Source organism: Macrotis lagotis, chromosome 7, assembly GCF_037893015.1.
Source record: "Macrotis lagotis isolate mMagLag1 chromosome 7, bilby.v1.9.chrom.fasta, whole genome shotgun sequence".
In the NCBI taxonomy this organism is placed as follows: Eukaryota; Metazoa; Chordata; class Mammalia; order Peramelemorphia; family Peramelidae; genus Macrotis; species Macrotis lagotis.
The window spans coordinates 148,116,613-148,188,701 of record NC_133664.1 but is presented as its reverse complement, the minus strand read 5'-3'; the positions used below and the strand labels follow the sequence as shown (position 1 = coordinate 148,188,701).

Sequence of the window (72,089 nt, the reverse complement as noted above, 5' to 3'; positions counted from 1 at the left end):
TGATTGGGGATCTGGGGAAACAACATTGGAGCTCTCCCAGCCTGCTTGTTGTGCAGCTGATCCATTGCATCTGATTTGCAAGAGCCTCCATTAGAGACTTCTCCCACAACTAAGGACTCCAAGTTAGTCCCCATCTCACCTGGTGAGACTTTGCTGGAAGATGTTCCATTCTGTTCTTTTGTCAATTCAGCAACTCCAAAATTACTTTATAGGCTTGATTAATGTTATTTCTGAGGAAAATCCAGGAGAGCTTAAGAAAACTCCTTGCTTCTTTCTTCCATCTTGAGTGGAAGATCTATCTAATATTTCTTGTTAGCACTTTGTGAATGAGCTACCTTCTTTTCTGATAATTCATTTTTATGAGAAAAGAAAAATGGTATTCCATTGCAAATAAGTTACATCCTTTGTCTGCTAATATCATTGAAATTATTATATTTGATTATTAATATCACAGTAGAATATTAGTGTCCTTTTCAAAATTGGACCACATTTCCTTTGTTCATTTCATTTTGATTGAGTAGCTTAATCCATATCTTGACCTAAATACAAAATCTATTTAAGATGTTTTAAAGTTTAAGGTTATATTCAGTGGAGTAGAGAGAGGAAATGATTTTTGTAGGAGGTAGCACTTCAGCCAAATTTTGAATAATGTTAACCATTTCAAGATGAGGCAAAAAAGAGTACTTAAGTCAAGAGGGAAAGCCTATGCAAAGCCACAGAGGTAAGATTTAAAGCAGTTTATGCAGAGAATAGCAAGTAATCCACTAGGTATGGAAGGTAGAATTCAGATAATACATAAGGTATAATTATTAATCTGAAAAGAAAGACTAGAATCATATTGTGAGATTTTTTTAATATCAGAAATTTTGTTTCTGTATATATGTGTATATGTTTGCTTTCTTTTATTTGTTTTGTTGTTTTTTTTTTAATCCAAGAAGCAAAAGGGAGTCTCTAAAACCTCTTGAGCATTTGTGAGAGGAATGGTCAGATCTATGTTTTCAGAATGTTAATTTGGCAGGTCTGTGATACAGTGGAGAGATTGGAGGTAGTAAGATTCAATTTGAAGACACTTGTCTCTTTCCATTAGTAACCCATCCATTTAGTGAGGTCTATGGATTTATGATCTTTAAAGATTAAAACAATCCTGAAACTCATACATCCTCATTGACTCTTTTCACTAAAACCCCTCCTTCTTTCTTTTTTATAATGGAAAAGACAGTTTGATCATTGAAGAGGTCCATTTTAGCCGGGAGTCATCACTACTTCTCTCTCCTTTCATCAACTTTTGATGTGTTGTCCTCTCACATTATATCGTGAATGGATTTTGCCCCTGTGCCTAAGTACCTATACATGGTGGATGCTACATAAATGTCTATAAATCAACTAACCAATTTTAACAAGTTTCTGAATCAAGAGGATCTGCCCAAGCATTATGTCTATGTGATTAAAGACAGGGGAATAGTTTAGATAATAGAAAGATGGAATATTTAAACTCAATAATACTTTGCAAATTATTGACTTACACAATCTATTGTAAAGAAAGTGGGTAAGCAAGAAATGAGACTAAAACAACAGCTAGTTACCTCAATGACTAGAGAACTGAACCTGGAATCAAAAAACATAATTTCAAACCTAACTTGTTTTTTGTTTTAATTTTTGCAGGGCAATAGAGTTGTGATTGAGCAAGGTCACATAGATAGGTAATTATTATTATGTGTCTGAGACTGGATTGAACTCAGGTCCTCCTGCCTCCAGGGCCTGTGTTCTATTCACTGTTCCACCTAAAAGCCCCCAAACCCAGATTTTGATAGTATTTATAGTACACTTAGCAAGTCACTCAAAATCAATTTCTGATATTTTTTCTTTTTTTTAAAATAAATTCATTTATCTAATTGATTTCTTTTTTTTGTTTGTTTTTCCTTTTGCCTCAAAAATTTTAATTTATTCAAAGTCAAAAAAAAGGAAAAAAAATGACAAAGGTGTCCATCCCTTATTCCCCCCTCCCATTCAATGCCCCCTCTCCCCATCCCAGAGTGCAGGACCCTGGGTGAAATCAGGTGGGGAAGCCCCTCAGATGAGGTCAGCCACATTGAGAGGCATATCCTCAATGGAGGTGTTATAGAAGGTCTCGATGTCTCAAAGAATCCTCTTGTCTTCCTCTGTCACCATGTTGATGGCTATGCCTTTATGACCAAAGCGTCCACCACGGCCAATTCTGTGAATATAATTCTCCCAGTTGGTGGGAAGTTCATAATTAATAACCAAAGATACTGGCTGAACATCAATACCTCTGGCCAATAGGTCAGTGGTAATAAGCACCCGACAGGAACCTGAGTGAACTCCCTCATGATTACATCACATTCTTTTTGGTCCATGTCTCCATGCATTGCAGAGACAGTAAAGTCACAGGCATGCATTTTCTCAGTGAGCCAATCCACCTTTCGTCGGGTATTGATGAAGATAATAGTAAGCGTTTCATACAGATCACACAAGTTATCTAGCTTCCACCCCTCTCTTTCCACATTTATGTAAAACTAATGAATGCCTTCCAATGTCAACTCCTCCTTCTTGACTAGAATCCTGATAGGATCCCTCATAAACTTCCTGGTCACTTCCAGGACATCTGAGGGCATGGAGGCTGACAGGAGTACCACCTGAGTATTGCCACTGAGTTTCTGGAATATATCAGAGATCTCGTCCTTAAACCCATGACTTAATGTTTCATCTTCTTCATCCAGAACAAACATCTTGATGTATTTAGGAGTTAAATATCACCGGTTAAGTATGTTAAAGACACGGCCTGGGGTGCCCACAATGATGTGGGGAACTTCATCTGCAATTTCTGACCCTCAGCTCTAACGTTAGGTCCTCTAATGCAGGCATGGCACGAGGCCCCCATATAGTCTCCAAGTGCCTTCACTACCTTTTGGATCTTTTGAGCTAGTTCTCTAGTGAGTGCCAAAACCAAGGCCTGTGTGGCCTTTAAGTCCAGTTCAATCTGTTGCAAAATGGAAATGGCAAAGGTAGCAGTCTTCCTGGTCCCAGACTGGGCTTGAGCAATCACATCATAAACCTTGATACAAGGAAGAATTGCACGTTACTGAATAGCAGATGTCTTCTCAAAACCATAGGCATATATTCCAGGAAGAAGTGATTTTGAGAGGTTCATATCATCAAAACTATCCACAATCTCATTCCAGTTACTCTCGATGACACCATCAGGGTCCATTCCATCAGGGCCACTGTCTCTGGATCGGGAATCCTGACTCGCAGACATGATCCTGGGAACTAGGTCTAATTAATTTCAAAGGTTGTTTTCAACAAACATTTCTGTAAGGTTTTGAGTTTCACATTTTTCTCCTTCTCATTGACAGAAAGCAATCTAATAAAGATTATGCATGTATAAGTATGTTAAGCATATATCAATATTAATCATGTTGTGAAAAAAAGAATTAGAAGGAAAAGGAGGAAAAAACATGAAAGGTGAAAAAGGCATATAAGACTAATTTTAAAAATCGAGAGTAGAAAGTTTAGTTCTTCATTAAGACTCCATAGTTCTTTCTCTGTATGTGGATGTTATTTTCCATGACAAGTCCGTTAGAATTGTCTTTGATTAATGTACTGCTGAGAGTAGGAAGTACATAATATTTGGTTATCACACAATGTTGCTATTAATATGTTCTGATTATTCTGCATCTTCTAATTTCATTGAACACCAATTTATGCAAGTCATTCGAGGATTTGTGAAGTCCAATCACTCATGATTTCTTACAGAATAATAATACTCCAATACATGCATATACCGCAATTTGTTCAGTCCATCCCCAAGTGTTAGGTATCCCCTCAATTTGTAATTATCACTATAAAAAGAGTTGCTATTAATATTTTTTGATATACAGATTTTTTTATCCTTTCTTATGATTTCTTTGGGATACAGAGTTAGAGGAAAGGGTCTGCAGTTTTACTGCATTTTGGAAATACTTCCAAAGTATTCTCCAGAAAGACTGAATCAATTTACAACTCCAACAAGATTGCACTCTGGTTCTAGTTTTCCCACATTCACAGCAACATTGATCATTTTCCTTTTTTCTCATATTAGGTAATCTGATAGGAAGGAAGGGACTTTTCAGAATTATTTTCATTGCCATTTCTTTTTTTTAATTAAAGATATTATTTGAGTTTTACAATTTTCCCTCAATCTTGCTTCCCTCCCCCCACCCCACCCCACAGATAGCACTCCCTCAGTCTTTACTTTGTTTCCATGTTGTACCTTGACCCAAATTGGGTGTAATGAGAGAGAAATATCCTTAAAGAAAATAGAATTCTCAGAGGAAATAAGATCAGACAATAAGATAGCTGTTTTTTTCCAAATTAAAGGGAATAGTCCTTGTACTTTGTTCAAACTCCACAGCTCCTTATCTACATACCAATGGTACTCTCCTTTGCAGACAGCCCTAAATTGTTCCCAATTGTAGCACTGATGGAATGAGCAAGTCCTTCAAGGTTGAACATCACACCTATGTTGCTGTTAGGGTGTACAGTTTTTTCTGGTTCTGCTCATCTCACTCAGCATCAGTTCATGCAAATCCCTCCAGGTTTCCCTGAAATCCTGTCCCTCCTTGTTTCTAATAGAACAATAATGTTCCAAGACATACATATACCACAGTTTGCTAAGCCATTCCCCAACTGACAGACATTTAGTGGATTTGCAATTCTATGGCACCAAAAACAAGGGTGCTATAAATATTTTTGAACAAGTAATGTTTTTAACCTTTTTCTTCATCTCTTCAGGGTATAGACCCATTAATGGTATTGCTGGGGCAAAGGGTATGCACATTTTTGTTGCCCTTTGGGCATCGTTCCAAATAACTATCCAGAAGGGTTGGATGAGTTCACAGCTCCACCAACAGTGTAATATTGTCCCAGATTTTCCACATGCTTTCTGACAACGATCATTATCCTTCCTGGTCATACTGGTCAATCTGAGAGGTGTGAGGTGGTACCTCAGAGAAGCTTTAATTTGCATTTCTTTAATAATTAATGATTTAGAGCATTTTTTCATATGGCTATGGATAGCTTTGATCTCCTCATCTGTAAATTGCCTTTGCATATCCTTTGCCCATTTGTCAATTGGGGAATGGCTTTTTTTTGTTTGAAAGATATGACTCAGTTCTCTGTATATTTTAGAAATGAGTCCTTTGTCAGAATCATTAGCTGTAAAGATTCTTCCCCAATTTACTACTTTTCTTTTGATTTCGATTACATTGGTTTTATCTGTGCAAAAGCATTTTAATTTAATGTAATCAAAATCATCTAATTGGTTTTTGGTGATGTTCTCCAACTCTTCCTTAGTCATAAACTGGTCCCCTTTCCATAGATCTGACAGGTAGACTAGTCCTTTATCTTCTAATTTGCTTATAGTATATTTTTATGTCTATGTCCTGTAACCATTTAGATCTTATCTTGGTAAAGGGTGTGAGGTGTTGGTCTAATCTAAGTTTCTTCCATACTGACTTGCAATTATTACAGCAAATTGTATCAAAGAGGGAGTTTTTATCCCAATGGCCGGACTCTTTGGGTTTATCAACCAGCAGAGTACTATAGTCCTTTAGTGCTTTTACACCTAGTCTATTCAACTGGTCCACCACTCTATTTCTTAACCAATACCAAACAGTTTTGATGACTGATGCTTTATAATATAATTTTAGATCGGGTAGTGCTAAGCCACCTTCATTTGAATTTTTTTTCATTAAGCTCCTGGCAATTCTTGACTTTTTATTTCTCCATATGAATTTACTTAAAATTTTTTCTAAGTCATTAAAGTAATTTTTTGGAATTTTGATTGGTAGGGAAGTAAACAGATAGTTTAGTTTTGGTAGAATTGTCATTTTTATTATATTAGCTCTCCCTATCCATGAGCAGTAGATATTTGCCCAGTTATTTAAATCTGATTTAATTTGTGTGAGAAGTATTTTATAATTGTTTTCAAAAAGATTCTGAGTCTGTCTTGGCAAATAGACTCACAAATCTTTTACACTGTCTGAGGTTACTTTGAATGGGATTTCTCTTTCTAGCTCTTCCTGCTGTTTCTTGCAAGACATATATAGAAAAATTGAGGATTTATGAGGGTTTATTTTATAACCTGTAGCTTTGCTAAAATTGCTAATTGTTTTCAGTAGGTTTTAGATGATTTCTTGGGATTCTCTAGGTAGACCATCATGTCATCTGCAAAGAGTGAGAGTTTTGTCTCTTCCTTCCCAATTCTAATTCCTTCAATTTCTTTTTCTTCTCTAATTGCTGATGCTAACATTACTAATACAATATTGAATAGTAGTGGTGATAATGGGCACCCTTGTTTGACCACTGATCTTATTGGGAATTCTTCTGTCCTCTCTCCATTTAATATAATGCTTGATGATGGTTTCAGATAGATCCTGCTAATTATTTTAAGGAACAGTCTGTTTATTCCAACACTCTCTAGTGTTTTTAATAGGAATGGGTGCTGTATGTTGTCAAAAGCTTTTTCAGCATCTATTGATATGATCATATGATTTCTGATAGGTTTGTTGTTGATATAATTGAGTATACTAACAGTTTACCTAATATTGAACCAACCCTGCATTCCTGGAATAAATCCTACTTGATCATAATGTATTATCCTAGTGATGACTTGTAGTCGTTTTGCTAAGATTTTATTTAGGATTTTTACATCTATATTCATCAGGTAAATAGTTCTATACTTTTCTTTCTCTTTTTTAACTCTTCCTGGTTTAGGTTAACAGTACCATATTGGTTTCATAGAAAGACTTAGGCAGAGTTCCATCTTTCCCTATTTTTCCAAAAACTTTATATAGGATTGGAACCAATTCTTCCTTAAATGTTAGGTTAAATTCAGTTGCGAATCCATCAAGCAATGGAGATTTTTTTTTAGGGAGTTCAATAATGTCTTGTTGAATTTCTTTTTCTGAGATAGGGTTGTTTAGGTATTTAATCTCTTCTTCATTTGACCTGGGCAACTTATATTTTTGTGAATATTCATCTATTTCACTTAGATTATCAGATTTATTGGCAAAGAGTTGGGCAAAATAATTTTGAATTATGACTTTAATTTCCTCCTCATTGGTGGTGAGTTCACCTTTTTCATTTATAATACTAGCAATTTGATTTTCTTCTTTCTTTTTTCAATCAAATTGACCAGAGATTTATCAATTTTATTAGTTTTTTTTTCATAATACCAACTTTGGGTTTTATTTCTTAATTCAATAGTTTTTCTGCTTTCTATTTTATTAATTTCTCCTTTAATTTTTAGAATTTCTAATTTGGTATTTGGGGATTTTTGATTTGTTCTTTCTCTAATCTTTTAGTTGCATGTTTAGTTCATGGATTTCCTCTGTCTCCAATTTATTCATATAAGCATTTAGAGCTATAATATATCCCCTGAGAGTTGCTTTGATTGAATCCAATAGGTTTTGGTATGTTGATTCATTATTATCATTATGTAGGATAAAATAGTTAATTTTTTCTATAATTTGTTTTTTGGTCCACTCATTTTTTTTAAAACGAGGTTATTCAGTTTCCAATTTGCTCTGTGTCTATATCTCATTGGCCCAGTATTGCATATGACTTTTATTGCATTGTGATCTGAGAAAGATGTATTGACTATTTCTGCCTTTCTGCAGTTGGTCACTAGGTTTTTATGACCTAGTACATGGTCAATTTTGGTATAAGTTCCATGTAGTACAGAGAAAAAAGTATATTCCTTTCTATCCCCATTCAGTTTCCTCCATAAGTCTACCATATCTAATTTTTCTAACAATCTATTTACCTCCCTACTTTCTTTCTTGTTTGTTTAATGATTTGATTTATCTAGATCTGATAGTGGGAGGTTGAGGTCTCCTACTAGTAAAATTTTGCTGTCTATGTCTTCCTGAAATTCTTTCAGCTTCTCCTCTAAGAATTTGGGTGCTGTCCCACTAGGTGCATATATGTATTCAATATTGAAATGACTTTATTGTCTATGGTATCTTTTAGGAGGAATAAGTTTCCTTCCTTATCTCTTTTAATGCTATCTATTTTTGCTGCTGCTTTGTCTGAGATAAGGATTGCTACCCCTGCTTTTTTTACTTCAGCTGAAGCAAAATATATTTTGCTCCAATCTTTTACCTTTACTCTATATGTATCTCTCTGCTTCAAATGAGTTTCTTGTAAGCAGCATATTATAGGATTCTGTTTTTTAATCCACTCTGCTATTTGTTTACATTTTATGGGAGAGTTCATCCCATTCACATCCAAGATTATGATTAATAATTCTTTATTGCCCTCTGTGCTATCTTCCCTCTCTTTGTATTTTCCCCCTTTCCCCCCCTTTTCCCATATTCCCCGGTATTTTCTTTTATAAATATGACCCCCTTCAGCGTGTTTGCCCTCCTATATCACACCCTCCCCTTTCATTACCCTTTCCCTTTTTCCCTTTACCCTTCTCTTCCTTTTGTTATTTCCCCTTATTTCCTCCACTCCCCTTCCCATTCTCCATCCCCCCTCCCCTTTTCCGGTTTTAATACTAGAAAGGTTAGATGTTTTATAAGTTAACTGAGTACATGTAGGTTGACTTTAAGCCAAGTCTGATGAGAAGATTCAGATGTTTCTCCTCTGCTCCCTTCTTCCCCTCTATTACCATAAGTTTTTTGTACCTCTTAGTATAATGAGATTTTTCCCCATTCAATCCCCCCCCTCCTACCGTCTCTTTCCTGTCCCACTTTTTAGGGAGGTAGTGTATTTTTTTAGGTCATTCTATCTAGGTCATAGAAAATTCTGAGTGTCTGTCCCTTCTAGTTCAGTATATTCTATTGAATAGAGTCAAAATTCATGAGAGTTATTAGAGTCTTTCTCCCAAGTAGGGTTAAAGCCAGTTACAACCCATTAGATAGCAGTCTCATGGATAGGTCATGGATGTCCATCATTTCTGGCTAAGTGTATTCTCTCTGTTAGAGTTACATTTCTCCGGATTTATGAGAGTCTCTCCCCCCCCCCCCCCCCCATGCTGGGATATAGCCAGTTTCAACTTACTGGATTGCATTTTTTCCTTTTACAGCTCCTTTTTTTTTTTTTTTTTACCTTTTCATGTTTCTCTTGAACCTCCAGTTTGAAGTCCAAATTTTCTGTTTAGCTCTGGTCTTTTCATCAGAAATTTTTGGAATCCTTCCATTTCGTTAAATGTCCATCTTTTTCCCTGGAAGCGAAGGCTCAGCTTTGCAGGAAAGTATATTCTTGGCTGCATTCCAAGCTCCCGTGCTCTTCGAAATATGTCATTCCAGGCCCTTCGATACCTTAAAGTTGATGCAGACAGGTCCTGCGTGATCCTTACTGTGGCTCATTGATATTTAAATTATTTCTTTCTGGCTGCTTGCAGGATTTTCTCTTTTATCTGATAGTTCTGGAGTTTGGCCACAACATTCCTTGGTGTTTTCATTTTAGGGTCTTTTTCTGGTGGGGATCGATGTACTCTTTCAATAACTACTTTGCCCTCTGATTCCATGATATCAGGGCAGTTTTCCATCACTAGATCCTGTAATATTAAGTCCAGGCTTTTTTTCTCTTCAATGTTTTCAGGAAGTCCTCTAATTTTAAGGTTGTCCCTCCTTGATCTGTTCTGGAAGTCAGTGGTTTTGTTGATGAGGTATTTTACTTTTGCTTCTATTTTTTTTCTATTTTTTTTATTTTGTTCACTGACTCTTGCTGTCTCATGGAGTCATTAGTTTCTGTAGACTTTGTTCTTTTTTGGGGGGGAGAAGTTTTCTTCATTAACCTTTTGCAACTCCTTTTCCAATTGGTCAATTCTACTTTTGAAAGAGCTTTCCATTTGACCAATTGAGGTTTTGAGAGAATTAATTTCTTTTTTGCATTTGCTCATTTTAGGATCTGAGAGATTTATTATCCTTTTGTGTTTGTCCAATTGTACTTTCTAAGGTTTTGTTTACTTGTTGCAAGGTATTGTCTCTCCCAAATTTTTAAGATCCTTCCTTATTTCTTCAAGGAAGTCTTTCTGTGCTGGAGACCAGATTGTATTCTCCTCAGAGGTTCCAGGTTTCTCTGAGTTGGGGTCTTTCCCTACCAGAAATTTTTCTATGGATCCACCTTTGCACTGACCCTTCTTCATTAGGCTAAGACCTTGAGTTGGGGGGGGGGGGGCTGGTTCACCTGGGTTTGGGATCGTCAAAGGCTTTACTGAGTGCAGTTTCTCTGGCTGGCCAGTAGGAAGTGCTGGTTGCTTTCTCTACAGTGTCTGTGACCTTGGTTGAGAGGCCTTCTCCCTTTGCTTGAGGGAAGGAATTGGAGCTATTGAATTATTTTGCCTTCAAGAAATGGTGGGCTTTACTGTGGCCTGAGGTCATTCCTCAGCTGGGCTGGTTCTTTTGCTCACACACCTGGGCCTGAGGCAGAATAGTTTTCTATTGTTTGTTTTGGAGGAGGGGTCTGTGCAATGGAGGTGTGGATTCAGAGTTTCTCAGACCTAAGGAGCCCAGGGATGGTGTCCGCAGCTCTCCTGTACCAGACCTCTCCGCGCAGCCCCTTCCCCAATCTCCAGGGCGACAGCACCAACACCAGCTCCTCTGCCTCCCCGCAGACCCAAGCCCCTTTCGTCCAGCCCCACCACTGATACAGCAGGTCCGGCTCGCAGGCCCTCAGACTCCCGGTTCCGATTCATCTGTTAACCTGGTTGATCCCAGGCTGATCCTCCCTCGGATCCCAGACTCACCCACAGGTACTCAGCCAAGGCTTCTGCAGGAGACAAATCCTGAGGTAGATGTTCCTCTCCTGGCTTTTCTTTCTGGGTTTCCTGGTTCAGATTTCTTTTAAGAGGTTTGTTTCATGTGATAGTTGGGGAAGAGTTTAGGAGATTTTAGAACTGTGCCTGTCTTCTCTTCGCCATCTTGGCCGGAAGTCCTCCATTTCTTTAATCAGTAAAGATTTAGGATATTTTTTTTCATATGTATAAAAGAAAGCTTTAATTTCTTAATCTGAGAATTTATTTTTCATATTTTTGGCCATTTATCTATTGGGGAATGATTTATATTCTTACAAATTTGATTCAGTTCTCCATATTTTAGAAATTAATTTTTTATTAGCAGCATTAGCTATGAAAATTGGTTCCCAGTTTCTTGTGTTTCTTCTAATCTTCATTGCAATGATTTTGTTTGTGCAGTGTTTTTAATTTAATGTAGTTTAAATTTTCTTGTTGTGTCAATATTTTTAATAAATGCAAACTATCTATTTGCATTTTATAATGGTCTCTAATTCTATATCTCACAGTTAAACTAGTCCCTATTCTCCTAATTGACTTATAGTTTAGCACTTTCATCAAAATTCTGTGTCCATTTCGAAATTATCTTACAATAGTGTTGAAATTTCTCTTAAAGTTACTACTTTCAAATATAAAATGAGGACAATACTGTCATCTATCTTAAAGGGTTTCTGTGAGAAACAAATCATATATTTGTTAATTTCTTTGAAAACCCTAGACCAGCTAGGTGACACAGTGTATGGGTCTGAAGTCAAGAAAGACTCATCTTACTGAGTTAAAATCTGACATTATATACATATATATATATATATGTATATATATATATATATATATATATACATATATATATATATATATATATATATTATCTAAGTGACTCTGGATAAGTCATTTAACCCTGTTTTCCTCAATTTCTTTGACTGTTAAATGAGTAAGTGAAGGAAATATCAAATTACTCCAGTATCTTTGCCATGAAAACTCCAAAGGGAGTAAGAGTCAGACTGAAGACTGAAAAACAACAATGATCCTAAACATTAAAGCATAAAATAAATGCTGGTATGTATGGTGTTGGTTGTGGTGTTGATGTAGTGCTGAAAAAAATGTACTTCAGAGAAAATCAAGTCTATTCTCTTAATTTTGCAGATGAGGAAACTAAGACTGATGTAGGATATGATTTGTCCAAGGTCACATAGCTAATAAATGCACAAAATGAATTTGCATCCAGGTCTACCTTTTATTAAGTGTAAGACTCCAGTTGTCCCTCTTTTTACTGTTTCAAAATTATTCATAACTGTACTGTGCATCACCATCATATTACCAATGCACATACCTATAAAATGAAAAATGAGACCAGAATATGGATACTGACTTCAAAATTACTATTGTTTGAGACTGACCTCTTCAATTTCTTTATATCTGAAAAACTGTATGTAACATTTGATCTGAAACAAGATATTTAATCTTAACTTTTTTCTTTGAATAATAAATTTTAGACTTCATATCCCTTGCATCCTATTTTTAAAAAAAAATGTACTTTACCCAAATTATTTGAATAATCATCCTTCTTCTTCTATCATCTCTATAATCCTACATATTTTTAGATGTATATTTCCAATAGTTTACCTCTTCAAGCTGAAAACAAATATCCAGGGACTTACAGGACAGAGCCCAGATGGCAGCATGAAGCTAACATGCTCCCTGAGCATTTCCCTACCAAAGAATAATTAAGTCTCTACTCTGAATTTACACTACAGATCCCACCAAGGAAAAGAGAAAGTTCAAAGAAATTTTCAACTATAGAAATCATGGAGGATCTTCAGTGAAGTTCTTTCTCCTTGGGGGAAAAGCAGAAGTAAAGTCCAGAAGGAAGGAGAGCAGGAAAGTCAGCAGGAGGCTCTTAGCCACAGTGCAATCCAGGTCCTAACAGTTTAACAACAGCTGAGGTCCCAGCCACTAGATAGCAAGACAGCAGGGAGGATCCCAACTCTAAAGTCTGAACCCAGAAAACAGTGGGTAAAAAGCAGGATTTGGTCACAAACTACTGTTAAGTCAAAACCTGGACATAAAAGAGGCAAAAAAAATACCTCAGCAAAGGCAAGGCCTGGACTGAATAAGCAACAACTTGGCCAATAATAAGCCAGGGATCAGAGCCCTGCCCAAGAAAAAAAAGTTGTGTTCTATATTCCTTATACCCCAGGGGTAGAACTAAAACAACAAATATGAATAAAAGAGTTAAAAGAGCACTCACTATGGAAAAAAATGTTTATAGACAAAGATAACAGCAATACCATATCTGAAGAAGAAAGCAGTAAATGATCACTCACAGAAATATCAAGAAAGTTTAAGAATTAGTTTCAAATACAAAAGCTTATTGAATGGTTAAAAAAGATTTTAAAAAGCAAAGAAGAGGTGAAGTGGAAAAATGGAAAAAAACTAAAGAACGTCATGCAGGAAAGTTATGAAAAATTGACCAAAGAAATCAACTCAATTAAAAGTAAACATAGTCAACTGGAAAAGGAAACACAGAAGCTAATTGAAGAAAATAAAATCCTAAAAATTAGAATTGAGAAAAATTAAACCATTGAATCTATAAGATTACAAGATTCCATCAAACAATATAAAAAATCTGAAAAAATTGAAGAAAATATAAAGTACATTTTAGGAAAAAATGAATGACCTGGAAAATAGATCCAGGAGTGACAATCTAATCTTTCTCAGCTACCAGAAAGCCTGGATCAAGAAAAGAAAGTGGAAAACATCATGGAAGAAATTATAAGGTAAGGCCATCCAAATTTAGAAGAATAAGATATCAATATAACCATTGAGAGAATCCAAAGAACCCAATCAGAAAGAGACCCCAGGATAAAAACTTCAAGGACTGTAGTAGTCAAATTGCCAAACTCTCAAATAAAGGAGCGAATATTGCAAGCAGCAGAAAGAAAACAATTTAAACAAAAGGAAATGCAATCAGACTCATATAGCACATATCAGCCTGAATATCAGAGGATCAGAAGACCTGGAATGGCATATTTTTTGGAGAGCAACAGACCTGGGATTACAATCCAGAATGCACTACCCTGAAAAATTTAGCATATACTGTTAGAGAAAATGTTTGATGTTCAATGAAATAGGGGAGTTCCAGAATTTCTTGACACAAAGACTAGAGCTAAAAAGAGAATTCAATCACCAAATACACAATTCAAGAGTTTCATTTAAAAAAAAGGAAATGCAAAGGGGAAGGGGAAAAAATAAAACAAAATAAATATTGGTTAAGACTATCAAATTTTGGGAGCCAAGATGGTGACAAGAAGGGTTAGAGTCTTAGGAGCTCTCTGATAAAATTCATCAGCTAAATACTCTAACTAAACTTTCGAGAGACAGAATCCACAAATGGACCCAGTGAGGCAGTTCTCCTACTCAAGGTTACCTGGAAAAGAGCAGAAAGACTCTGCTCCCGGGTTGGAGGGGTGGCCTGCCAGAAGGGTGGCTCGCCAAAGTGAAAGAACTTCAGCCTCCCAGATGCAGCCCCAGGGTGCTGGGAGTCTCAGCTCACAGCAGAGGGGGAGTCTCCTGAGCTGCACCCTGGGGAGCAACGGGCACAAAGTGGGGGAACAGCGGGGGACCTCTTCTAGAGCGAGCATGTGGAACCCAGCCCTCAAAGCACACAGCCAACAGGATGGTCTTTCTCCAGCCCTGATCCAGGAAACAGAAGCAAGCAGAGCCTGTAAGCAGGAACCCCCAGGGCATGAGCCCATTGAGCAGAGGGAGGGAAGTAAAGAGAGACTACAGAGCTCTGTCCTCTGCCCCTGGAACAGGACTCTGGGGCTCTGACCACATTCAGATCCTGATCCCAGTCTAGGCCCCCCCATAGAACAGCAGGGCCCCCCCACCTCAGCCCCATGGCAGAAGGGGGACGCTTACAGTCATTCACAGACCAGGAGGGAGGACACAGCCTCACACACTGAGACCCTTGCGGGAGTGTCCCAAAAGCTCAGGAAGCACCCCCAAACCAGGCCCAGGCTGGGAAAATGAGCAAGCAAAGAAACAAAAAGAAGACTATTCGGAAATATTTTACAAATGAGACCAAGAAGGATCAAAATACTCAGTCTGAAGATGAGGAAGCACAAGCTCCTGCATCTAAAGACTCCAAGAAAGCCAGAAATTGGGCTCAGGCTATGACAGAGCTCAAAAAAGACTTTGAAAATCAAATGAGGGAGTTGGAAGAAAAACTGGGAAAAGAAAGGAGAGAGATGCAGGAAAAACATGAAAATGAAGTCAGCAGCTCAGTCAAGGAAATCCAAAAAAAAAATGCTGAAGAAAATAGCATGCTAAAAACCAGCTTAGGTCAAATGGACAAAATAGTTCAAAAAGTTATTGAGGAGAAGAATGCTTTAAAAAGCAAAATTGGCCAGATGCAAAAAGAGATAAGAAAACTCTCTGAGGAAAACAAATCCTTCAGAGAAAGAATAGAACTCAGGGAGATTGATGAATTCACCAGAAATCAGGAATCAATACTTCAAAACCAAAAAATGAAAAATTAGAAGAAAATGTGAAATATCTCATTGAAAAAAAAAACTGATATGGAAAAAAGACTTAGGATTTATAAATTATTGGAATACCTGAAAGGCATGATCAGGAAAAAAAGACTTGACAACATTTTCAAAGAATTACTACAGGAAAATTTCCCTGATATTCTAGAAGCAGAGGGCAAAATAGTAATGGAGAGAATCCACCTATCCCCCCGAGAAAGAGATCCGAAAAAACCAACCCCTAAGAATATCATAGCCAAGTTCTAGAACTCCCAAGTCAAAGAGAAAATATTACAAGCAGCCAGAAGGACACAGTTCAAATATCGTGGAGCTGCAGTCAGGATCACACAGGACTTAGCAGCAACTACATTGGAAGCTCGCAGGACTTGAAATATAATATACTGGAAGGCAAAAGAGCTTAGAATGCAGCCAAGAATGTACTACCCAGCAAGGCTGAATGCCCTCTTCCAGGGAAAATGATGGATTTTCAATGAACCAGGGGGATTTCAAATGTTCCTTTTGGAATGGCCAGAGCTCAATAGAAGGTTTGATCTTCAGATACAGGACTCAGGTGAAGCATGGAGATTGGAGGAGAGGAGGAAAATATGACATAGAAAATATGACATAGAAAATGACACTGATAATACTCATATGAACATTCTCAGTTAACAGAGCAGGTAGAGAGAGCTTTTATAGTTGAAGCACAGGAGAAAGCTGAATTCGAAGATAAAATATGGTGTAAAAATGGAGTCAATAGAAAAAAAGGGAAATGGAGTGGGAGAAAGAAAAAGGAGAGGGGGAATAGCCCAAGATATTTAACGTAAGATTTTTTTTTATTACAATGAGCTATTGCAATGATATGGAGTGGGGGGAGACAGGAGGAAATGAGGGAACCTTTGCTCTCATCAGAGATGGCTAAGAGAGGAAACATCATATATACTCAATTGGGTATAGATATCTGGAGTAAGAAGGAGGGGGGAGCTGGGGGAAGGGGTGTGGATGTGAATAAAGGAGGAGAGGATGGATCATGGGGGGAGACTAGTCAGATATAACACATTTTCTTTCTTACTTATTTCAAGGGGATGGCATTGGAAGGCCTGCCGAGGACAACAGGGCCAGGTGGATTCTGGGCCTAAGGGGTGGTATGGGGGCTCAGGGCCTCTTGGCCCCAGGACCAGCGACCTGTCTGCTGTGCTACTCAGCGACCCTACAGCAGAGTCAGAGTGAAAGGAGAGAGAAAATAGAGTACATGGTAGTGGAGAAATAAGAAAGGATGGAGTTGTGATCAGCAATGGCAATAGTGGAAAGATATGGAAATAACTTTTGTGATGGACTTATCATAAAGAATGAGATCCACCTATGACAGAGTTATTGGTGTTGGAATAAAGACTCAAGCACATTGTTTGTTATTATTATTATTTGGGGGAGGGTGCAGGGCAAGTGGGGCTGGATGGCCTGCCTGGGGCCACATAACGGGGGTGATCTTTTGGTGTCTGGGGCTGGATTTGGACCCAGGGCTTCCTGGCTCAAGGGCCAATGCTCTGCCACCCACCCAGCCACCCCTACTATTATTACTATTTTATTTTATTTTGGGTCTTTTTTCTTTCTTTCTTTCTTTCTTTTTTTTGTTTTTTGCAGGGCAGTGGAGATCGGGTGGCTTGCATGTCACACGGCTGGGAGATTGTTGGGTTTAGGAGGCTGGATATGGACTCAGGTGCTCGTGGCTCCAGGGCTGGTGCTTCGTCCATTGTGCCACCTGGCCATACCTACAATTATTACTATTATTTTTTTTATTTTTATTTTTTTCTCTCCCCTTTACTTTTTTCACCCAAGCAAGTCTATCTATATTCTTGGGTGAGAAGGTGTATTTTTTTTACTTGTAACCAAGAATATTTTATTAATGTAAAAAAATCATTTGTACAAAATGAGAATAAAAAATAAATTAAAAATAAATAAAAAAATAAAACAATACTATCACATTTTATACAATCCTTAAAGAGATGATATAACATTTCCAATTTTTTAGAACTTTATTTTTCTTAGGATAATTAAAGAGTAAAATCTAATTGAGGAGAATGAACCCAAATGATATGGGTATATTTGTGTCCTGTGTCACAATTGAAGAGGTACAAGGTGACGTCACTATATTTGAGACTAAAAAGTTCTGAATAAGGCAGGGAGGTTCACTTTAAAGCTAAATTTTTCCTTATTCCTTGACTCATTTTAATCCTACTGTGTTTAGCACCTAATATAATAAGGGTATCATAACCTGGGAGCTCCTGAGTCAGTGCCTATGTAACTTGCAATCTTTGGAAACTTCTTTGGTGAGACCTTCAGAGACTCTCAGAGATCTTTAAGATTCTTACAGTTAATTAGATGAGGGTCTGATGTAACTTGTGCTTCACTTAAAGGGTCAAATACCCTGGGTGCAGAAGAGGGAGGTAAAGTGTGAAAGAAAATAGGAACCTGTTTCAATTAAGAAGGAGGTTAAATACCCTGACCTTGGGTCAGAGGGAGAGTAAAATGTGAGGAAAAATGGACCTGCAGGGAGGGACTCAAATAGTTCAAGAATTGATATGGCTTTAGAAGATACTTTGGCTTGTGATGAGAATTATGTGTACTTGAAAGATACTTGAAAATGCAGTAAGGTAAAAATGATTATAATTATAATTTATTAAAATTTGAGTCAATGATACTTTTCAACTAAGCAATCTGTGATATCTTAATGATATGAGCTTAATAAGCAATCAAATTAGCAAACTGTGAGTGGTGATTCCTGATTAATATTGTTACAGTGATCAATAACATCAAGGAAAGAGGTACAAATATTTATAATTTTAGAGGGAAAGAAGGGCTAATTTGAATGCTGAGTAAATTCTACTCAATAGATTTAGCCCAGAGAGGGAATAAGATACATACTCACTTGGATTTGAAAATCTAATATAAACTATGGGAAAGTGGGGGATAGGGAAAGGGAAATATAAGGGAAGAAGGAATTAATAAAAGCAAAGGGAATGTATAAGTGAAAAAAATTTTAAGTTACATTTTTAAAATAATAGTTAAAGGGCAAAGGTATCAAAATTCTGTGGAGGAGTAATAAGAGAAAATGAAAGAGAAAAATATAAATGGAGAAAAATAGCATGGAAGGCAATACAGAATTAGTAATCTTTACTGTAAATGTGAAAGGGATGAACAGTTCCATAAAATGGAAGCAGAGATCAGAATAGATTAAAAACCAGAGTCTTACTATATATTGTATAGTAGAAGCCCATTTGAAGCAGAGTGATGCACACAGGGTAAAGGTTAAAGGTTGGAGCAAAATATATCAAATCTCAACTAAAGTAAAAGTATCTGGGGTAGTAATTCTTATGTCAAATTAAGTAAAAGCAAAAATAAATCTCTAAAGGATGAGGAAGGAAACTGCATCTTCTTAAAAGGCACCACTGGCAATGAAGCTAAATCATTACTAAACATGTATGCACCTAGTGGCAAAGCATTCAGATTCTGAGAGAAAAAGCTGAGAGATGTACAAGGAGACATATACAGCAAAATATTAATAATGGGAGACCTCAATCTTCCTCTCTCAGAACTAGATAAATCTAATGATAAAATAAACAAGAATGAAGTTAAGAAGTTGGATGAAATCTTAGAAAATTTACATATGATAGACTTCTGGAGAAAACTTAATGGGGACAGAAAATAATATACCTTTATCTCAGCAGTCCATGGCTCTTATAGCAAAACTGACCATGTATGAGGGCATAAAAACTTTATCATTAAATGCAGAAAGGCAGAAATCAGTAATCCACACTTTTTGGACAGTGATGCAATAAAAATTACATGCCTGAAAGGATCAGCGAAAGATAAAGCAAGAACTAACTCTAAATTCAATTGCTTTATCTTAAATAATGGGTGCAAAAAAAAAGCAAATAATAGAAATAATCATTAAGTTTATCAAAGAAAATGATTATAACAAAACATCAAAGCAAAATATATGGGATGAAGCCAACGTAATTTTTTTAAAGTTTTTATTTTGAAAGGCAATGGGATTAATGGCTTGCCCAAGGCCAGACAAATAGGTAATTATTAAATGTCTGAGGTCAGTTTTGAACACAGGCCCTCCTCACTCCAGGGCCAGTGTCAAGGCAGTTTTGAGGATAAACTTTATATCTCTAAATGCCTATATGAATGAAAAAGAGACAGAGAAGATCAAGGAATTGTGTATGTAACTAAAACAGGTAGAAAAAAGATTAAATTAAACATCACCAATTAAATACCAAATTAGAAATTCTGAAAATCGAGGGAGAGATTAAAAAACTGAAAGCAAGAAAAACATTGATCTCATAAATAAAACTGAGTTGATTTTATGAAAAAAAGCTAATAAAATAGACAATTCTTAGATTAATCTCATTCAAAAAAAGAAAGGTGATAACAAAATTATCAGTATCAAAAATGAAAAGGGTGAACTACACCCCAAAGCAGCAGGGTACTGGTTAAGAAATAGAGTATTGGATCACTGGATTAGAATAGATTCAATAGAAACTGATGTAAATGATTACAGCTATCTACTACTTCACAAACCCAAAGACATCAGCTTCTGGGGTACAAACTCACTCTGACAAAAATTGTTTGGAAAACTGGACAATAGTATGGCAAAAACTAGGCATAGATCCACATCTCAAACCCTATCCCAAAATAAGGTCTAAATGAATACAATATTTAGACAAAAAGAGCCAAACAATAGGTAAATTAATAGATTAAAAATACTTATCGATCTGATCTATGGAAAGGGCATACATTTATGACCAAACAGGAATTATAAACTGTAAAATGAATAATTTGACTATATTAAATTATTTTTTTTGCACTAACACAATCAATGCTGCCAAAATTCGAAGCAAAGCGGAAACCTGGGAAATAATCTTCACAGTTTGGAATTCTGATAAAGGTCTCATTTCTAAAATATATAGAGAATTGCTTTAAATTTATAACATCACAAGTCATTCCCCAATTGACAATTGGTCAAAGGATATGAACAGATAGTTTTCTGATGAGAAAATTAAACATATATATATATACCAAACTATTGCTGATTAGAGAAATGCAAATTAAAACAACAATGAAGTATCATCCCACAGGTATCTGATTGGCCAAGATGATAAAAGGGTAAAATGATCAGTGTTGGAGAGGTTCTGGTAGGATTGGGATATTGATGAATTGTTAATAGAACTGTGAATGGATCCAATCCTTTTGGAGAGCAATATGGGATTCTGTCCAAAGAGCAATAAAACTGTTCATACCCTTTGACCCAGCAATTCCAATTCTAGGTCTATATCCATAAAAAATTGTAAAAAAATGGGGAAAGTCCTATATGTTCCAAAATATTCATAGTCACTCTTTTTGTAGTGGCAAAAGCATTGGAAATTGAGGGAATGCCCATCAATTGGAAAATGGCTAAACAAATTATAGTACATGAATACTATGGAATACTATTGTTCTATAGAAACTCTAGAGAAGCATGGAATGACTTAAGGGATCTGCTGCTGAGTGAAGGAAGATCAATATACACATCAGCAACATTATGAGATGAACAACCTTGATGAAAGCAACTCCTCGCTGCTGTTCAGAGAACTGGGACAACTGTATTGGATTCCCTATGGACTATATAATCTCCATTGAGATGAAGAAAAACAAAACATACATAAATTTTTAAAAAAGCAACCATTCCATATCTGTTGAATACTTTATAAAAATTATCTCTTATGTATTTCTTTCCCTAAATCCTAATTAGTCATCATGAAAACTACCAATTTGTAAACATGTTCAGCAAAATATGCATGTAACATGCTAACCTAACCTGTCCCTGCTGAGGGAAGAGGTGAGGGAAGGGAGAGTAGAAGAAAAAATTTTAACCGTCAAATATGTATGTAAATCAGTGAAAGATAAACCAAGAACTAAAATAATAAATTATTTAAAAATAGAAAACAAATAACCAAATCCTCTATGGGAGAAAAATTTCCTTTCAGTTTTTCAAACATTTTATTTATTTAATAGTTTTTTTAGTTTTTTTCCAAGGCAAATGGGGTTAAGTGGCTTGCCCAAGGCCACACAGCTATGTAATTATGAAGTGTTTGACGCTGGATTTGAACCCACGTACTCCTGACTCAAAGGATGGTGCTTTATCCACTAAGCCACCTAGCCGCTCCCTTTCAAACATTTTAAAATTGTGTTCTCTAAGTTGTAGGTATTTCAGAATCATTAAATTAATTCATTTCCTTGTTTAAAATCCAATATAAACCATTTAAACATGATAACTTCTTCAAATCACTGTCTAGAGTTACTTCAGGCTCAACCCTTAGAGCTAGACTTAATCTTTTTTTCTTAGACCAAAATAACTTACAAAACATGAGATGTTCCTTCCCTTTTTTGTTCTTAAATATACACTTTAGGGATATTCTTTCTTGGTTACATGATATTGTCTCTAGGTTGAAAACTTTGTACATCAAGTACCAATTTTCTAATTTTCACCTTATCTTAATATTTGAGTCAATTATTTGAGATCTTAGGACTTCATTTTTTTCATATGTAAATCTGGCACAAACCAGAAAAGTGCTATACTATGCAATAAAAGTTTAATAATGTATAATTTCATTTCCTTGTGGATACCTCTCCAACAAACATGGCAACACATCTCTGATTTATTTGGAAGAGGCAGTTAAAGTTCTTTAAGAATGAAATATGTAAATATAACATCTTTTTAAAGTTTTTAAAGATGTCAAAGGGAATTTACTTAGCACTTACTTTATGCTAGACATGTTTCTGTTAATGCTCAAATAAACTCAAATATTCATTAAATCTGTTTTATTGAAATATGGAGAATATATTGGTTTATTGAGATTTTTAAAACCACTAGACTGAAGAGAGAGAAAAGGGAGTTTAGAGGCCAGCCAGTCAAATGTCTCATTTTACAATTGAAGAACAAAGATCTTCCCCACTCTACCAAAGTTGCAAATAGTAGAGTAAGGACTTTAATAGGGTCCCTAGGACTCACATAATCTTTCTTTTTGTTATTTTTTAAAAAAATTTTCATCTGTTTGAATGTGAATCTTTCAAGTTAATAATTTTCCTGTAGTCTTCCTGCCTCTGTAGGAAAAATTCAGTTTAGCATGTTGCATACATATTTACAGATTAGAAATTTTTGCCTTGAGGAATTAAGATTAAGGGAAATAGATACATAAGAGATAATTTTTTATAAAGTGTTCATCAGATTCTGGAGGCAGGTGTTTTTTTTTTTTTTTTTCTGCGTGTTTTATTTTGTTTTTTCTTCCTCTGGCTGGAGATAATGTAGAACATTACCAGTCTAATACAGTTGTCCTAGCTCTCTGGACGGTTGAGAGGAGTTGCTTCCATCAAGTTTGTTCATCTCATAATCTTTTTGATGTGTGTATTGTTCTCTTTGCTCTACTCCCTTCATTCAGCATCAGATCCCTTATGTCATTTCATGCTTCTCTAGAGTCTAGTCATTTATGATTTCTTATAGAACAAAAATATGTCATAATATTCATGTACTATAACTTGTTTAGCCATTCCCCAATTGATAGGAATCCCCTCAATTTCCAATTCTTTACTGCTACGAAAGGAGCTGCTATGAATATTTTGGAACATATAGGGCTTTTTCCATATTTTAAAATTTCTTCTGGATATAGTCCTAGAATTGCAATTGTTGAGTCAAGGGGTGTGAACAATTTTATTGTTCTTTGGACATAGTTCCTTATTACTCTCCAGAAATGTTGGATCCATTCACAACTCCACCAGTAATGCATCACTGTCCCAATCCTCCCACATTCTCTCCAACATTGATCATTTTCCATTTTTCTCATCTCGGCTAATCAAATAGGTGTGAGCTGATATCTCACTGTTGCTTTAATTTGCATTTCTCTAATCAATAGTGATTTGGAGCACTTTTCCATATGATTATATATAACTTTAGTGTCTTCATTTGAAAATTGTCTTTTCATTTCATTTGACTATTTCTTAATTGATGAATGACTTGTGACCTTATAAATTTGATGCAATTTTCCATATATTTTACAAATGAGACCTTTATCAGAATGCTTGATTGTGAAAATCATTTTCCATCTTTCTGCTTTTCTTCCAATGTTGGCAGCATTTATTTTATTAGTGCAAAAACTTTTTTACCTTAATATAGTCAAAATCATTAATTTTGCAGTTTATAATGTGTTCTAATTCTTGTTTGGTCATAAATTTATCCTTTTTCCGTATGTCAGATAGATTTTCCATAGGTCAGAGCAGTTTTTGGTCTATTAATTTATCTATGGTTTCAATCTTTATTCCTAAGTCCTGTACTCATTTTGACCATATTTTGCTATAGTGTGAGAGATGTGGATCTATGCCTAGCTTTTCCCATTGGATTTGTCAAATAGTTTGCTGTAGTCATTTACTGCAGTTTCTTTTGATCCTGTCTTAATCCACTGATCCATTACTCTATTTGTTAACCAGTACCAGCAGTTTTCATGACTGTTGCTTTATAATATAGTTTGAGATCTGGTAGAGTGCTAGGCCACTTTGCTTTACATTTTGTCATTAATTCCCATTGCTATTTTCCCATACTCTTTTCATTGCATGGTTTTCTATAGAGGTGAAGTGGATGTTGTAAATTTCACAAAGTTTTTGGAAATATCTTAATGTACAATATTTCATATAGAATACTTTATATCTTTCTATGAAATCCCCAATAAGCATATTGACATAATTATTGACCTAACTCAGCAAATTATAGGAAATAGATTATCCTCAGTCAAAGAAGAACCAAATACATGCCCCATTAAGTAGTCTAAAAATTACATTGCATACAACAATTGTATGAGGTAAAAAGCTGCATCCTACTTGATTATTAGTAATCTAAACATTTTCTTTTTTTATACTTCCACCTTTATATTTTAATTTTTTACTCTCATTTTGTACAATTTTTACATTAATAAAATATTCCTATTTAAGAGTAAATGAAATACTCCCTCCCCCATGACTATAGACTTGCTTGAATGATAAAGTAAAGGGGAGAGAAAAAAATAAAATGAAAACAATAGTAATAATTGTAGGTATGGCCAGGTGGCACAATGGACGAAGCACCAGCCCTGGAGCCATGAGGACCTGAGCCCACATCCATCCCTGTAGACCCAACAATCACCAAGTGGTGTGAAATTCAAGCCACCTGATCCCCACTGTCCTGCAAAAACCAAAAAGAAGAAGAAAAAAAGACCCAAAATAAAATAAAATAGTAGTAATAGTAGGGGTGACTGGGTGGCAGACAGAGCATTGGCCCTTGAGCCAGGAGCACCTGGGTCCAAATCTGGCCTCAGACACCCAAAGATCTCCTGGCTATGTGGCCCCAGGCAGACCACCCAGCCCCATTTGCCCTGCACCCTCCCCCAAATAATAATAATAATAATAATAAAATGTGCTTCAGTCTTTGTTCCATTCTTTATGGGAAGTCCATCGGAAAAGTTACTTCCATATTTTTCCAACATTGCCATTGCTGATCGCAATTCCCTCCTTTCTTATTTCTCCACTACCATGTACTATATTTTCTCTCTCCTTTCACTCTGACTCTGCTGTAGGGTATCTGAATGGCGCAGCAGACAGATCCCTGGTCCTGGGGCCAAGAGGCCCTGAGCCCCCATACCACCCCTTAGGCCCAGAATCCACCTGGCCCTATGGTCCTGGACAGGCCTTCCAATACCAGCCCCTTGCAAGAAGTGAAAAAGAAAATGTGTTATATCTGACCACTCTCCCCCAATGGTCCATCTTCTCCTCCTTTATACACATCCCCACCCCTTCCCTCTGCTCCCCCCTTCTTCTTACTCCAGATGTCTATACCCCATTGAGTATTTATGCTGTTTCCTCTCAAATCCAACTCTGAAGAGAGCAAAGGTTCCCTCATTCTCCCTTTCCTCTCCCCTTCCATATCATTGCAATAGATCATTGTAATAAAGAAAAATCTTATTATATGAAATATCTTGGCCTATTCCCCCTCTCTTTTTTCTTTCTCCCATTACATTTCCCTTTTTTCTATTGACCCTATTTTTACATCATATTTTCTTTGAATTCAGTTTTCTCCTTGTGCTTCAAGTATAAAAGCTCCCTCTACTGGCTCTATTAACTGAGAAGGTTCATATGAGTATTATCAGTGTCATTTTGCTATGCAGGAATACCTATAGTTCATCATCATTAAGTCCCTCATATTTTCCCTTCTCTCCTCCAATCTCCATGCTTCATCTGAGTCCTGTATCTGAAGATCAAACCTTTTGTTCAGCTCTGGCTATTCCAAAAGGAACATTTTCCCCTGGTTCATTGCAAGTCCATCTTTTTCCCTGGAAAAGGACATGCAGTCTGGCTGGGTAGTTCATTCTTGACTGCATTCTAAGCTCTTTTGACTTCCGGTATATTATATTTCAAGCCCTGCAAGTTTCCAATGTAGTTGCTGCTAAGTCCTGTGTGATCCCGACTGCAGGTCCACAATATTTGAACTGTTTCCTTCTGGCTGCTTGTAATATTTTCTCTTTGACTTGGGAGTTCTGGAACTTGGCTATGATGTTCCTAGGGGTCTTTTTTTGGGGGGGGGGATCTCTTTCTCATGGGGATTGGTGGATTCCTCTCCATTTCTATTTTGCCTTCTGTTTCTAGAATATCAGGGCAATTTTCCTGTAGTAATTCTTTGAAAATGATGTCAAGGCTCTTTTCCTGATCATGACTTTCAGGTATTCCAATAATTTTTAAATTATCTTTCCTAAAGTCTGTTTTCCATATCAGTTCTTTTTTCAATGAGATATTTCACATTTTCTTCTAATTTTTCATTTTTTGCTTTTGAAGTATTGATTCCTGATTTCTGGTGAATTCATCAATCTCCCTGAATTCTATTCTTTGTCTGAAGGATTTATTCTCCTCAGAGAGTTTTCTGATCTCTTTTTGCATCTGGCCAATTTTGCTTTTTAAAGCATTCTTCTCCTCAATAACTTTTTGAACTGTTTTATACATTTGGCCTAAGCTGGTTTTTAGCATGTTATTTTCTTCAGTGTTTTTTGTTTTTTTTTTTTGGATTTCCTTGACTAAGCTGCTGACTTCATTTTCATGTTTTTCCTGCATCTCTCTCCTTTCTTTTCCCAGTTTTTCTTCCAACTCCCTCATTTGATTTTCAAAGTCTTTTTTGAGGTCTGTCATAGCCTGAGCCCAATTTCTGGTTTTCTTGGAGTCTTTAGATGCAGGAGCTTGTGTTTCCTCATCTTCAGACTAAGTATATTGATTCTTCTTGGGATCGTAGATAATGTATTTCTCAATGGTGTTCCTCTTGTTACTCTGCTTGCTCATTTTCCCAACCTGAGCCTGTTTTGGGTTTGCTTCCTGATCTTTTGGGACACTCCCACAAGGGTCTCATTGTGTGAGGCTCTGTCCTCCCTCCTGGTCTGTGAATGACCACATGTGCCCGCCTCTGCTGCAGGGGGGTCTCTGTCTTGTCTCCCCTCCTTCAGCTCAATGGGCTCATGCCCTGGAGGCTCCTGCTTACAGGCTCCACCTGCTTCTGTTTCCGGATCTGGGCTGCCGAAAGACCAGCAGCTGGCTTTGTGCCCTGAGGGTTAGGCACCACATGCTTGCTCTGGCAGAGGTCTCCCACTGATCCTCCACTTTGTGCCCCGTGCTCCCCTGGGTGCAGCTCAGGAGACTCCCCCACTGCTGGGACCTGTCACTCCCAGCTCCCTGGGGTTGCGTCCAGGAGGCTGAAGTTCTTTTGCTCTGGTGGGCCACCCATCTCGTGGGCTGCCCCTCTGACCCCATGGAGCAGAAAATTTCTGCTCTTTTCCAGGTTACCTTGAGTAGGAGAACTGCCTCTCTGTGTCCCTTTGTGGGTTCTGTCTCTCAAAAGTTTAGTTAGAGTCCTTAATTTCTACATTTTATCAGAAAGCGCCTAAGACTCAATCCTTTCTTGTTGCCATCTTGGCTCCACCCCCGTAACCATTTTTCTTAATGTATAAAGTATATTAGAATAGATGATATGTGATAGTTTTTAAAACTCTAATTTCCAAATCAATTTATCTTTTGTTTTTCTTTCCTCTAGGTCTTCAATTCTTTTCTTCCATCCAATATCACATTTCACAATAAGGGAAAAATACATAGAAACCCTCAAAAATAATTTGGAAAAATATACAGTCATGCAAATGGAATGTCCACTCCCCTTCAGTTCTTCAAAATGTGTTTTTTTAATTAGGTCTGTAGTCTTATTGGCAAAGATCTTTAAGAATTTGGCGTGATTCTTGTCCAAAGCTTTTGTTAATTTTCCTTAGGGAATCATCCAATATGAAATGAGAACTGCTAGGATTCATTTTAGTGAATTTTTGTAATGCTCAATAAAGTCAACACAAGAAGAATTTAATTAATGTGTCAGGAATTGACCTGAATGTTGAAAAGTAATATAAATTAAAAAGAAATTCATATCCTGCTTTCAAGGAGCTTGAAGTCTAATGAAGAAAAATAATATATAAAAGAAGCTAAAAAGCCATCAGAGGAAGAAGAGGGAGTTGGGGCAGGGAAGGGAGGGGTAAGAGTGGAGAAGGAAGTCAACATCAGAAGAGGAATTGAGAAGGGAACCCAATTGACCTGAAGTGATTGCTTTAAAAAGGAATTCTGAGATTGAAATGACCAATTAATCGAAGTTACATCAGAGTAGTAGAATATTTTAGCATGAGAAAACTGCAAAGATTGTTGTAATATGAAAGGAAAATTTCTAGAGTCTTGTTAAAGTTGATTAAGTGGCTTCACTTTATGACTAATCTGGCTCCTTTATAGCAATTGTTATTCATTTGAAATTATGTCATTCTAAAATATGACATATTCATTACCTAGAGAACATTGGGAAGGATGCTGATCAGGGAGTTCCAGATGAATTAAAACAATAAAAATCTTTGTAATGAATGTATAGAATTTTGAACAATTAGGGAATCACCTGAATACATATTCATAGAAAGTGAGGTTATTTCAACTTCAGTCCTTTTGATTTAGAGCAATTTTTCATATGACTATGGATCATGTTGATTTCCTCATATGCCTTTGTATATCCTTTAAACAGTCGACTGGAGAATGACTTGTTTTTTTGAAAATTTGATTCAATTCTCTGTAAATTTTAGAAATTAGTCCTTTATTTGCATGAACTAATGCTGAGCTGGACTCTTTGGGTTTATCAAATAGCAAATTTCTATAATCATTTCCTGCTATTGCACCTAATATATTCCCCTGATGTAACATTCCATTTCTTAGCCAGTACCAGACAGTTCTGATGACTGATGTTTTATAATATAATTCCAAAATATACTTTTGTAATATAAGTTTACTATAATATAATTTAGTAAGGCTAAGACACCTTCTTTTGCACTTTTTTCTTTGAATGCCTGGAAATTCTTGACATATTTATCTCAATATGAATTTAATTATAATTTTTTCTAACTCATTAAAATACTTCTTTGGCATTTTGATTGGTAGAGCACTAAATATGTAGTTTAGTTTTGGTAGAATTGTCATTTTTATTGTATTATCTCTACCTATTCATGAACAGTTGATGTTTGCCCACTTATTAAAATCTGATTTTTACTTGTGTGAGAAGAGTTTTATGATTGTTTTCAAAAAGTTTTTGAGTCTGACTTTGCAGGTAGTCTCCCAGGTATTTTTCTATTGTTGGAGGTTACTTTGAATAAAATTTTTCTTTCTAGTTCTTTCTGCTGTATATCTTGCCAGGCATACCTAGAAATGTTGAGGATTAATGAGGGTTTATTTTTTATCCAGTGGTGTTGCTAAAGTTGCTAATTATTTAGTCCTGTTTTTAGATGATTTTTTGGGATTCTCTAGGTATACCATCATGTCATCTACAGAGAGTGAGAGTTTTGTCTCTTCATTCCCAATTCTAATTTCTTCAATTTATTTTTCTCCTCTTATTGGTGAAGTTAACATTTCTTTTTCTTTTGCATTGAATTTTGTTAGAAAGATTTAATTTCTTTTGAGTTTTACAATTTTCCCCTCATTCTTGTTTCCCTCCCCCCACCCTCCACAGAAGGCATTCTGTTAGTCTTTATACTGTTTTAATTTTATACACTGATTTCAGTTGAATGTGATGACAGAGAAATCACATCCTTAAGGAAGGGAAATAACATATAAGAGATGGCAAAATTACATAATAAGATAATTTTTTTTTCTAAATTGAAGTAATAGTCTATGGTCTTGGCACAAAGCCCACAATTCTTTCTCTCAATACAGACACTATTTTCCATGGTAGATAGCCCAAAATTGTCCCTGGTTGTTGTACTCCTGGAATGAGCAAGTCCATCAAGGTTCATCGTCACCCCCATGTTGTTGTTAGGATGTACAGTGTTCTTCTGGTTCTGCTCATCTTGCTCAGCATCAGTTCATGCAAATCCTTCCAGGTGTTCGTGAATTCTCATTCCTCCTGATTTCTAATAGAACAGTAGTGTTCCATGACCTACATATGCCACAGTTTGTTAAGCCATTCCAAGCTGAAGGACATTCACTTAATTTCCAATTCTTTGCCAGCACAAACAGGATTGCTATGAATATTTTTCTATAAGTGATGTTTTTATACTTTTTCATAATCTCTTCAGGGTATATACCAAGTAGTGGTATTGCTGGATCTAAGTGTATGCACATTTTTGTTGTCCTTTGACCATAATTCCAAATTTCTCTCCAGAAGGTTGGATAAGTTTACAGCCCCAGCAACAATTTCCTACATGCCTTCCAACATTGATCATTGTCCTTTCTGGTCATATTGATTAGTCTGAGAGGTTTGAGGTGGTATCTCAGAGATGCTTTAATTTGCATTTCTCTAATAATTAATAGGTTAAAGCAATTTTTCATATGGCTACTGCTAGATTTGATTTCCTCTCAGTAAATTGCCTTTGCACATCCTTTGACCATTTGTCAATTGGGGAATGGCTTGTTTTTTGAAAATTTGACTTAGTTCTCTGTATATTTTAGATATGAATCCTTTCTTGGAAATACTAGTTGTAAAAGTCTATCCTTTGATTTTGGTTACAGTGGTTTTGTCTGTGCAAAAAATTTCTAATTTAATAGAATCAAAATTATCTAGTTTGTTTTTAATGATGTTCTTCATCTCTTTCTTGGTCATAAACTGCTTCCCTTTCTATAGATCTGACAGGTAATCTACTCCTTGATCTTCTATCATTTTGATGTCTAAATCTTGTATCCATTTTGATCTTATCTTGATACAGGGTATGAGGTGTTTATATAATCTAAGTTTCTTCCATACTAACTTTCAATTTTCCCAACTGTCCCCCTTTTTATAGGGGTATTTTTTTTAAATCATTCTATCTGATTCACAGAACAGTCATGAGTGTTCATCACTTCTGGCTAAGTATATTCTCTCTAATAGAATTACAATTCTCAAGAGTTATGAGGAACTTGCCATTGCATTGGGATATAACCAGTTTCATTTTATTGTATAGCAGATTTTTTTACCTTTACATGTGTCTCTTGAGCCACCTGTTTGGTGTCTAAATTTTCTATTTATCTCTGGTCTTTTCATCAGGAAATATTTGAAGTCTCCCATTTTATTAAATGTCCATCATTTCCCCTGGAAGAGAAGGCTCAGCTTTGATGGATAAAGAATTCTTGTCTGCATTCCAAGCTCCTTTGCTCTTCAGAATATCTCATTCCAGGCCCTTCAATCCCTTAATATTGATTCATCCAGGTCCTCTGTAGTATTTACTGTGTCTCCTTGGTATTTAAATTGTTTCTTTCTGACTGCTTTCAGGATTTCCTCTTTTATCTGATAGTTCTAAAATTTGTCCACAACATTCCTTCTTCTTTTCATTTTAGCATCTCTTTCTGGAGGGGATCAATGTATTCTTTCAATAACTATTTTTCCCTCTAGTTCCATGATATCAGGGAAGTTTTCCATCACTAAATCCTGTAATATTAAGTCCAGGCTTTTTTTTCTCTTCAATGTTTTCAGGAAGTCTATAATTCTCAGGTTGTCCCTTCTCAATCTGTTGTTCAGGTCAGTGGTTTTGCTGAGAGGGTATTTTACATTTTCTTCTCTTATTTGCAATCTTTTGGTTTTGTATAATATAATCTTGTTGTCTCATGATGTCATTAGTTTCCACAGATTCTTTTTTTAGAGAAGAATTTTCTTCATTTACCTTTTGCAACTCCTTTTTCCAAATGGTCAATTATCTCTCCTGGATTGATTTTCCAGGTCAGTTGATTTTCCAATGAGATATTTCACAATTTGAACTAATTTTTCATTCTTTAGGTTTTGTTTTATAGTTCCTTGATTTCTCACAAAGTCATATGCTTCCTTTCACTGCATTCTACATTTGAAGGTATTATGTTCACCTGAAAGCATTTTAATTTCCTTTTCTATCTGACCAATTCTGCTTTTTAAGTTATTCTTCTCTCCTCATTTACCTTTTGGGCTCCTTTTTCATCTGACTTAAATTAACTATTACCATGATCATTTTTTTTGTATATCTCTCACCAACTCCTGTCTTGGTTTTAATGATTTTAAATGCTGTGTTCTCATTTGTCTTCTCAATTTTTTCCCAATACCTTCCTTATTTGATTTTCAAATTCTTTTCTGAATTCTTCCATCCCTGAAATCAATTCCTATTTTTCTTGGAGTTTTAGGATCCAGAAGTTTTGTCTTTGGCAGCTTCTTATTGTATATTTTTTTATTTTATTTTTTAATTTTGTTTTTGCAAGGCAAAGACTAACTGACCTGTCTAAGGTATAGAGCATTGTTATTATAATTATTATTTTATTATTTTTATTATCATTACCAAATGTCTGAAGTCAGATTTTAGACCTAGGTCCCCCTTACACCAGGATTAGTATTGCACCCATTGTGTCACCTAGATGTTCCTTCAGTGCATCTTTTGCTCCTCCATGGGACCAAAGTAATTTTCTATAGTCAAATTCTTTTTTCTTCTACTGTTTACTCATTTCCCTAACCTATTATCTGACTTTAACATACTTCCAAAGCTTTAGGGGTTTTTTTAAGGTCTTAAGAGAGGTTTATACTGCTCTTCTGCCCTGTGTTCTGGTCTGTGGATGACCACAGGCCCTCCACTCTCCCTGGAGCTGTGAGGATGCTCCCTACTTTTTATGGTGGTGTGATTCCCAAGACTGTGACCTGGATGTAAGTATTGGAAAAGTATCAGTGGTCTGCTCCAGGGAAAGGAGAGAGACCTCTGTAGTCTCTCCCAGCTTCCTTTCCATCTGTGGGTTGAGCATGCTAGAACTATCTAATGGGTGACTCTGAAGGTTCCAAGGCTGAGGTTGACCTGTGTTCTGGTGCTGGCCTGGGCTCTGTGTTCACTCTGGTAGAGCTTTCCTGCTGACCTTTCAAGTTGTCCTTGGTAATCCCTTGGCTGAGAGGTCTGGAAACCACTCTTGCTATGATGGGCCCAAATGCTCCCAGGGACCCAGGTGCCCTGTGGGCTGTTCTTAGATGGGGAACCTGTGGGCTGTTCTTAGATGGGGAACTGGTTTGCTCCATCATGGTACTCTTTCCAAACCTTATCCTAGTGGAATAGACCTTTTCTGTAGATCTTCCAAGTTACCCTGGGCCAAAAACATTGTTTTGCTCAGTCTTTCTGTGGCTTCTACCCTGCAATCTAGAATTTGCTTAGAGTCACAATTTCACAGCATTTGAAGTTTTCTTGGAAAGAGCTTCTAGGCATTTCTGCCTCCATACTGCCATCTTGGCTCTGCCCTGCAATTGCTTTTCTTTTGATTACTTGGGGTATTCTTCACTGGGAGTTTTCAACTTTTATGAAATCAAAGTTGCATATATATATATATACACATATAAGACATATATGTTTGTATTTATGTTTATATGTGTAAATGTGCATACATATGTATGTATATGTATATATGTATATACATATATATATGTATGTATGTATATATCTTAAAGTGCACAATTCTATTTAATTCATTAACAGAAAGCAGAGCTGCTATTTTTGCAGGAAAATTTCAGGAGGACTCTATGGGGAAAGTTCTTCCCATTCCAATCCACGTATATGGTTAGAAATTAAGGTTTTTACATTGTTTAGGCTGAGATAAGGGAAAGGAAATCATGTATAAGTCCTGTGCTGTGTCTCCTCCTGATTACTTATTGTAATTAGAGACTCTTGTCAGATATTAGATGGTAACATCTTGTATTGGCCTTTTCATTATTCTGCTGTTTCTATTAATTTTAATCCCTGAGCAAGGATTTCTTTATGCCTTTTCCTGGGGCCTTCTTAACCTTTTATTGTGATATTTGACATAGGTTATCCAAGTGCGTTTGATCTACAAATAGCAAATTCCTGCCAACTCCCCAAAGCAAACAGTGTGATCCCTCAGACATTTTCTATGAGATCTTAGGGAAAAAAAATTAATAGCTATGTCTGTTCTTTTCTTCTTCTCCCATCTTACCACAACTTAGTCAGTCTCTTTTTTTAGACACTACCCTGGTTATCTTATGAGTCCTGAAAATAATCTCCAGCCCCCAAATATTGTAGTTTGAATTTATTTTGTGTTTTCATCTCTAAAATTATTTCTTCACTGCATATATCAAATCAGTTACTATTTCCTATAAATTCAAATTCTACAATACCCATTCAAAGTGTCCCATTCTGTCTACTATATTTAATAGATTCCATGCATTACCTCTCATCTGTAAAGCTATCTTTTTTCCATTATGTCCTCCTTCTAATTTTTCATTCATATTAATGTATATATATATATATATATATATATATATATATGGCAATTTCAAAAGAACACTAGTTCTGGGGGCAGAAGAGCTGAATTAGAATCTTGTATCTGACAACTTAACTATAATTATATATATATATATATATATATATATATATATATATATATATTATAAAATGAGGACATGGAAATGTAGTCATGAAGTTACTTGTATCTCAAGATAGTAATAATGATAGTAAAAACATATTATATGACTTTAGAATTGCTTCACAAATAAGTTTTGATGAGAATTCTCCACATAGCTAATTCTAATTTTCTTTATGGCCAGATTTTATCCTTTTTGTTCAAAACCATTTTATGACTATTATATTATTTCATGTTCCTTGACAAATGATTTAAACCCTTCACCATCTCACATGAGTATACCCCTTCTGGCTTTCTCCCCAACTCTTCATATTCAGAAAGTCTACATTGCAACCATGTGAGAATATTTCCCTATTTTACTATTATATTCATATTTTCATCATCTAAATTCTTATTATCATAATTATTATTATTATTATGAATATTTCTTGAACTTCACAAATATTCTGTTAAATAAGTCCCACAGCTATTATTTACATTTTGAAATGAATGGACTTTCCTTTTTCCTTATAATTTGAGCTTAGGTAGAGTGACTGGTTCAGTATTAGAGGTAAGATTAAGACACTAGTATGTTTGCCCCAAGATCCAGTACTCCATACACTACAAAAGGCTTCCAACTCTAAGTAAGCAGTTTATTATTTACTGAATTGAAACCAGCTTCTATAGATTTTTGGCAGTGAGCAGTAAGAACCTCTCATAATTCAAAAGAGAGCAATAGAGAAAGAGACACACACACAAAGAGGTCATGACAGAGAGTGTGTCACTCTGCCTGTTTTTATTAAAGCGGATTTCTCAGAGGAAGTAAAATTGAGTTTCTCCTTCAGGGATGAGTAAGATTTTTTAATAGCCAGAGAAGGTTGAAATCTATGGGGGGAAATATTATGAGCAAATGTTTAATATTGGGAAATTAGTGCATCAGTTTTGATATTAGGTGAAGATGATATGATAACAAGAAATTATATTTATTTTAATAGTACTACATTATTATGTTAAAAATTCTTCACTTAAATGGAGTTGTGCTTTAAAGATACATATATACATGCATACTTACATATACATATAAATAATATACATATATAATAATGTGTTAATTGCATTCCTTAAATGCTTTTATTTTCAAAATAAAGCAAAATAAAAGGATGCTTCAAAAATTCTGACTCATGTAGAATATCAGGTAACCAGGAAGATTTATGTCTGGAAGAAATAGAAAATAGAATAGATAGAAATAGAGAGAAATAGAAAAAAATGGCAAGTGTCCTTGACTATTAAGAATAATCAAGTACCACACCAAATCTAAGAGTCCTAAAAGGAATAGCAAAACATGAACAAAGAAAGAGGATGATTACCAGGAAGCAGAAGCACAAGACAGATGCTGTAAAAAATTATATTGTCAGAGTAACCATCTAACGTGATGTATTATAAGAATGAAAGTCCTATAAAATTACTGGATAGGAGTTGAATTATCTTCCCAAAATTGATGAAAGATGGAACAAAAGAAAGGAATGAGGGAAAGAGAAGAATCAGGGAAATTTCTCTGGTCCTAAGGATAGGATATTAGTCTTTAATTAAAATTTGGGGACAAACAAAGACAAAAAATAGTAATACTATACACACACAAAACTTTGCAGTATAGCAACAGAAGAAACAATAATATTATATATTTATATAATATTTGTGTATCAAATCAAAATTCCCCTGAAAACTGCTTGACAATTTGACTCTGATATACTATGTTACTTTTTCAATGTGCATCATCAGTTGTTTTGTATAATAAATGTCATCCTAAACTCTTACAGGTGAATGGTCTTTACAGATGATTCCAGAATCACAAATCAAAACATAAATCTTTTGAGTTTTAACACAGTCTCAAAAACAAAGGAGAAATACCTGGGTAATAAAACTGTTCCCATCCTCCCCTCTCACTCCTCTCCACACAAGTAGATTTAATTGTCTAAATTTCTGATGGTAGGAGATTGTGGAACAACCTAAAGGGGAACCTTAATGTAGGAATTCAAATATATTCCACCTGAAAACAGAATAGCAGGATGAAGAAAGTGCCATTTTATTTGTTCCTCAGTCTATGCTCCATGGTTACACTGGAAATCTCTTGCAGCATCTTGGTACAAAATTCAAAGACAATCTGGCCCTGTCATGCTGGCATTATTCATGTGAAGTTAATCTTCTTGATACCTCTTCTGTGTTATATAACTATAAGCAGTTATTATTGTGCAATGAGAAATAACAAATATGAAAAATTCTGAAAATATAAGAAATCATAAAAAGTGATCTATCCTGAAAAAAGGAGAACTTGAATAATATTTGAAACAACTGAAAAATGCAAATAAAATGTTTATTTGTTCCACAAAAAATACATAGATCCTCCTGGGTTGGTTCTTAATGTTTCTAGTGACATGGATAGACATCTCTGAAATCTGGCTTACATCTCTTCAAAGGAGATTGCTATTTTTCTCTTGAGAGAAAGTAGGAAAAGACCATGAATTATGTTTCGTGTTTACCTGCCTAGCACCAAGAGGGGATATTGGATTTTATCTGTTTATTCCTAAAAGCGTGTCTGGAACAACATATATTCTGCATCAATTCTGACTTTCATATCAATCTCCTGTTAGCATTCTCTCCCTCAATTTAATCATGTAGTTTGTTCAACGTTGAGCACATGGCTTCACCACCCCCACCCCCACCACTGGATAGGAGAGAAGATACAAATAAATGAAAACCTTATTAAAATAAATGTTAATTTATTAATATTTTTAAAATGGTCCTTGATAATAGATAGATATATATATATATATATATATATATATATATATATATATATATATTTCCATTTAAGAGAGTAAGGCAGGACATTAATGGTACATAGTGTATACATAATCAATATATCTGGAGTTTTGCCTACTATTTTATATAAAGAAAAGTTTAACATTTTGGGAATAAAAGGTTTTTCCAGAATTGAAAACATTATTTTAAAAATAATTTGAAAAACATAATGCAGGGCTTAAAATAAGGAATCAAACTCCTTGCATAACAAGATGCTGAGAATAGCTAAAGATACAACACTATTAGGAAATTCAGATGCTCTCAATCCGGAGAGTTCATATATGTATGTATATATATATATATATATATATATATATATATATATATATATATATATAGATATAGATATAGATATAGATATATATATCTATATCTATATATATATATATATATTAGAGAAGTAATTTGAGTTGCAGTTCATAAAAGGAAAGATCATCAAAGTATGAAGAAAAAGTTGACTAGATATCAGGTGTGACTAGGAAATGATCAGTTTCACATGGAAGCAGAGAACAAATAGTTTTAAAATAAGGATCTGAAAGGACCAGAGAAAAATCTGTGGTAAATATATTGAAATTCAAGCATTACATTTTATTCAGATTATGAACCCGTGTTCACGTTTCTTCCTAAGGAGGGTGATGTAGATAGTCTTACCACATTACTCTCATGTTGCTTTTTAAACTTTATATTAAAAATATCATATTTGCTTTTACCATTGCATTCCTTAGGTCTTAAATCACATTTTAGTATTTCCATAAATTCCCAATAACTTATTTAGCTATTCTTCTATTTTGGGTTGCAGATTAATTCCTATTTTTCACAATCAAATACAATTCTACAATGGTAAACTCTGAAAGCTATCATTCTTTAAAAAAAGAATAAAATATGCAGGCTATATTTCTAAGTACAGTTTTTAAAGGCACATAATTTTGGTTGGATTAACCTTTTCAGTTTTCAAACATTGATCCCCATAGATTTCTTTGCTATAAGCAAAGCACAAAGAGGGTAATTGTAACTGTGGAGGTTTAATGAAAAGATTTCTGATTTTTCCCAAAGTCTTAAATAGTGTCCAATAGTCAGAGACAAGAAATCACAGAAGTCATCTATGTGTTTCTGTCTGTAGATAGAAAGTTTGCACTTGTACAACTGGGAATTCTGTAATGTCTTTAAGATGAAAAGGCAGTACTAGAGACAGCAAAAGTCACTTGAGTACTATCCATATTTCATTTCAAGGAGCATTCAGTGGATAGAATTCACCCTTTTACATGCTTTGTTAGAGATAGTGGACTACCTCTAGAGGTTCTGAGAGAGCCACCTCAGGATTCAGGACATAGATATAAGAAATAGTAGGACTAACGTCTCTTCATCAATTAAAAATCACTTATTTTACTCTCTGTCAAGGAGGATTACAACCTTTTGTTTCTTTTGGACCTGCTCCTTCTATAGTATATTTTTACATTACATCAGAGGGGAAGGGTGACATAAAAGAAGGGATTCTACACTTGAAACAATATGCATTTTAACCAGTCTCATCAGCTCTCTAGACTTCAATTCCTTCAACTATAAATCAAAGGGGTTCCACTATATTATAACTTTAAATCTCTTTTAACTCCTATCTTTCTTTTTCTCCCCTGTACTATTACATATTAGTCGCTGGTTCCACCATTTCATTAAGATTAGAAAATGTGGAGTTATTAAGTATTATTTTTCAGCCCTTTCTTTTCCTTCATATCTAGGATGTTATCAAGCCAAGTTTCTTTATAATTTCTCTCAAACATGTACTTTTCTCTTCTTGCTATAGTCACTCAGGTGGAAACTGAAGTCCTTTGGATGTTACATGTATGACCTAGTCTCCTAACTCTAGTCTTTACCTACTTCAAATCCCTTTGCAAATTGCATCCACACCATTTTAATGCCATCACCCATCAGCTCAAGCATCTGCTCTTCTGACTGTTAACCTAACTAAAATTTTCTGTTCTTAGTTCCTGTTTTATATTATATAGACTGTTCTTTCCTGCCTGCTATGCAGGTCCTACTGCTCTCTGTCTCTTAGAATCCCTAACTTACTTGAAGATTTAAGTCAAGGGACATTTCCCACTTAATGTTCCCATCTCCTTAGTTTTTAGAACTTTCTATTTCATTAACTTGCATTGTATTTACTAATTTCTGTACACTTCACCCTTCACCGTCTAAATATAACATAAACTTATCTTCTTGTCCTTCAATCAATCATGTATTTATTACATCTCTACCATGCCCAGAAGCATACTAGTTGATGCGACTAAAAGAACAAAGTATAAAACAAATATTATTTCACGGAACTTACATCCAAATTGGGGGGGGGGGGGCTGGGAGTGGGGGAGAATGACAACAATTATTTAAATATAGAAATATACTTCCAAATTAGAAAAAATACATTTATAACCATTTATGAATTGTAAAGGATATATACATATATAAATCATAAATATAAAGAAAATAACAAATATATACAAATAAATTAAGTATAATGTCAATTGCAATGTAAGACACTACTACTAGGTAGCATCAGGGAAGGCTTTTTTGGAGAAGTTGGAACTTGAGCAGTATCTTTTAGATAGAGAAAGACAGTGAAATAGAAAAAAATAGAAATGCTTATATGCATGGGGGATAACTAGTGCAAAAGCATAGAAATAGGAGATGGAGTTTGTATGAGGTACAGAAAGATAAACTTAAAGACAATATGTGTTTATTTTATTGAATGGAATTTATAAAATGATCTTCATTTGCTTTTTCCTATAGCATTTAAGGCCCTCCTATATCTATCAAATAAGGGGAGTAGGGTGGTGCAGAGGATACAGCAATGCCTTGAGAGTCAGGAGGACAGGAGTTCCAATCTGACCTCAGACACTTGGCACTTACTAAATATACATGACTTTGGCAAGTCACTTAACCCTGATTGTCTCACATCGTGGACCATCTCTAGTCTTGATTCATATTTGGTGACTTACACAGATGGTTCTGGAGTAGAAAGTGAGGCTTTTGACTTAGTATAGAAGCCTGTCAATGAAATCCAATTTATGTGCACCACCCTGATGTCCTGGTCCTCTTCAAAAATGAAGGACAGACATTATTATTACATCTGCCAAGTCCTATTGTATATATTTAATTAGACTACTTTTCAAACCATGATGGTAAGGGAGCTTTTATCATCCCAGATAGACTATAAATAGTAAGTAAACAGTTAGTATCAGGTTCATGTCTGTTTACAGTGTGCTAAGAGTTTTAGAATTATTGCATTATCATTACAACAAATCATTAGGGTAGATACAACTGATTCCCCACTTTATTGTTAAGAGAATCGAAGCAAATAGAGGGAGCCAAAGCAAAAAGAGATCCAAAAATCACCCAACTAATGTTTGATAATGAAGTTAACTTAAACCTTCCTCTGTCTTGACCAAGTTAGGCTCCTCTGAGTCACTAGTTGCCTTTCTTGCACCATCAGGTTTTTTTTTTTTTTTTTGTATTACCTTAGTGAGTCTCAAAGAAATTATATTAAGTACATGACAATTATGTAACTTTGTGATAAAGTTAGATCTTCTAATCCCCAATTCAATATTTTTGCCTTGGGTACTTCCCCTTTGCTTAGATAATTATCAAAGAACCTTTGATTACAGGCATCATCACCAATAGTAACTAGGATAGCCTTTAAGAGTTAGGAGTACAGAAGAACATAAAAATTGTAGAGAGATGAAGAAAGAATAATTCCAAGCATTTATATGGCTAAATGTTTTTGCAAACCATGCATGTAAAATAATGTGAAACATTGTGTGCCTACTGGTCACACAAATGGTATTCCTTGAAGAAATCTTGAGTGCAGTAGAAGTAATAGCTTTGCAGTTATCAAAGACCAATGAACATTTTATCTTCTCCTTTTGCTTTTTCTCAAATTGGTGAAAAGTTTGAAAAGAAAAGAAGTATTGAAGGAAATCTTATACTTTATACATGGGGAAGAATGTTGCTTTACAGTCTGTTTCTTAGAACAGAATTATATATGTCATTATATTTCATGTTCACTTTTCTTGACATTAAGTACTCCCTGTAGCCAGCTTACCTTTTTTCTGCTTCGTATGCTTATTTTAACATTACAAACTATTACTTACAGCCAAGATGGTGGAGAGAAGCAGATACTGTGATAGTGCACTCTCTCTTTCCTCTCAGAAATAACAGGAGAGAAACCTCTTAATAGAAATTCAATCAAAAAATCCCAGAAAGAGAAGCTAGGAGAAGATCACTTACCAAAAAGGTCTGTCTCAGGGGACCTTGGGTGAACTGGGAGATGGGAGCAGAGCAATAGTGCTGGGGATGGCAGCTGGGGGAAGCCAGAGGGTCAGGTTCAGCCATGGAGACTTTGGTGAGTGGCAGGTGCCAGATCCAGCTTTAGCTGCTGAGTCTTTGGCTACAGGAGGCTAGTTCCAGCACAGTCTCAGAGCATGCCTGAAGAACAGCCAGCTAGAACAGAGACATGAGCTTCATACTTTCAGCAGTACCCTTTGACCAGAATACACAATAAACAACCCACCCAAGCCCCTTAGTGTGGCAATGCTCACTCAACAGAAAGAGATTAACTGGCTCCCCCCAGGGCCCAGCCCAGTTTTCAAGGTAAACTCAGACCCTGCTACTGAGGACCTCACTCCAGAGAAAGCAACCAGCACCCCCACTGACTGGCCCTTGAAATTACTAAGCCAAGTGAACAAAGCCTCTAGGATCCTCAACAGCAAAGCTCTGAGAGCCAGCCCCCACCAACACAAGATGAAAAAAGGCCAGAGGAAAGGATGGCCCATGGAGAAATACTTAGAAGCCACAGATCCCAAGCCAGGAGATCTAGTACTGCTAAAGAGAATATGAATTGGTCTCCAGGACAGAAAGACTGCCTTGAAGAAATCAGGAAGGTGTTTAAATATCAATTGGAAAAATTGGGAAAAGAAACTCAAGAGAAAATTGAGAAGTTGCAAGAGAAAATTAACATTTCACAGCAAGAAAACAAATCCTTGGAAAAAAAAAACAACTGGACAAATAGAAAATGAAAATAATTCTCCCATATCTTCAACTAGTCAAATTCACAAAGGAAATGATTCTCTCAAAACTACATTTGGGCAATTTTGTAAGTCCTTCAAAAATAAAATGGACCAACTGGAAAAGGATTTGCAAAAGAAAACAGAAGAAAAACTTCTCTTCTAAAAAAAAAAAGGATGGAACTGGCAGAAACTAATGACTTCATGAGAAAGCAAGACTGTGTTAAACAAAACCAAAAGATCAAAAAAATAGAAAAAAATCAAAATACCTCATCAGTAAAACCAGTGACCTCGAGAATTGATCGAGGAGGGAGAAACTGAGAATTGTTGGCATTCCTGAGTACATTGAAAAGGAAAAAAGCTTGGACTTATTACAGGATTTAGTGATCAAAAATCACCTTGATATCATGGAAACAGAGGGCAAAATAATTATTGAAAGAATACATCAATCCTCTCCAGAAAGAGATCCTAAAATGAAAACACCAGGGAATACTCTGGCCAAATCCCAGGACTATCAGATAAAAGAAAAAAATCCTGCAAGCAGCCAGAAAGAAAAAAAAAATTAAATACCAAGTAGCCACAGTAAGGATTACAGGGGAGCTGGCAGCATCAATATTAAGGGATCAAAGAACCTGGAATGAGATATTCTTAAAGGAGACTGGATTGCAGCAAAGAATGCACAACCCGGCAAACTTGAGCCTCCTCTTCCAGGGAAAAAAGATGGACATTTAATAAAATGGGAGACTTCCAAGATTTCATAATGAAAAGACCAGAGCTAAATAGAAAAGTTGGACATCAAACAGGAGGCTCAAGAGACACATGAAAAGGAAAAAAAAACTGCTGTAAAATAAGATGAAACTGGCTACACACCCACTTGGGAGAAAGAGTCTCATAACTCTTGAGAATTGTAATTCTAATAGAGAGAATATATGTAGCCAGAAGTGATGGACAGCATAACATTTCTGGGACTCAGATAAAATGATTTGAAAACAATACCTCTGGCAGCTAGGTGGCATAGTGGATAAAGCACCGGCCTTGGAGTCAGGAGTACCTGGGTTCAAATCTGGTCTCAGACACTTAAAAATTACCTAGCTGTGTGATACCTCCTTAAAAAGGAGGGCAGTAAGGAGAAGGGAGGTTGCAGGGAGACAGAATAGGGTAAATCTCATTAAATACAGAGGTACAAAAGACCTATTGTAACTGAGGGGAGGAAGGGATGAGGTAAGAACCAACTGAATTATCATCACATCAGACTTGGCTTAAAGTTAACTTAGACACACTGAATCAAGTTAAAAAACTTAACTTTCAGGAATTAAAGAGGAAAAGGGAAGGGGGGACTGGGAGGGGAAAAAAGGTAAAACTAACAGAACAAAGGGAAGAAGGGGAAAAGGGAAAGGTAAAAAAGGGGACAGGGTCGATTTAAGAGGGCAAACACTCAAAGGTGGCAGTATTCAGAAAGAAAGCATAAGGATAAAGGTAAAAAAGGGGAAAATACATACAGAAGGAAGATAACATGGAGGTCAATAAAGACTGAGTAATTAAGACTTTGAATGTGAATGGGATGAACTCTCCCTTAAAAGGTAAGCAGATAGCAGAGGTGATTAAAAACCACAATCTACAATACGCTGCTTACAAGAAAGTCATTTGAAGCAGAGAGATACATATAGAGTAAAGGTAAAAGGTTGAAGTGAAATATATTTTCCTCCAGTTGAAGTGAAAAAAGCAGGGGTAGCAATCCTTATCTCAGACAAGACAGCTGCAAAAACAGATAGTGTTAAAAGAGATAAGGAATATCTTCCTAAAAGGTACCAAAGACAATAAAGTAATTTCAATACTGCATATATGCACCCAAAGGGATAGCATCCTAATTATTAGAGGAGAAGCTGAAGGAACTACAGGAAGAAATGGACAGCAAAACTCTACTAGTGTCAGAGCTCAAACTCCCACTCTCAGATCTAGATAAATCGAATCATAAAATAAACAAGAAAGAAGTTAAGGAGATAAATAAATTGTTTGAAAAACTAGATATGATAGACCTATGGAGACAATTGAATGGGGATAGAAAGGAATATAACTTTTTCTCTGCAGTACATGGCACTTATACAAAAATTCACGTGGTACTAGGTCAAAAAAACCTAATTATCAACTGCAGAAAGGCAGAAATAGTGGATACATCTTTCTCAGATCACAATGCAAGAAAACTCATATGCAATATTGGGCCAGAGAGATATAGACCAAGAAATAATTGGAAACTGAATAACCTCATTTTAATAAATGAGTGGGTCAAACAACAAATTATAGAAAGAATTAATTATTTTATCCTAGATAATGACAATGAAACAAAACCTATGGGATTAACTCAAACAAGCTATCAGGGAACATAGTATGTCTTTAAATGCTTACATGAATAAATTAGATAAAGGGGAAATCAATGAACTGAATATGCAACTAAAAACTGGAGAAAGAGCAAATTAAAAATCCCCAACTAAATATCAAATTAGAAATTCAAAAAGTTAAATGAGTAATTAATAATATTGAAAGGAGAACTATGGAACTAATAAATAAAACCTAAAGTTGGTTTTATGAAAAAACAATAAAATTGATAAAACTCTGGACAATTTAATTTAAAAAAAATCAAGAAGAAAATCAAATTGCTAGTATCATAAATGAAAAAGGTGAATTCACAACCAATGAGCAGGAAATTAAAGTAATAATTTGAAATTAGTGTGCCCAACACTATCCAATAAATTTGACAATGTAAGTGAAATGGATGAATATTTACAAAAATATAAGTTGCCCAAGTTAAATAGAAATGAGATTAAAGATCTAAATAGCCTTATTTCAGAAGAGAAATTCAACAAGCCATCATTGAACTCCCTAAGAAAAAAATCTCCAGGGCCCGATGGATTCACAAGTGAATTCAACCAAACAATTAAGGAACAATTAGTTCCAATTCTATATAAACTAAATATAGGGGAAGATGGAATTCTGCTGAACTCTTTCTATGAAACCAATATGGTGCTGATACCTAAACCAAGGAGAGTTAAAACAGAGAAAGAAAATTATAGACCTCTCTCCCTGATGAATAATGATGCAAAAATCTTAAATAAAATCTTAGCAAGAGGAATACAAGAAGTCATAAATAGGATAATAAATTTTGCACAAGTAGGATTTATTCCTGGAATGCAGGGTTGGTTCATTAGTAGGAAAACTTAGTATAATCAATTATATCAAAAAAGAAACCTATCAGAAATTATATGATCATATCAATAGATGCTGAAAAAACTTTTGCCAAAATACAGCACCCATTCCTACGAAAATCACTAAAGAATGAAGGAATAAATGGACTGTTCCTTAGAATAATAAGCAGTATCTATCTGAAACCAACAAGAAGCATTATAATCAACAGGGAGAGACTAGAGGCATTCCCAATAAGATCAGTGGTGAAACACTGATACCCATTATCACCACTATTATTCAGTATCATATTAGAAATGTTAACATCAGCAATTAGAGAAGAAAAAGACATTGAAGGAATTAGAACTGGGAAGGAAGAAACAAAACACTCACTCTTTGCAGATGACATGATGATATACCTATAGAAACCCAAGAAATCATCCGAAAAACTATTCAAAAGAATTAGAAATTTTAGCAAAATTGCCGGATATAAAATAAACCCTTATGAATCCTCAACTTTCCTGTATATAATAAGCAAGTTAGGAATAGTTAGAAAGAGAAATCACATTCAAAGTAACCTCAGACAATATAAAATACCTGGCAATCTATTTGCCAAGGCTGACTCAGAAAGTTTTTGAAAACAATTGTAAAACACATCTCACACAAATTAAATCAGATTTAAATAACTGGGCAAACATCAACTGCTCGTGGATAGGTAGAGCTAATATAATAAAAATGACAATTCTACCTGTTTAGTGGCCTGCTAATCAAAAGTCCAAAAAATTACTTTAACGAGTAAGAAATAGTTGAAAGAGAATTCATATGAAGAAATAAAATGTCAAGAATTTTCAGGCATTTAATGAATAAAGTGCAAAAGAAAGTGGCTTAGCCCTGCCTGATCTAAAATTATATTATAAAGTATCAAAAACTGTCTGGCATTGGATAAGAAATAGAGTGGTGGACCAGTGGAATAGACTAGGTGCAATAGCAGGAAACAATTATAGTAACCTGCTGTTTGAGAAACCCAAAGAGTGTCTCTTTTGGGAAAAAAAAGCTCTCTCTTTTGTGTAAAAACTGATGAGAAAATTGGAACTTACTATGGAAGAAACAGTTTAGACCACCACTTCACACCATATCCAAATAAATACAGGATTTGGACATAAAAATAATACGATAACCAAATTAGAATATCAAGGACTCTGTTTGATCTATGGAAAGGGAAGCAGTCTATGACTAAGGAAGAGAGGGAGAATATCACTAAAAACAAAATAGATGATTTAGATTACTTCAAATTAAAAAATTTTGCACAGACAAAACCACTACAACCAAGATCAAAAGAAACGTATTAAACTGGGAAACAATCTTTACAACTAATGTTTCTGACAAATGACTCATTTCTAAAATATACAGAGAACTGAGACAAATTTTTAGAACAAAAAAGCCACTCCCCAATTAAAAAATGGTAAAAGAATATACAAATGCTATTTACAGATGAGGAGATCGACGCAATTCATAATCATTGGAAAAATTGCTCTAAATCATTACTTATTAGAGAAATGCAAATTAAAGCTTCTCTGAGGTACCACCTCACACCTCTCAGTCTGCCCAATATGACCAGAAAGGATAATGATCATTGTTGGAAGGATTGTGGGAAATAGGGGACACTATTATTTTCAGTGGAGCGGTGAACTCATCCAACCTTTCTGGAGAGAAATTTGGAACTACCCCGAAAAGGCAACAAAAATATGAATACACTTTGATCCAGCGATACCACTACTGGGTCTGTATCCTGAAGAGATGATGGAAAAAGGGTACATCACTTGTACAAAAATATTCATAGTAGCCTTGTTTGTGGTGGCAAAGAATTGGAAATTATGTTAATGTCCTTCATTTGGGGAATGACTTATAAAACTGTGGTATACATCATGCAACACTATTGTTCTATTAGAAACCAGGAGTGATGGGAATTTGGATCTTATCTTGGTATAGGGTGTGAAGTGTTGGTCTAAACTGCATGGATTTACATGAACTGATGCTGAGTGAGATGAGCAGAACCAGAAAAACACTGTACACCCTAACAGCAACATGGAGGCAATGATCAACCTTGAATGACTCACTCATTCTATCAGTGCAACAAACAGAGAAAATTTGGGACTCTCTGCAATGGAGAAATAGCTGTGGAGTTTGTACAAAGACCAAGGACTTTTGCCTTTAAGAAAAAATTATACGATATCTTATTGTCTGGTCTTGCTATCTCTTATACTTTATCTTTCTTCCTTAAGGATATGATTTCTCTCTCATCACATTCAATTTGGATCAATGTATACCATGGAAACAATGTAAAGACTGACAAATTGCCTTTTGTGGTGGGGGGAGGAAGTAAGATTAAGGCAAAAATTTTAAACTCAAATAAAATCTTTAATAAAGAAAAAAGGGGGGAAAGAAAAAAATAGAAAAAGTCTAAAGTTTCAGATGGAATGACAAATGAGTTCTAGCAAACACTTAAGGAACAAGTCATTCCAAATCTACATAAACAATTTTTAAAATTAAGAGGAGTTCAGCCAAATTTCTTTTATGACACCAATTTGGTGCTGATACCTAAATCAAGAAGAACCACAACAAAGAAAATTATTGACCAATCTCCCTAATGAGCATTGATGCAAAAATCTTAAATAAAATTACAGCAAAGGGGTTACAGCAAATTATTACTAGGATAATAAACAATGATCAGGTAGGATTTATACTAGGTAGAAAAAGATGTTTCAATATTAGGAAAACATGCAACATAATTGTGCATATCAATAAGAAAACCAAAAGAAATGATATGATTTTCCCATTAAATGCTGAAACATGCTTTGACAAAATACAAAAGCCATTCCTCTTAAAAACCACTAGTAAATAGAGAAATAAGTGGAGTTTTCCTTAAAATCATAAGCAGTATTTGTATGAAACCATCAACAAATATTATAGGGAATGGGGATAATGTTGGAGCATTTCTGATAAAATAAGGGCTGAAAAAAGGATATATTAGAAATATTACTTTTAACAACAAGAAAAGAAAAAGAAACTGAAGGAATCAGAGGTGGAAATGGGAAAGCAAATATTTCACTCTTTGTAGATGGTATGATGGTATAATGTAGAGAACCAGAGAAAAACATCTTAAAAACTACATGAAAGGGCAGCTAGGTGCCACAATGGGTAGAGCACTGACCCTGGAATCAGGAGTACCTGAGCTCAAAACCAAGAGCCTCAGACGCTTAATAATTATCTAACTGTGTGGCCTTGGTCAAGGTACTTTTAACCCCATTGCCTTGCAAAAAAAAACCTAAAAAACAAAACAACAACAACAAAAACTAATTGAAACAATTAGCAAATGCACTATAGCAGCAATATCTTAAATCTACATAGATTATCAGTATTTCTATTTATGAACAATGAAACCCAAGGGCAAGAGATAGAAAGAGAAAGTACATTTAACGTAATTGTGGACAACATTAAGTACTAGGGAATTTACTTACCAAGACAAACTCAGATACAGCATGAATATAATTACAAAGCATTTTTCACAAAAAGTCAAATCAAAACAATTGGAAAAATGTCAATTGATCATGATTATGTGGAGATAATAAAATAAAGATGACAATTTAGACGCAAATAAAATTACTTATTCAGTGCCATACCAATCAAGCTACCATACAACTATTTTATAGCTTGAAAAACAGTAACAAAATTCATCTGCAACAAGAAAATGTTAAGAATAACAAGGAGAGTGATGAAAAATAAAGTGTAAAGGAAGGTGACTTTGCTCTACCAGATCTAAAACTGTTTTATAAAGTGACATTCATTAAAACTGCCTGATTCCCTCCTCTGCGAATCCTGTCTAGTGCGAGCTGACTCTTCCAGAAGCTCCGAGGCGGTACAGCAGCGGCAGCAGCAGCAGCGGCAGTGGCGGCAGTGGGCGTGCTGGGCACGCAGCAAGCCAGCCAAAATGTGTGACAAACCTAACCTCTCCGAAGTGGAGAAATTTGACAAGAATAAGCTGAAAAGACCAACACAGATGAGAAAAACACTCTTCCTTCCCAGGAAACCATTGAACAGGAGAAGGAAAGCGCCAAGACTTCCTAGGGATGGGGCCTCCCTTCCCAGCAACAGAATCGAGAGCTTCCAGAGTATAATGTTTTGCCTTTGTCTGTTTGCTTTAGTTGTTCAGTATTTTAGGCTGCTTTCATCTCCTTACCCAGTGTTGCCCAGCCATGTCCATCATGTGCTTATCTGAAGAAAGAGCTGATTCACGAAAGGAAAATAAGAAAGCCGTTAACAATACTAAAAGGGTTAACAAAGAAAGTGGGTAAATGTGCAGGCCATTGATCATCACTTAGGCTTATGCCTCATTTCACTCCCCTCCTTTCCCCTCCCTGCCCCACTTCATTTTCTGTGCACTGCTTTATAGGGTGAATAAGTGTTTTTCTTGCCTTTACAATATTACATTTTCTTCTATACTTAATATAATATCTAATAGGAAATAAATGTAAAAATTGTGGTGGGAAAAATAACTGCCTGATATTACTTAAGAAATAGCATAATGCATCAATGGATTAGAATGGGTATTAAAGAAACAGTAGTAAATGACAACTGAAATCTACTATTTGAAAAAACAAAAGACATTAGTTTCTGGGAAAAGCACTCACTAGTTTACAAATATTGTTGGAAAAAAGTGGAAGATAGTAAAGCAAAAACCAAGTATAGAGTTACATCTCACGTGCTGTACAAATATAAGGGGAAAATGGGTACCAGAATTAGATATAAGGCACTATTCCTTAAATTAATTAACAGACCTCGAAATAATCCTAGTTTAATTTATTATATCAATTATTTGCATGCTTTCAAATTAATTAATCTCTTTCAGTATGTCTAATTAAATATTTAATTGGGAATCTTCAATTTCTTATTTTCCTGTTAATTTGGGCAGTTTTCATTTTTGTTAAAATTCAGTCATTTCACTCAGGTTATCAAATTTATGTCATACAGTACAGGAAAGCAGCTATGAATTATCTCTTTAATTTTTTCCTCATTGGTGGTTAATTTATCCTTTTCATTTTTGATACTGGTAATTTGGTTATTTTCTTTCTTTTACTAATTAGATTAACCAAAGGTTTCTGTATTTTATTGAATTTTTCATAATACAAATTCTTAGTTTTGTTTATGAGATCAATTGTTTTCTTGCTTTCAATTTTATTAATCTCTTTCTTGATTTTCATAATTTCTTATTTGGGAATTAGCTGGGGATTTTTAATTTGTTGTTTTTCTAGTTTTTTAGTTTCATACCCAATTCATTGACCTACTCTTTCTCTATTTATTCATATAGGAATTTAGAGATATAAAGTTAAGCCTCAAAATTGTCTTCATTGCATCCAATAAATTTTGGTATGATGTCTCACTCTTATCATTTTCTTGGATTTAATTATTGATTATTCCTATTATTTGTTGTTTGATCCACCTATTATTTTAGATGAAGTTATATAATTTCAGATTAGTTCTTGCTTTAATTTTCCAAGACCCATTATTAGATAAAATTTTTATTGCATCATGGTCTGAGAAGTGTGTATTTATTATTTCTTCCTTTCTGTGTTTGATTATAAGGTTTTGGTGCCCTAGTACATGGTAAATTTTGATGTAGGTGCCATGTACTGCTGAGAAAAATGTACATTATTTTCAATCCCCAATAAGTTTTTTCCAAAGGTCTATGATATCTAAGCTTTCCAAGATTTCATTCACCTTCTTAACTTCTTGCTGTATTTTGTTGTTAGATTTATCTAGTACTGAGAGAGGGAAATTGAAGTCTTCCACTATTAAAATTTTGCTGCCTATGTCTCCTTGTAATTCACTCATGTTTTCCTCTAAGCATTGAATGCTATAGTACTAGGTATATACATGTTTAGTAATCATGTAGCTTCATTTCCAATGGTGCCTTTTAGGATGTAGTTCCTCCCTTATTTACTTTTACTTTGCCTGAGATCAGGATCGCTTTCTCATATTTTTTAACTTTAGCTGAGGCATAATATATTTTGCTTCAAATTTTTACCTTTATTGTAGCTCTCTACTTCAAATATGTTTCTTGTAAACAATATATTGTAAGATTCTGGTTTTTAATCCATTCTGCTATTCACTTCCTTTTTATGGGACAGTTCATCCCATTAACATTTACAATTAAGATTACTAATTCTCAGGACAGCTACCCGCATCTATTTCCCTCCATGTATGTTTCATAACTTGTATTTTTCTCTTTCCTTTTCTCTTATTCCCCCTCACCAATATATTTTGACACATTCCCCTTGAATTTTTCTTTTAAAATTGAGTTTTCAGTTTATATTTACTTATACCTTCATCTTCCCTTTTTATCAGTCCTTTCTTCACTTATCGTTTCCTTTCCTAGTCCCTCCCCTCCCCCCTCTGTTAGATTTTTAAACCCAAGGGGGATTATATGTAATTCTCTCTCTTGGCTAAATCTATTGAATATAATTTATTCAGCATTCACATTCTCCCTTATTTCTGCCTAAATTATAAATCACTGTGCTTCTTCCTGTAGTTTTTTTTTTACTTTCTATTACTATTAATCAGGTATCATCAATCACAATTTGATTATTTGACTACTTGATAAGCTCATATTGTTATCAAGGTATCACAGATTTTTTTTGTTTGCTTGATAAGCAGCAATGACTCAAATTGCATCAAATTATAATTATATTCATTTTTTATATAATCCCCTTTTCAAGTATCTTTTAAGTACCCATAATCCTCCTCATGAGCCAAAGTATCATCCAAAGTCATATGATTTCTTTAACTATTTGTGGCCTTCCCCAGGTATATTTTCTCACACATTACCACCCTCCCCTTCCTCCAACTGCAATCAAGTTATTAAATCCCTTGTTAATTGAAACAGGCCTATTTTATTTCACACTTTAACCCCACCCCCTATCCCAGGGTACTTAAGCCCTTGTCAAGTGAAAGAAGACCTATACTCTCTCCTACCTTACCCCTTACCCATCTTCACCCAGGTGACTTTAACATCTTCTTAAGTGAAGGAAGACATATTCTCTGTCCCACTTTGCCCCACCCACATCCAGGGTATTTAATCCTTTGCTGAGTGAAGCACAGGTTGCATCAGTCCCTGATCTAATTAAGTGCAAGAATCTTAAAGATCTCTAAGTACTAGGAGACTCTGGAAGTCTCACCTGAAAACTTTACAAATGACTGTAAGTTACAGAGACACTGACTAAGGACCTTGCAGTTAATGATGCCCTCATTGGACAAGGTGCTAAGCACAACAGGATAATGATACACCTAAGTTTAAAGTTAACATCCCTGGTTTTCTTCAGTGCTTTGTATCTCAAGCATTGTGATGTCAACTTGGACCTCTTCAGTGGAGTGATAAGATCCAATTATACCCATATCCTTTAGGTTCATTCTCTTCAAATACATTCTACCCTTTAATTATTGTAAAAGAAATAAATTGCTAAAGACTTAGAAGTTTTATAACTTCTCTTTTCACATTGTATTTAAGTTGATGGTTTGTTTTGTTTTTTCCTTCCTCTTTTCATTTACATTTTGCTTTTGTTTTGTTATGCAACTTTTTGTGTATCTGTGATTGGATTCTCTGATCAGTTCTAGTCAGGGAATTCTGGAAGCCCTCTATTTCACTTAACATCCATCTTTTCCCCTGACAATATATGCTGAAATTTGCAGGGTAGTACATTTTCAGTGGCAATCCTAGGTCCTTTGCACTCTGAAAAATACGCTATTCCATTTCTTCCAATTCATCAGTGTTGAGGTTGATAGGTCCTGTGTGAGTCTGATTTTATTTCCTTTGTATTTGAATTGCTTTCTTGAATTGCTTTCTTTTTGCTTTTACTTTTTGCTGCTTGCAGTATTCTCTCCTTTGTGTGACAGTTCTTAAATCTGACTATTACAACCCTTTCAATTTTTATGCTGGAGTCTCTTTCTTGTTCTAGTAGATTTGGACAGTTTAATTTGCTCTTTTTCTACCTTTTTCAGTTGCATGCCCAATTAATTGATCTCCTCTTTCTCAATTTTATTCATATAAGTATTTAGAGATATAAAATTTCTCTTAAAAACTGCCTTGGCTACATCCCATAAATTTTGGTATGATATCTCATTGTTATCATTTTGGATGTAATCATTCATTATTCCTATGTTTTACTGCTTGATCCACTCATTATTTAAAACTAAGTTATTTAATTTCCAGTTAATTATTCTTTTATCTTTCCATGACTCATTTGGACATTTAATTTTTATTGCATCATGATCTGAAAAGCATGCATTTTTATTTTTTTTCTTCACTTGATGGTAAGGTTTTTATGCCCTAGTACATAGTGAATTTTGAGTTGTGTGCCTGTACAGAAAACAAAAATGTATTTACCTTTCTATCCACCTTGTTTTTTTTCCAGAGGTTTACCATATCTAAGTTATTGAAAATTTCATTCATAACCTTAATTTTCTCATTGTTCATTTTGTGGTTAGATGTGTCTAGTTCTGACAGAGGAAGTTTGAGGTACCCTATTATTAAACTTTTGTAGTCTATGCTTTCTTATAACTCATTCAGTTTTTCCTCTAAGAAATTGGATGCTATACCACTAGGTACCTGTGTGGTTAATACTGATATTGCATTATTACCTATTGTGCTTTTAAGAAGGTGAACTTTCCTTACTTATCCTTTTAATGACATCAAATTTTGCTTTTACTTTATGAGATTAGGATAGTTATCCATACTTTTCTTCAGTTGAAACATAAGATATTTTGCTCTAGTGTTTTATCTGTACCTTGTGTGTATCTCTTTGCTTCACCTGTGTTTCTTGTAAGCAACATATTGTAGAATTATGGTTTTTAATGGATTCTGTTTTCTGCTTCCTTTTAATAGGACAATTCATCTCATTCACATTGGCAATTAAGAATATTAATTCTATATATAGCTCCATTCTATCTTTTATCCTGGAGGAGTTCTGTGTATTCTTTCAATGACTATTATGTCCTCTTGCTTTATCATATTTGGATAGTTTCTACTGATAAAGTCCTGCAAGATGTTTGTCATATTATTTTTTATCTAGCTCTTTGAGAAATTCTACAATTCATCAACTCCTAGATCTATTTTCCAGTCATGTTAACACTAAAAAAACTAGTTTTAATTTTCTTCACTTTTTTTCAGGCTTTTTGCATTTTTTGCTGCAATCTTAAAGTCTCATAGTTTCATTGAATTCTATTTAACCAATTCTAATTTTAAGAATTTTCTTTTCATCACTTAACTTTTGTGTGTCCTTTTTTAGATGGTTAATTTTACTTTCATGCTGAATTTAATTCATTTTCTTTTTTCCAAGTAAATATATAATTTTTTAGCATAAAATGCATTTAATCATAAAGAAATAACTTGAAATAAGAACCAAGAGAACACTTGATAAAATAGCAGCAATATTATTTTGAACAATAAATCATTTTGACTATTATAAAATGCCTAAATTAACTACAAAGAACACATGGAGAAAAATACTATCTTAATCCAGAGGAAGAATTGATTAATAGAAGTAAGTATAAAATGATTTAACATACATATGTATTTTAAAAAAATACTTGACAATATACAATTATTTTTTTGGATTCTTTTGTGATCCTATGGATTATATTTTTGGTAATTACAGACATTATTCTTTGTTTTCTTAAAGATTTTATTTGAGTTTTACAATTTTCCTCCCAATCCTACCTCCCCCTACCCCCCATGGAAAGCAATCTGTCAGTCTTTCTTTTGCTTCCACGTTGTACATTGATCCAAATTGAGTGTGTTGAGAGAGAAATTGCATTCTTAAAGAAGAAACAAAAAGTATAAGAGATAACAAGATCAGACAATAAGATAACTGTTTTTCCCCTAAATTAAAGGGAATAGTTCTTGAACTTTGTTCAAACTCCTGGGCTCTTTATCTGGACAGATGGTATTTTCCATTACACACAGCTCAAAATTTTCCCTTGTTGTTTAACTGATGGAATGAGCAAGTCCATCAAGGTTGAACATCATCCCCATGTTGCTGATAGGGTGTACAATGTTTTTCTGGTTCTACTTATCTCACTCAGCATCAGTTCATGCAAATCCTACTACACTTCCCTGAATTCTTGTCCCTCCTGGTTTCTAATAGAACAATAGTGTACCATGAAATATGTATATCACAGTTTGCTAAGCCATTCCTCAATTGAAGGAGGACATTTACTTGATTTCCAATTCTTTGCCACCACAAACAGGGCTGCTATGAATATTTTGGTACAAGTGATATTTTTGCCTTTTTTTTCATAATCTCATCAGGGAATAGACCCAGTAGTGGTGTTGCTAGACAAAAGGGTATGCTCATTTTTGTTGCCCTTTGGGCGTAATTCAAATTTCTCTCCAGAAAGGTTGGATGAGTTCACAGTTCCACTAACAGTGTAATATTCTCCCAGATTTCCCACAACCCTTCCAACAATGATTATCCTTCCTGGTCATATTGGCCAGTCTGAGAGGTGTGAGGTGGTACCTCAGAGAAGCTTTGAGTTGCAGTTCTCTAATAATTAATGATGTAGAGCAATCTGAGAGCAGGAGATTGAGGTCTCCAACTAGTAGAGATTTGCTTTCTATGTCTTCCTGTAGTTCTTTCAGCTTCTCCTTTAAAAAATTGAAAGCTATCCCATCGGGTGCATACATATTCAGTATTGAAATAACTTTATTGTTTATGGTAACTTTTGGGAGTATAAAGTTTCCTACCTTATCTCTTTTAATGATATCTATTTTTACAGCTGCTTTGCCTGCAATAAGGATTGCTGTCACTGCTTTTTTTCCACTTCAGTCAAAGCAAAATATATTTTTCTCCAACCTTTTACTTTTACTCTATATGTCTCTCTCTGCTTCAGATGAGTTTCTTGTAAGCAGCATTTTGTAGGGTTCTGGTTTTTAATCCACTCTGCTATTTGCTTACATTTTAAGGGAGAGTTCATCCCATTCACATTCGAAGTTAGAATTACTAATTCTTTATTGCCCTCCATGCTCTCTTCCCTCTGTTTTTTCCTCCTTGCCCCCCTTTATCCATATTCCAGTATTTTGTGTCTGAACATCATCCCCTTCAGTGTGTTTGCCCTCCTATATCACTCCCTTCCTTTTCTTTCCCCTTTCCCTTTTCCCCTTTTCCCTTCCCTTCCTTTTTTAGTTCTCATTTTCCCCCACCCCCTCCTTTTATCCATCCTCACTCCCCTTTTCCCCTTTTAATACTTGAAAGGTTAGATGCTTTTTAAGTTAACTAATTTACGTGTAAGTTGACTTTAAGCCAACTCTGACAAGAAGAAGTTTCAGGTGATTTCATCTCTGCCCTTCTTCCCCTCTATTACCATAGGTATTTTGTACCTCTTAATGTAATGAGATTTACCCCCTTTCAATCCCCTCCCTCATCCTGTCTCCTTCCTGTCACCATTTTTAATGAGGTAGTGCTTGTAAAAATCATTCTGAGTCATAGAAAATTCTGAGTATCTGTCACTTCTAGCTTAGTACATTCTATCTAATAGAGTTAAAATTCTTATTTTTTTTATATTTTTCAAGGCAATGGGGTTAAGTGGCTTGCCCAAGGCCACACAGCTAGGTAATTATTGAGTGTCTGAGTATTTGAACACAGGTACTCCTGGCTCCAAGGCTGGTGCTCTACTCATTGCTCCAACTAGCTGCACCTAGATTTAAAATTCTTGAGTTATTAGAGTCTTTCTCCAAAGTGGGGTTAAAGCCAGTTTAATCCCACTGGATAGCAGTCTCATGGATAGGTGGATAGCAGTCTCATGGATAGGTCATGAATGTCCATCACTTCTGGCTAGGTATATTCTCTCTGTTAGAGTTACAATTCTCAAGATTTATGAGAATTGTTTTCCCAATACTGGCTTATAGCCAATTTCAACTTGTTGGATAGCAGTTTTATTTTTTACTGCCCCCCCATTTCATTAAATATCCATCTTTCTTCCCTGGAAGAGAAGGCTCAGCTCTGCAGTATAGTAGATTCTTGGCTGAATTCCAAGCTCCCTTGCTCTTTGAAATATCTCCTTCCTGGCCCTTCAATCCCTTAATGCTGATGCAGCCAGGTCCTGCATAATCCTTACTGTGGCTCCTTGATATTTAAATTGTTTCTTTCTAGTTGCTTGCAGGATTTTCTCTTTTATCTGATATTTCTGAAATTTGGCCACAACATTCCTTGCTGTTTACATTTTAGGATGTCTTTCTGGAGGGGATTGATGAACTCTTTCAATAAGTACTTTGCCCTCTGGTTCCATGATATCAGGGCAATTTTCCATCACTAGATTCTGTAATATTAAGTCCTGGCTTTCTTTTTTCTCTTCAATATTTTCAGGAAGTCCAATAATTTTCAGGTTTCCCCTTCCTGACCTATTCTTGAGGTCAGTGGTTTTGCTGATGAGGTATTTTACATTTTCTTCTATTTTTTTCTGCTTTTTTATTTTGTTTGACAGCTGTCTCATGAAGTTAATAGTTTATGCAGACTCCATTCTTTTTTTTTTAGGGAGGAGTTTTCTTCATTAACCTCTTGCAATTCATTTTTGAATTTGTCAATTCTACTTTAGAAAGAGCTTTTCATTTGACCAATGAGGTTTTGAGAGAATTATTTTCTTTTTGCATTTGCCCAGTTGAGTATCTGAGAGATTTATTCTCAATTTATACTTTTCCAATTGTATTTTCTAAGGATTACTTTTCTTGTTGCAAGGTATTAATCTTCTCTTGCGTTTCTTTTGCCAAATTTTACAATTGATTTTTAAACTTCTTATTTCTTCATGGGAGTCTTTCTGTACTGGAGACAAGATCATATTCTCCTCAAAAGTTCTAGGAATCTCTCAAGGTATTTCATTTGAATAATTTTTCTATGGATCCACAACCACTGACCCTTCTTCATTTTCCTAAGACCTTGAGTTGGGGAGGGGCTTGTTCACAAGGGTTTGGTGTAGGGATCTATAGAGGCTTTACTCATTGAGTGCAATTTCTCTGGCTGGCCAGTAGGAGGTGCAGGCTGCTTTCTCTGGTGTGTCTGTGACCTTGATTGAGGCCTTCTCCCTTAGCTTGAAGGGAGGGGTTGAAGATATTGAATCTTTTTGCCTTCAATCAATGGTGGGCTTTACAATGGAGTGAGGTCATTCCTCTCCCTATTGCCAGCTGGGCTGGTTTTTCTACTCAGACACATTTGCCTGAGGCATAGTAGTCTGTGATTATGTTTTTTATTTTTCTGGGAAGGGGCTTCAGAGGCAATGGAGGCTTGGAATCAGAGTTCCTCAGACTTGAGGAGCCCAAGGATGGTGTCTGCAGCTCTCCTGCACTGGATGTCTCCCCCCAGTCTTGTCGGCAAACTCCAGAGGATCAGCACCAACACCAGTGCCTCTGCTCTCTAGTTCACTAAAACCTCCACCATCTATCCCCACCACTGATCCAGCAGGTCCCTCTTCCAGGCCCTCAGACTCCCCATTTCCAATTCAGCTGTTAATCTGGCTGATCTGGGGCTGATCAGTCCTCTAGGGCCAGATTTACCTGCTGGAACTTACCCAAAGCTGAAGCCGGCAAATCCTGAGTTAGATGTTCTTTCTTCTGGCTTTTCTTTTGTTTTTTTTGGGGGGGGTCAGATTTCTGTTAAGAGGTTTGTTTCATATGATAGATGGGGAAAGATGAGGAGACTTTAGAATTGTGTCTGTTTTCTCTCTGCCATCTTGGCCGGAAGTCCCTATTATTTTTTTTTAGAAAGATTTTATTTACTTTGAGTTTTACAATTTTCCACCCAATTATTGCTTCTCTCCCCCTCAAACCCCACAGAAGGCATTCTGTTAGACATAATTTATATTGTTTCCATAGTATGATCTCAGTTGAATGTCATGAGATATAAATCATATCATTAAGGAAGAAAAGTAAAGTATGAGATAGTAAAATTTTATAATAAAATAACAATTTTTTTTCTAAATCAAAGGTAATAATCTGTATTTTTTCAAACACCACAATTCTTTCTTTGGATATAGAGGGTATTCTCCATTGCAGATAGCCCACATTTGTCCCTGGTTGTTGCAGTGGAGGAATGAGCAAGTCCATAGGTTTGATCATCACACCCATGTTGCTGTTGGGATGTACAATGTTTTTCTGCTTCTGCTCAACTCATTCAGCTTCAGTTCATGCAGATCCTTTCTGGATTCACTGAATTCCCATTCCTCCTGGTTTCTAATAAAACTATAGTGTTCCATGATATACATATACCACAGTTTATTAAGCCGTTCCCCAATTGAAGGACATTCACTTAATTTCCAATTCTTTGCTACCACAAAAAGGACTGCTATGAATATTGTTGTTCAAGAGATATTTATGCCCCTTTTCATATTCTCTTCAGGTTATATACCCCAAAGTGTTATTGCTGGATCAAAAGGTATGCACATTATATTTTTAATCTTTTGGGCAAATTCCAGATTGCTCTCAAGAAAGATTGGAAGACTGGGTGAGTTTACAGCTCCAACAATAATGTATTAGTGTACCAAATTTCCTACATCCCTTCCATCATTGATCATTGTCCTTTCTGGTCATATTGATCAGTCTGAGAGGTGTGATGTGGTACCTCAGAGATACTTTAATTTGCATTTCTCTGATAAGTAATGGATTAAAACTATTTTTCCTATGGTTATGGATAGTTTTGTTTTCCTTATCTGTAAAATTCCTTTGCATATCATTTGGCTATTTGTCAGCCTGGGAATGGCTTGGTTTTTTTTTGAAAAAACTCTGTTCTTTGTAAATTTTAGAAATGAGTTCTTTGTCAGAAATATTAGATGAAAAATTAGTTTCCCAATTTGCTGCATTTCTTTCAATCATGGTTACAGTGGTTTTGCCTATGCAAAAGCTTTTTAATTTAATGTAGTCAAAATTATCTATTTTGTGTTTAATGATGTCCGTTAATTCTCCCATGGTCATAAACTGCTTTCCTTTCCATAGATCTGACAGGTAAACTACTGCTTGAATTTCTAGTTTGTTTATAATTTTGTTTTTTATGTCTCAATCCTGTATCCATTTGGATCTTATCTTGGAACAGGGTGTGAGGTGTTGGTGTAATTGAAGTTTCTTCCATAGTAGCTTCCAGATTTCCCAACAATTTTTATCAATGAGTTTTTACCTCCAAAGCTGGACTCTGGGTTTATTAAAGAGCAAATTACTATAATCATTTCCTGATATTACACCTAGTCTGTTCCCCTGATCCACCACACTACATCCTAGCCAATATCAGACAGTTTTAATGATTGATGGTTTATAATATAATTTTAGATATGGTAAGACTAAGCTACCTTCTTTTGCACTTTTTTTACTAAATCCCTGGAAATTCTAGACTTTTTATTTCTCCATATAAATATACTTGCAATTTTTTCTAGCTCATTAAAGTAATTTTTTGGAATTTTGATTGGTAGGGCACTAAACAAGTAATTTAGTTTAAGTAGAATTGACATTTTTATTATATTATCTCTACCTATCATTGAATAGTTGATGATTTCCCAGGTATTTAAATCCGATTTGATTTGTGTGAGTAGTGTTTTGTAATTGTTTTCAAAAAGGCTTTGAGACTACCTTGGCAGGTACAATCCCAGGTATTTTATAGTGTCTGAGGTTACTTTGAATGGGATTTCTCTTTCCAGCTCTTTTTTGCTATATCTTGCTAGTCAAATATAGAAATGTTAAGGATTTATGAGGCTTTATTTTATATCCTATGACTTTGCTAAAGTTGCTAATTATTTCTAGCAAATTTTGCAATGATTTTTTTGGTATTCTCTAGGTATACCATCATGTCATCTGCAAAGAGTGAGAGCTTTGTCTCCTCCTTCCCTATTCATATTCCTTCAATTTCATTTTGTTCTCTTATTGCTGCTACTACCATTTCTTATAAAATATTGAATGGTAGTTGTGATAATGGGCATTCTTTTTTCACCCCTGATCTTATTGGGAATGCTTCAAGCCTAACCCTGTTGCATATAATGTTTGTTGATGGTTTTAGATAGATACTGCTTATTATTCTGAGAAACAATCCATTTATTTAGGCACTCTCTAATGTTTTTAGCAGGAATGGGTGCTGTATTTTGTCAAAAGCTTTTTCAGCATCTATTGATATGATTATATGATTTGCAAAAGGTATGTTATTGATATAATTAATTATACTAACAGTTTTCCTAATATTGAACCAAGCTTCTATTTCTGGGATAAATTCTATTTAATCATAATGTATTATCCTAGTGATAACTTGTTGTAATTGTTTTGCTAAAATTTTATTTAAAAATTTCTCACCTATATTCATCAGGGAGATAGGTTTACAATTTTCTTTCTCTGTTTTAACTCTTCCTGGTTTAGGTATCAGAACAATATTGGTATAATAGAAAGAGTTAGGCAGATTTCCATCTTCCCCTATTCTTCCAAATAGTTTATATAGAATTGGAACTAATTGTTCCTTAAATGTTTGATAGAATTTATATTTGAATCTGTCTGGCCTTGGTGATTTTTTCTTAGGGAGTTCAATAATAGCTTGTTGAATTTCTTTTTCTGTCCATTTAATCTGGGCAACTTTTATTTATGTAAATATTCATCAATTTCACTTAGCTTGTCAAATTTATTGGCATAGAGTTGGACAAAAGAATTCTGAAGTTTTACCTTAATTTCTTCCTCATTTTTGTGAGTTCACCTTTTTTCATTCATGATACTAGCAATTTTGTTTTCTGTTTTTCATCAAATTGACCAGAGATTTATCAATTTTATTGGGTTTTTCATAAAACCAGCTCTTGATTTTATTTATTAGTTCAATAGTTTTCTTGCTTTTGATTTTATTTTTCTTCTTTGATTTTTAGAACTTCTAATTTGGCATTTAATGGGGGGGGTTAATTTTTTCTTTCTCCAATTTTTTAATTGCATATTTAGTTCATTGATTTATTCTTTCTCTAATTTATTCATGTAAGTATTTAAAGATATAATATATCCCCGTAAAGCTGCCTTGTGTGTATTCTATAGATCTTGGTATGTTATTTCATTATTGTCGTTATCTAGAATAAAATAATTACTTTTTCTATAATTTGTTGCTTGATCCACTCATTCTTTAAAATGAGGTTATTCAGTGTCCAATTATTTCTGAGTCTATATCTCCTGGCCCAGTATTGCATATGATTTTTATTGCATTATTGTCTAAAAAAGATCTATTCATTCTTTCTGCCTTCCTGCAATTATCATTTGGATTTTATGTATTAGTCCGCAGCCAATTTTGTGTAAGTGCCATGTGCTGCAGAAAAAAAGAAGTGTATGCCTTTCTATTTTCATTCAATGTCCTACCTAGGTTCATCATATCTACGTTTTCTATCTATTTATTTCCTTAAGCTTCCTTCTTGTTTGTTTGATGATTCAATTTATCTAAATCTGAGAACAGGAGGTTGAGGTCTCTCACTAGTACAGTCTTGCTTTCTGTGTCTTCCTGCAGTTCTTTCGCCTTCTCTGCTAAGAATTTGAATTCTTTACCATTGGGTGCATATATATTTAGTGTTGAAATTACTTTATTATTTTTGGTACCTTTTAGGAAGATACAGTTTCCTTCCTTATCTAGTTTAATGCTATCAACTTTTGCTACTGCTTTGTCTGAGATAAGGATTGCTACCCCTGCATTTTTCACTTCAGTTGAAGCTAAATATATTTTGCTCCAACGATTTATCTTTGCTCTATATGTGTCTCTCTGCTTCTTGTAATCAGCATTGGAGGATTCTGGTTCTTAATTCAATTTACTATTTACTTATGTTTTAAAGGAGAGTTCATCCCATTCACAGTCAAAGTTATAATTACTAACTATTCCCCTCCATTCTATCTTTGTTCTGTTTGTATTTTCCCTTTTTTCCCTTTTCCCTATTTTCCAGTGTTTTGTTTCTGAATTCTACCATCTTCAGTGTGTTTACTGTGTTATATGAACCTTATATGGACCTCCCCTTTTCCCCCTTTCCCTCTTCTCCTTCTCCCCTTCCTTCTGTTAGTTCCCCTTTTTCTCCCCCTCACCCCTCTTCTTTTCCCCTTTTAGTGCTTGAAAGATAAAATAAGTTTCTTAACTTAACTGTCTCTAAGTTATCTTTAATCCAAGTCTGATGAGGTGAAGATTCAAGTGGTTCTCACCTCCTCCCTTCTTTCCCTTAATTGCAATAGGTCCTTTGTACCTCTTGATGTAACAAGATTTGCCTCATTCAGTCTCCCTTCATCCTCCCTTCTCCTTGCTCATCCCCCTTTTTAAAGAGGTATTGTTTTAAAATAATTCTATCTGAGTCACAGAAAAGTTATGAGTGTCCATCACTTCTGGCTATGTATATTCTCTCTAACAGAGTTACAATTCTCAGGAGTTATCAGAGCAAAATGTATTTCTTTAATTGTGTATGTTTGTGTTTTTGAGTGTGTTTTCTCTCCATTGGCTAGTTCATATGAGTGAGGTTCAAGGGTCACTTACTCTCCTCCACTCTTTGTTTGTTGAGATATTTGTTTGCATGTGTGTTTATGTGAGAAATTTTCTCCTCAATTTCCTTTCCCTTCTCCCTGCCAAATCCCTACCCCCTTTTTCTACCTGTGTCCCCCTTCTGCTCCCTTTCCTTTTCACATTTTTATAGAATCACTCCCAGGCCCTGTCTAATGAGACTCCTCCTGTGACTCCTGATAATAACAAGGTTCAGCAGTAATGTGGATCACCTCCCCTTCCCATCCCTCCAATTTTTGAATGTAAACAGTTTAGGCTTGCTCAATCCTTTATCAATATTAATTTTTGTTGAACTTTTTATGTTTCTCTTCCCTCCTCTATTCATCTTCATAGTTTTTAGCTGCCTTTCATGCATCACTATTTCATTAAGAGCCTATTTTTTACCTCTGAAACATTAGACTCAGTTTTGTTGGGTATGATATGGTTGGCTGCAAGACTATATGTTTTGCCTTTTGGAATATTTTATGCCAAGTTCTCTGCCCCTTTACATGCATGTTTGCTAAATCTTTTGTGATACTGCCTGTCTCTCCTCAGGAATTGAAATTCTTTCCTTCTTGCTTCATGTAATAATTTTTCTTTGTCCCAGAAGCTCTGAACCTGGGCTTTGATGTTCCTGGGAGTTTTCATTTTAGGATTTCTTTCAAGTGGTGAACAGTGGATTCCTTTTTTACCTTTAATTTGAATTACTCTAGGTAAGATTTCTTGAAATAGGATATCTCAGTTCTAAGTTTGCTATAAAATACCTCACATTATACTCTATTTTTCTAGTTTTGAAGCTCTATTTTAATGCCTTTTATTTCTAATTAATTCATTAGCTTCTTTAAATTCTTCCTTCATGCCTTCCAAGCATCCTACTGGCATTTTCATGAAACAGATTGTTTTTCTCCAAGGTTTTGCTTGTAAATGTTTCTTCTGTGTTTTTTTTTCCTGTACATACTTGCCACCATACTACCTCATTATGGGGAATTTATTTTTTCTGACCCATTCTTCCAGCTTTCTCCCTGATATCCAGCTGAACATTATTTTAGTGCTAGATTCTGTGGCGCTTCGTAAGGGAAGTCTGGCTTAGTCTTGCCTCTGCTTCCTTGGTCTAGTCCAGGATCTCAGAGAGAGTTCATTTTTTGAAAAGGAAATGATCCAGGGAAAAGACTTGTTCATTGCTTTCTGATTGGGGTTCAGGTCGAATCACTGGAAAGCTCCTAGAACCCAGGCCTTTCAATAAACTGGGAAATCCTACTGGTTCAGAGTGATGGAATTGCCAGGCTTCCCTTTGGTTTGGGACTTCTGTACATGCTGTTTGACCCCAGACTTAGTCAGCTGCTGCAAAGGAGATTCCATTCTGCTGATTTGAGGGGAAAGAGAAACATTTATCACAGTGCCTTCTCCACCATCTTGGCCCAGTTTCATTCCTTTTCTAGTTGGTTGATTTTATTTTTTGAAGAGCTATATTTTTTCAACTTAGCTATTTTTTCTTTTAAAGGAGTCAATTTCTTGGTCAAGTTGTCATAATTTTACTGCATTACACTTATTACTTTTTTTCATTTTTCTTCTTCCACTTTTCTTTAGTTTTTAAATTATTTTTAAACTCTTCTGTAAGTTTTTGGATTAAAGTTCAACTCAAGACTCTTTTAATACTTCGCCTATGGGCTTTTTTTCAACTGCTACTTTCTTATGAGATGGTTTGGTTATCATCTTTATCTGCATAGTAGCTTTCTATACTGAGCTCTCTTTTAATGTTTTTTCTCATTTTGTAATGTCTGAGTTCTAATTCTGGGGTATAGGAAGTATAAACCCAAACTTTTTACGCTGGGGCTTGAGTCTGATCCCAGGCTTGTTGTTCACTAAAATGCTACTTATGCTGTCCTGGCATTGCCTTTGCAGAGACTTGTTTCCTCCTTTATATCCAGGTTCTATCTATATAGTGGTTTCTTTCCAACCCAGTCCTGACTTTTGCCCCAATATTCCCAATGTTCAGGCATTTTTGAATTTTGGGACTCTTCCTGATGACTTTCTATATAATTGCCAGGACCTATGCTATTAAGTTGACAGAACCTGCACTGCACTGTGCCTAAAAGGCTCCTATTCTCTTTCCCTCTCTCTTGCCTAGCTGGGCTTTTCTTCTCCTTCACCCCCAAAGAGACAGACCTGTACTGAAGATATTCAAACATGTCTATCATTGAAAACTTCTTTTGATCTCTTCTTTTTTTGGTAAGATCTGTAGCTTTAATGTCTGTGCAGAGGCTTTGTTTAGCCTTGTATAGGAAAAAGTTCCATGAGCATGCTATCTTTATAACACTCTCTTGGCTCCACTGTACAGCTTCTATATACTATACATATTCTTTCAGGGGAAAAGACAGACATTCAATGAAATAGGGGACTTTTTTTTAGTTTTTTTCAAGGCAATGGGGTTAAGTGGCTTGCTCAATGCCACACAGCTAGGTAATTATTAAGTGTCTGAGGCTGGATTTGAACTGAGGGACTCCTGACTCCAGGGCCAGTGCTCTATCCACTGTGAGACCTAGCCACCCTGAAATAGGCAACTTTCAACCTTTGCTGATGAAATGACTTAAACTGAATAAAAAGTTAGTTATACAAGTAGAGGACTCAGATTGAGAGAGAGAGAGAACAGCAAGGGTACAGAAGAGCTGCTCAAGCCTCTTCCCAGGACAAACACAATTACAGACCTTCTGACCCAGGCACAGGTGTGTAAGCTTACCACTCCAGCTGACAATAGGGAAAGTAATGACCTCACCCCAGGTTATAGTATCTAACAGCTTCAGACATTCCCTCCAGGCCAAGGGAGATGGCCTCAATCAAGGTTACAGACACTCCAGAGAAAGCAACCAGCACTCCCTATTGGCCAGTTGGTGATATTATACTCAGTGAGTAAAACCTTTCAGGATCACAATACCAAACCTCCATGTACCAGCCCCTCCCCAACTCAAGGTCTTAGCTAAATGAGGAAAGATCAGTGGAAAGGTGGATCCATTGAAAAATTCTTGGAATGGAAGACCCTAACTCAGAGAGAGCTAGAACCCCTGAGGAGAAAATGATCTGGTCTCCAGGACAGAAAGACTTCCTTGAAGAAATAGGAAGGAGTTTAAAAAATCATTTGGAAAATTTGGGGAAATAATCCTAAAAGAAGGTTAACACCTTACAACAACAACAAAAAAAACAAATCACTGGAAAATACAACTGGGCAAATACAAAATGAGAATAATTCTCTCAGGTCCTCAATTGGAAGAATACAAAATGAGAATAACTCTCCCACATCTGCAATTGGACAAATACAAAGTGAGAGTAATTCTCTCAGATCATTAATTGGGCAAAAGCAAAAGGAAAATAACTCTCTCAAAACCTCAATTGGTCAAATGGAAAGCTCTTTCAAAAAATAAAATTGACCAATTGGAAAAGGAGTTGCAAAAGGTAAATGAAGAAAACTTCTCTCTAAAATAAGGAATGGAGTCTGCAGAAACTAATAACTTCATCAGCCAGCAAGAGCCTGTCAAACAAAATGAAAAAATAGAAAAAAATGAAGAAAATGTAAAATAACACATCAGCAAAACCAATGACCTCAAGAATAGATTGAGAAGTGATAATCTGAGAATTATTGGACTTCCTGAAAACATTGAAGAGAAAAAATAAAGCCTGGACTTACTATTACAGCATCTAGTGATAGAAAATTGCCCTGATATCATGGAACCAGAGGGAAAAGTAGTTGTTGAAAGAATACATCGATCCCCTCCAGAAAGACATCCTAAAATGAAAACAGCAAGGAGTCTTGTTGCCAAATTCAAAAACTATCAGATAAAAGAGAAAATCCTGCAAGCAGCCAGAAAGAAACATTTTAAATACCAAGGAGCCACAGTAAGAATAACATGGGACCTGGCTACATGAGATATTTTGAAGAGCAAGGGAGCTTGGAATACAGCCAAGAATCCACTATCCCACAAAGCTGAGCCTTCTTTTTCAGGCGGGAAAATGGAAGAAGGCTAAAAATTCCTGATGAAAACACCAGAGCTAAATAGAAAATTTGAACATCAAACACGAGGTCCAAGAGACACATGACAAAGTACAAAAAAGGGGATAAAGGAAAAAAAACTGCTATCCAATAAGATCAAACTGGCTATATCCCAGCATGGGAATAAGTTTCTCATAACTCTTGAGAATTATAACTTTAACAGAGAGAATACATCTAGCTAGATGTGATGGACACTCATGAGACTGCTATCCAATGGGATGAAACTGGCTATAATCCTATTTGGGAGAAAGACTCTATAGTAACTCTCAAGAATTGTAACTCTATTAGATAGAATATACTTAATTAAAAGTGATGGATACTCAGAAAAATCTGTGACTCATAAAATGATTTAAAATCTCCTCCTCCTTAAAACGGGGGACAGGAAGGAGATGGGAGGAGGGAGGGCATTGAATGGGGTAAATCTCATTACATCAAGAGGTATAAAAGGCCTTTGGTAATAGAGGGGAAGAAGGGAGGAAATGAGATATACCTGAATCTTCCTTTCATCTAATTTGCCTTAAAGTTAATCAATTAACTTAAAAAAATATTACCTTTCAAGTATTAAGAGGGTAAAAGGGGAAGGGGGAAATGGATGAAAGGATGAGGAGGAAAAAAAGGGAACTATCAGGAAGGAAGGGAAGGGAAAAGGAAAAAAGGGAAAGGGGAAAGAAAGGGGAGGAGGATGGATATAGGTGGGCAAACACACTGAGGGGGTGGTATTCAGAAACAAAATCCTGGGGAATATGGGTAAATAGGGGAAAAGGGGAAAAATACAGAGGGAAGATAGCATGGAGGGCAATAAAAAGTTAGTACTTATAACTTTGAATGTGAATGGGATGAACTTCCCTTTAAAGGTAAGTGACTAGCAGAGTGGATTACAAAACAGAATGCTACAAAATGTTGCTTGCAAGAAACTCATTTGAAGCAGAGAAGTACATGTAGTGTAAAAATAAAAAGTTGGAGCAAAATATATTTGGATTCAGCTGAAGTGAAAAAAGCAGGGGTAGCAATCCTTATCTCAAAAAAAGCAGCTGCAAAAAAAGAGCGCATTAAAGAGATAAGGAAGGAAACGATATCCTCCTAAAAGATACCATAGACAGTAAAGCTATTTCAATACTCAAAATATATGCACCCAATGGGATAGCATTCAAATTCGTAGAGGAGAAGTTAAAAGAACTACAGGAAGACATAGACAAAAAACCCTACTAGTGGAAGAGCTCAGCCTCCCACTTTCAGAACTAGATGAAATGAATCATAAAATAAACAAGAAAGAAGTTAAGGAGATAAATAGATTGTTATAAAAACTTGATATGATAGACTTATGGAAGAAATTGAAAGGAATATACCTTTTTCTCTGCAGTACATGGCACTTACACAAAAATTGACCAGGTACTGGGGCATCAAAACCTAATGATCAACTGCAGAAAGACAGAAATAATGAATACATCATTCTCAGATCAACAGGAAGTAAAAATCATACACAATATTGGGCCAGGGAGGTTATAGACCCAGAACTAATTGTAAAATGAATAACCTCATTTTAAAGAATGAGTGGATCAAACAACAAATTATAGAAAGAATTAATTATTTTAAGCTAGATAATGACAATAAAGAAACAACATACCAAAACCTATGGGATTCATTCAAAGTGGCTGTCAGGGTATATATTATATCTTTAAATGCTTACATGAATAAATTAGAGAAAGAGGAAATCAATGAAATAAATATGCAACTATAAAAATTAGAGAAATAATAAATTAAAAATCCCCAATTAAATCCTAAATTAGAAATTCTAAAAATTAAAGGTGAATTTAATAAGATAGAAAAAAAATCTATTGAACTTATAAGTAAAACCAAAGTTGGTTTTATGAAAAAATCAATAAAATTGATAAACCTGTGGTCAATTTGATTAAAAGAAGAAAAAAGAAAACAAAATTGCTAGTATCATAAATGAAAAAGGTAAACTGCACCAATGAAGAATAAATTAAAGTAATAATTCAGAATTATTTTGCCCAAATCTATGACAAAATATTGACAATTTAACTGAAATGGATGAATATTTACAAAAATATAAGTTGTCCAGGTTAAATGAAGAGGAGATTAAATTTCTAAACAAACGCTATCTCAGAAAAAGAAATTCAACAGGCCATCAGTGAACTCACTAAGAAAAAAATCTCCAGGGCCTAATGGATTCACAAGTGAATTCTACCAAAAGTTTAAGAAGCAATTTTTTCCAATTCTATATAAACTCTTTGGGAAAAAAATAGGGGAAGAAGGAACTCTCTCTGTTTCTATGAAACCAATATGGTGCTGATATCTAAACCAGGAAGTGTTAAAACAGAGAAAGAATATTATAGACCTATCTCCCTGATGAATATAGATGCAAAAGTCTTAAACAAAATCTTAACAAAATGATTACAAGTTATCACTTGGATAATATATTTTGATGAAATATGATTCATCCCAGGAATGCAGAGTTGTTTTGATATTAGGAAAACTGTTAGTATAATCAATTATATCAACAGCAAATATATCAGAATTTATATGATCATATCAATATATGTTGCAAAGGCTTTTGACAAAATACAGCACCCATTCCTACTAAACACACTAGAGAGTGTAGGAATAAATGGACTGTTCCTTAGAATAATAAACAGTATCTTATCTATCTGAAACCATCAGCAAGCATTACATTCAATGGATCGAGGCTAGAGTCTTTCCCCATAATATCAGGGGTGAAACAAGGATGCCTAGTATCCCTGCTACTATTCAATATCGTATTAGAAATGTTAACTTCAGCAATTAGTGAAGAAAAAGGAATTGAAGGAATTACAATTGGGAAGGAAGAGACAAAACTCTCACTCTTTGCATATGACATGATGGTATACCTAAAGAATCCCAAGAAATCATCCAAAAAACAACTGGAAACAATTAGCAATTTTAGCAAAGTTGCAGGTTATAAAATAAACCATTGTAAATCCTGAACATTTCTATATATGACTAGCAATATACTGCAAGAACTGCTAGAAAGAGAAAAAAATATTCAAAGTAACCCCAGACAATATAAAATACCTGGGAGTCTATTTGCCAAGTCAGGCTCAGAAACTTTTTGAAAAACAATTATAAAACACATCTCACACAAATTAAAGTAGATTTAAATGATTTGGCAACCTTCACCTGCTTTTGAATAGGTAGAGCAAATATAACAAAAATGACAACTCAACTAAAATGAAACTATCTGTTTAGTGTGCTACCAATCAAAATTTGAAAAACTTATTTTAATCAGTTAGAAAAAGTTGTAAGTAAATTCATATGAAGAAATAAAAAGTGAAGAATTTCCAGGGAGTTAATGAAAAAAATGCAAAGGAAAGTGACCCAGATATGCTGGAACTAAATTAAAATTATAAAGTATCAGTCATCAAAACTGTCTGGTATTGGCCAAGAACCAGAGTGATGGACCAGAGGAATAGACTAGTTGCAAAAGCAGGAAACTATTATAGTAACCTTCTGTTTGATAAAACCAAAGAGTCCAGCTATTGAGATAAAAACTCTCTCTTTTTTATAAAAATTGCTGGGAAAATTAGAAGTTAGTATGGAAGAAACTTAGATTAAACCAACATCTCACACCCTATACCAAGATAAGGTCCAAGTGGATACTGCATTTAGACATTAAAAAAAATACTATAAGCAAATTAGAAAATAAAGGACTACTTTAGATGTCAGATCTATGGAAAGTGAAGCAGTTCATATCTAAGGAAGAGATGGAGAAAATTTCTAAAAACAAACGTGAGGATTTCAATTACTTTAAATTAAGAAGCTTTTGCACAAACAAAACCACTGAAACCAAGATCAAAAGAAATGTAGTAAACTGGGAAACAATCTTTACAACTGTTTCTGACAAAGGACTCATTTCTAAAATATACAGAGAAGTGAGTCAAATTTTTAGAAAAAAAAAGCCATTCCCTAATTGACAAATGGTCAAAGAATATGCAAATGAAATTTTCAGATGAGGAGATCAAAGCAATCCATAGTCATAAGAAAAATTTCTCTAAATCATTACTTATTTGATCAATTCAAATTAAAGCTTCTCTGCAGTTACACCCTACACCTCTTAGACTGGCTAATATGACCGCAAAGGATAATAATCATTGTTGGAATGTTTGT

General features: G+C 35.1%; 2 pseudogenes; one reads left to right on the top strand and one right to left on the bottom strand.

Moving 5' to 3' along the window:
* Positions 1-2,124: 2,124 nt before the first annotated feature.
* LOC141493873 (eukaryotic initiation factor 4A-I pseudogene) lies at positions 2,125-3,287 on the bottom strand (annotated as a pseudogene).
* A 46,042-nt stretch (positions 3,288-49,329) lies between these two features.
* On the top strand, positions 49,330-49,841 carry LOC141493872 (thymosin beta-15A homolog; annotated as a pseudogene).
* Positions 49,842-72,089: the final 22,248 nt, after the last annotated feature.